The sequence below is a fragment of the Gadus morhua genome, chromosome 11, assembly GCF_902167405.1.
Source record: "Gadus morhua chromosome 11, gadMor3.0, whole genome shotgun sequence".
In the NCBI taxonomy this organism is placed as follows: domain Eukaryota; kingdom Metazoa; phylum Chordata; class Actinopteri; order Gadiformes; family Gadidae; genus Gadus; species Gadus morhua.
This window is the reverse complement of record NC_044058.1, coordinates 7,193,915-7,264,728: the sequence shown is the minus strand read 5'-3', so window position 1 is coordinate 7,264,728 and position 70,814 is coordinate 7,193,915. Positions and strand designations below refer to the sequence as shown.

Below are 70,814 nucleotides of genomic sequence, written 5' to 3'. Positions count from 1 at the left end.
TGGACAGTGGCACCTCCCTCTCCCAGAGTGCCAGAGTAAGTTCAACTGACGCAATAAAGATGCCATCGCCCTTTGTTATGAAAACGTTGGTTATGAATTTGCTTTATCTCTGACAGTCATCGATTGTGGGAAGCCTGAAGAGTTGCTGAATGGCGGAATCAAATATCTATCTGGCTCGGACTATCAGCACCGCTCTGTGATCCAATACCACTGTAATGAGCCTTATTACAATCTGGTGGGAGGAGTGAAAGGTGAGGCGTGGATCTCCTCAACCACTATAAACCAAACCAAGGTAGAGTTTGGTGTTTTAATGGATTTCAGTGTCATTATTTTATTAATGTCCCCCTTCGGTGTCTCCATCTCTTCTCTAGTGAGTTTTACATGTACAGCAGACAGAAAGTGGCGCGACAACAATGATGTCCCTGTAGTTCCAGTTTGTCTACCAGGTAATTTAGCATTTAGCTGGCACATAATTATGTAACGTAATGCAGGCTACTCTATCGACGATAGAATGTTGTCTATAGAGTTTTCACCATAGAGGCCCGTGCCTACCAGGTAATATAACCTCCTCTAGCTCCAGAGGCCCTTAGTAACGTTTCACTTTGTGTTTAAAATCCGTTAAGGGGTCCCCAAACTTGTTCATCCTGCGACTCACCTCCTGTGCAGGTAGGCCTACTTTTGGCCCAGAATCACTCCAATAGTATTCCTCTTTGTCTTTAGTCGTGAACTAATAATCAAATTAGACTTACTAAGTTACTAAGACGCGTAACCTGATACCCTGCCTGCTGACCCTCTTATGGGTCGCGACTCACTGTTTGAACAGTTCTCTGCAAACAGTCTTGCACATTTGTATACTTCTCTGCTTAGTTTGTGGGAAGCCGACAGCGCGGGCGGGTCAGGCTGGGAGGATCCTCGGGGGCAAGTTGGCTCTCCCCGACACTTTCCCTTGGCAAGTGCTGCTGAACGTGAACGGACGGGGAGGGGGCATCATGATCGGGGACCGATGGGTAATGACAGCAGCGCATAACCTCGTTCACAACGGCATACAAGTAGACAAAGATCAAGTAATAGTAAGTGGATTGGGATTGCACCCTATTGATTCCATTAACTGCGTCCTACTGGTATGGATCCCATTCTCTTCCTTGATTCATTTCCAATTTTGTTTTGGTTTCCAGGTTCGGGGAGGACACATTGACGTTAATGAATTGATAAATAGAGCAGCAGCGAGTGTCGCCTCTCTCCATGTCCATCCTGGTTACGACAACCCAAACCACATCAACTATGATAATGACATTGCCTTGATCAGACTGCAAAATCGGATAACGTTTAATTCCTCAATTATGCCGATCTGCTTGCCACCAGATGGCGCCACTTACGTAGACGGCGTTATGGGGTAAAACAATGCATGCATGTCTTGACTTCATTTTGGAAGTTCAACATTTGAACACATCAAATAATTGTTTTACTTATTTATTTTCCCAGACTAGTCTCGGGCTTTGGGGTTTCACAGAAAGACGGAACATCCATCCTCAGCAACAAGCTGATGTTTTTCAGTCCCCCCGTCGTCAACCAGCAGACGTGCATCCGATCGCTGGCAGGTGAGAGCCAACGGCTGACGGACAACATGATCTGCGCGGGAATGCCCGACGGCAAGAGCGATGCGTGCCAGGGAGACAGCGGCAGCGCGCTGGCCATCAGCCAGGGGGACATCTACACCGCCGCGGGCATCGTCAGCTGGGGCATCGACTGCAACACCCGCGGGAAATACGGAGTCTACACCAGAGTGGTCAACTATCTGGACTGGATCAAAAAGACCATGAACGACAACGACATATAATAAAGCATGTCTTGCTCTGATGTTTTCTGTGGTGTTAGTTTGTCCTCGTGTGTATTAAAATAGTTCTGTATTAAGTATAAAGCAGTGAGAGACGTAGAAGATTAATAGCTTGCTTTTAATCCACTTCCGTGTATGTTCTTCCTCTTCTTCTTTTATTTAGGCAGCCTTGACGCAGCTATGGCGTATTACTGCCCCCCACTGTTTGTTATTTCCCCCTAAACTTTAAATCATTTTATATACTCCAATGATGTGAAGGTAGTCCATCAATTCCTTTGTTTTATCCACTGAATCCAAATTTAAAAGGGTGCGCACATTAAAAACTGATTCCCCAGCTGATCCAAGCGTCCGGTACAGAGTCCTCCTTTGCCTGGAATAGCGCCCACACTGGAGAAGTAGGCCTACCGGTACATGTTTTACAGTTTCTCTTTCTCCACACTCACACCTGCCATCTGGGTGTTTGCCAATCAGAGCCAGCCCACTCCTCAGCCCACAGTGTCCAAGCCTCAGTCTTGTGATTGCTACATCATCTTTTTTTATGCACCTAAAAGTGCAACTATCTTTATTTACATTTTCCTGTATTGAAAAGTACGCCCTTCCCTTCCTTTCCTTCTCCAAGATTTTTGCCACCTTTCTTTTAGAGCCCTGTTTATTTTTTCCATGTACTCGGGTGCCCCATATTGCAAATGAATTTGCACTGTTTCCTCCTTCACCGCCTTCTTTGCCTTCTCATCCGCCTCCTCGTTCCCTTTAACACCCACATGAGCCGGCACCCAGAGAAACCCCACCTCCCTCCCCGACTTGTAAATCCATCCTCAGCAACAAGCTGATGTTTTTCAGTCCTCCCGTCGTCAACCAGCAAACGTGCATCCGATCGCTGGCAGGTGAGAGCCAAACTTCAGCGTCAACGCGTTTATTTGCTGCCCGAACGCGTTGACGATGAAGTTTTGCGGCGCAGCAAATCAAGTTTTGCGGCACATCAAAAGTTTTGCGGCGCAGCAAAGGTTTTGCGGCGCCCGCAGTTTTGCAGCGCGGGAAGTTTCGCGGCACGGCAAGTTTTGCCCGCGGTGCTTCTGACTTCATTCACAACCATGGCCGACATTACGAGCATTGCATGTCTTTACCTGTTGTGGAAGAGGGAGAGACGTCGGAATGCCCGTCGTTTATGGGTTCATGAGACCATTCGGAGCCGTACAGAGCTCGGTGAATTTCACCGTCTTCTGCAGGAGCTCCGCCTGGATGACGAACGCTTCCAGCGCTATTTGAGGTTGACTCCGGCCCAGTTTGATGACCTGCTAGAATCGGTGCTAGGATCTCTCGGTTGGACACCAACTACAGGCGCTCCATCTCAGCTTCGGAGCGCCTGTCCATCTGTCTCCGGTGAGTGGTTTCATAATTTGTGTGTCAAAAATCGAAACATAAACATTTTACTTCAGGTTCACCAAGCAGGCGTTTCCATTGTAGACACCACCATTATTATTATCCTCTGCCGACAATAGTATAGTATGTAGTCAAATACAATAAATAGATCCATTATGTTGATCAAATATGACTCCTGCCTTTATTATTATATTTATAATTATTATAAATAAATGGGGGAAAAATATTGTAAATGTATGATACCTATACTATTTTCACTACAACACTTTTTTTTTATTCTGCAGATACCTAGCCACTGGGGACTCCTACAGGACCATCGCAAATAGTTTCCGTGTTGGGATCTCCACTGTCTCCAGCATTGTCCCTGATGTTGCCACTGCAATCTGGGACTCTGGTGGAGGAGGTCATGGCTGTGCCCAGCACAGATGAGTGGAGGTCCATTGCAGGGAGGTTTGAGGAGCGGTGCAATTTTCCTCTTTGCTGTGGAGCATTGGATGGGAAGCATGTGGTCATTAAAGCCCCTGTTCAGTCAGGATCCCAGTTCTACAACTACAAGGGAACTTTCTCTCTTGTTCTCTTGGCGGTTGTAGAAGCAGAATATTGTTTCCGGATGATTGATGTCGGGGGCTACGGAAGAACCAGCGATGGTGGGATTCTGGCCAACTCTGCTTTTGGTGCAGCTCTTCAGTCTGGCACCCTCCAACTGCCTGCCGACCTGCCATTACCAGGAGCTGACCACCGAGGACCACAGCCGCATGTCTTTGTGGCTGATGAGGCCTTTCCACTTCCGAAAAACCTCATGAGGCCATTCCCTGGTCGCAACCTGGCAAGAGAGCGCCGGGTTTTCAATTACCGTCTGTCCCGAGCTCGGATGGTTGTGGAGAATGCCTTTGGGATCCTTTCTTCCCAGTGGAGGGTTTACAGGCGTGCCTTCGAGGTGAACGTTGAAGTTGCGGAGAAGTGTGTGAAGGCTACCTGTGTTCTCCACAACTTCATGCGGAGGACCACCCCCCCCAAGTGCATTGAGGGTGAACATCCCAGTTGGTGAGGTAGACCCACTGCCAGGTCTACGAAGAGTTGCTGCCAACAATTCAGCGAGGGAAGCCATCAGGATTCGGGAGGCCTTCAAGTCCTACTTCTCTGCTGAGGGAACCGTCCCATGGCAAGACAACGTGTAGCGCACCAGCACACCCAAAACGGCTCTTTTAAGAGCCACCCACACATTACTATTGAGCAAACTTCCTGAAATTACTATGTTGACAGTGATCTTCTGACTTAATGAAGAATGTCTCCTTAACATACAACAGTAATATGCCGATTATTAACTAAGTTTGTGAATGTTAAAGTTAGTTTATATTTTGTAATCAGGTAACTATGACAGTCCTGAGCCGTCTTGCTTCCCTTTTGCTGGCCTCTGTTCTTCTTCCAGGGAAGCTGATTGGCTGGCCACCTCATTGAGGGATTGAACTCACCTGCAGGAAGCCGAAGAAGCAGAAGACGGGGGGAATCCAACATGGCGCTCTCGCTCTCCCACCTGGAAGGCTGGTGCTGCCAGGCACCCAACTGGGTTTTGTTTGGGGTTGTTATTCTAGCCCTTTAGCATACTCATAGTTTAGTTTAACTGTAAACACAACTCTACACTACAGAATGCTGATTTGTGGGTTTTTTCGAGTTACTAAATAAATGTAACGTTCATTTAACTGTTGCTGCGTGGACCTCCCGTTCTTGGTTGTGCTCTTCAACGAGCAGGGCACAACATAACAAAAATACCTTAAACAAAGTTGCTTGGACCCCAAAATCTGTGGCACAAAATAATTTGCAACATTTCCCTCAAGCAACATAAATGGCCATTCAATGAAGAATATGAAGACACATTTTTGGTATAAAATAATTTATTGGAGTGTGTGTGTGTGTAAACAAAAAAAACTAACAAAATGGGCATGGATCATTCCCTGCAACGATTGTCACCCCAGAACCTATTCATTGACTGGTCCAAATTGATTGATCAAATGAAACTACTGGATTATGAACACAGTTGGCATCGTGCAATAATTTATAAATTTGGAATTTCATTTGTTCCTTTGCATGGGGTGGCAATCGTTGCAGGGAAGGAAGTATCCCTTTAAAAAAGTGCTCATCCTCAGAGAGGATGAGAGGCACAGGTGCGGTCTGCCTCCTCAGCACCTCCAGGAGTAACCTCTCGATCTCCGTCTCTTTCGGTATTGTGTCCTCACTGTTTCAAATGGAAACAACATTTTTGGGTCAGGTAACAGACAAAAATACATTCAACATGAAAGGCTATGAGTACATAACTAGTCATACTCATAACATACCATTCATGCATAGGGACCCTTATGACCACATAAAACGAAGTGTCGCATAAAATAAATGTAATTTCTCTCATGTTAAATGACATACCTGGGGCAATAGGAGAAGTGGTGACAGCAGCAGTTGGTGGTGGTGGTGGAATGGGTTCAGAGGCAGCAGCAGCCTCCGGCTCCTCACAGCTTAGATCTTGAGGTGACAAGAGGTAGTTATCAATCTATAGAACAAATCATGCTGTGTATGGGCGTGCGTGTGTGTCTTCTCTTATCGACCAACCTCCGAGGTCACTCGCTGTCCCTGCTGCTGCCTCTGAACTGTGGTCCTCGACTGGGTACTCTGCAATCCCGTCTACCTCGACCCCCAGCACCATATTGCTACTGGTCTCCCTCGGAGTAACAAATGGGCCGAGGAAAGACAGGATTGCAGAGTACTTCCACGTCGTCAACGGGCCTGCTGCTGACCCACTCCTCTTCCCTGCCTCCTGCCTGCGTCTCACCCTGAGGTAGGTGTCCCTCAGGACCTGCCACCTTCGTCGGCATTCCTCCTCTTGACAAGAAAAAAGCCTGCGCTGTGTAATTCGAACTGAACTGTTGAATGCTAACTGCTAGCTTGGTTCAATTGATAGCTGGAATAAAGTAACTTTTAAAGTAAAGTAAATTCAAAAAGACTTACCAGTTAGCCCGACCTCCTCGCTCACCTTCAGCCAAGCCTTTGCCTTGACCGTCCGGTCCTTATAACTGGCCAAGGTGGTGTTGAAGATCTCCGGGTATGCGGAGACTGAAATGATTACCTTTTCCTCCATTTTAGCGCTTTGATCTGGATCAGGTAGTGTACTCTAGGTCACTCCAAGGGAGTAACACTGATTGGCTGTTACGGCATGTCACTCAGTGGCAACGCTGTTGAACGCTGATGGCTGTCATCACGCGTTTGCTGCCGAAAAGTTGAATAATTTGAACTCGAGCAGCATTTGACGCGCCGCAAAATACGTGAACGCGTATGGAGGTAGATTTGTGTCTTTATTATGCAATCAAAAATAATAGGTTTGAGAGCAAAACTTTCCACACTGCAATCAAAAAATAGTTTTGAGAGCAAAACTTTCCAATCAAAAAATAGATTTGAGAGCAAAACTATCGTCACTGCAATCAAAAAATGTTTGATTGCAAGATAAATTAATGTGATAAAAAAAATATTAATGGGAATCCAAAAGTTTTGTTTGCAAACCCATAAGTTTTGTTTGCAAATCCAAAAGTTTTGTTTGCGAATCCAAAAGTTTTGTTTGCGAATCAAAAAGCTTTGTTTGCGAATCCTAAAGTTTTGCTTGCGAATCCAAAAGCTTTGCTTGCTGTTGAGCTGAATCTCGTGGGCGGGACCTACGCCGAAAGATGTAAGACACGTCTCTATTGGCCAGTCTCGATCGGAGTGACAGCTTGGCAACATCCACAGTTAGTAACGAGAGAGGGAGTTCTATTTCATGTAGGCTACGCCGTCTAGGCTTCGCCTTATGGGCTTGTCCCATGCGCGCGCTTGCGCGCCCTGAAAATTCCGTAGGCCTCCCTGTCAGCCGACAAGGAGACCATGGCAGAGGAGAGCAGGGCGATGTTGTTGACCGCCGCCGCGGATTGAGAGGCACAAACGAACACCCTGTCCGTCAGGCCGACAATCTGCTTCTGGAGGCGGTCGAGGGGCAGCGGCTTTTCGGATGTTGCCAAGCTGTCACTCCGATCGAGACTGGCCAATAGAGACGTGTCTTACATCTTTCGGCGTAGGTCCCGCCCACGAGATTCAGCTCAACAGCAAGCAAAGCTTTTGGATTCGCAAGCAAAACTTTAGGATTCGCAAACAAAGCTTTTTGATTCGCAAACAAAACTTTTGGATTCGCAAACAAAACTTTTGGATTTGCAAACAAAACTTTTGGATTCGCAAACAAAACTTTTGGATTTGCAAACAAAACTTTTCGGTTTGCAAACAAAACTTTTGGATTCCCATTAATATTTTTTTTATCACATTAATTTATCTTGCAATAAAACATTTTTTGATTGCAGTGTCGATAGTTTTGCTCTCAAATCTATTTTTTGATTGCAGTGTGGAAAGTTTTGCTCTCAAACCTATTTTTTGATTGGAGTGTGGAAAGCTTTGCTCTCAAACCTATTATTTTTGATTGCATAATAAAGACACAAATCTACCTCCATAAACGCGCCCGCCGCCCGTGCCCGGCAGCGGGCACGGGTGTGCTGCGCTGCAAATCAAATTTTGCTGCCGGTTTTCTCGGCAGCAAGTGCTGCGGCTGCAAACCCACAACGCGTCTCTACATTCACTTTGAATGGGATCGTGCGGCGCGGCAACTTTTTGCATCTTTTGGTGTGAACGCAGGGTGACTTTAGTTTCAGGCCCTGTCCACACTAACCCGGGTATATATAAAAACGCAAATTCGCAATGAAAACGATCTCCGTCCACACTCGTTTTTCATATCGTTTTCGTTATGTTTTGTATCCACGTTCCACACTGAAATTATTTTGATAAACAGTTGTTGTCATGGTTATACGACTCCCGCCACGCCTCTCTGTTTAGATAATAGGGCGCGAGTTGCAGCAATCATTTTCACTCACAAGCAAAAATATTTCTCTAACCATTTTATTTTTTTTGAAACGCCGCTCCAAGTACGGTTTGAACTGGCGTCCTTGCGATTCTTTCCGATCGCTTAAGCACTGCAGCGCTCTGCGAAAGGACTAACGAATATGTTTGAGACAATGTGTCGCGTGGTAACTCGAGATACAAAAGTACATTGTACAGAGAAATCATAATTTCCGTTTCACCTGCCATTTTTTGATGAGCGTAAAGCTTGTGGCAGCGTCATGGCAACCGATCGTCATAGTTTCTGAAAGCCTCCGTCTACCCTGACCACACCACAACGCGAACCCAGCCTTTTCACATTTATCCACCTCAGCGATCGTTTTGTAAAAAGCATCGTTCCATTTCATGTAGCCTACGCCGTCTAGGCGTACTATGCACCAATCAGCATGGGCACCGCCCACATTTCCCACGGTATCGTGTCCACCGTATCGTGTATACCGTCGCTCATCCTCCCTTTTCTTTCAGCACTTGTGCTTATCAGCGGAAAATCGAGAATACATTAAGATGACTTCGACAAAACGGATCTCCCAAGCCGGTGGCAGCGGCTCGGGCGAGGCCTTGGACAAACGGCCCTCTTCAGGGCCACCTGAGAGCGCTCCTGGAGCTAGGTCCTTTTCAGGACCCCTATGTCCCTCCTGTCCCGCCTCCCTGGCACCGGGTGACGGGTACTTGGCGTGCTTTCGGTGCCTCTGCGCCGACCACGCCGCGGCTGCTATGGCGGCCCCCGTCTCCTGTGTCGCCTGCCGGGAGCTGCCTGAAGAGGGGATCCTCTCCAGGCATCTCTTCTTTTCTCCTGCGGTGGACCTCGCTGACGCCATCGACCTCTTCAGGGCCGGCCCTGATCTGGACGAAGACGACGGCATCATCGACGACAACGCCTCCATTGACGACGTCTTCGGTGACTCGGCGTCCGGTTTTTCCCGCTCCCGGGTTACAACCGCCACCGTCGTCCAACGTGGGAAACCGCGCCGGATGGCCGATCTCTTCTGGAGATCATGGGTGAGGCGGCAACCATCAAGGGGATTCCCACGCCCATCTATGAGACCATTTCCACCGGGCGCGCCGCGGAACGTTTCAGCAGCGTACCAGGAGCGGCGTGCAGCGCCGCGGCGCTATCTTTCCGTCGCACTTCTATTTTTGCCGCGAGCCGCTGCTGAACCGCGTCAATTTCAACAGAGCAGATCGAGCAGGGCAGGAAGTGAAAAAGTAAAAGCCATAGAGCATCCGGTCAATTTTCAAAATAAAACACAATACTCAGCTCATGTAACTTCACATCAACGTTATTACGTCATGACCGATGGCGCCAGGTCAGCAGTCAATCAATCAAAGGGTCTCAGAGGGTCGGCAACATGGACGACGAGAGACTCATTGTCGAAGTTCAGCAACATGAAGTCATTTATGTACCAAATCATCCTTTTTATAAGGAAAATGTCAGAAAGGACAAAGCGTGGCATTTAATTGCAATCGTTTTGGGAGTGGAAGGTGAGTACATTAGGTTTAGGATTATCGCGTGATCTCGTGTGAATACGGCTGGCTCGCAAGGCAGCGCTACACTGCCGTTACGCGCCCGGTAGGAATGAACGCAGGGCAGAGGACGCAGCAGTTCCGCGTTGCAGCCGTTCCGCGGCGCGTACGCGTCCGGAGGAATCCCGGTCTCAGCCACCATGACTGCGATGCTTTCGCCTCCTCGGCTGCCATCCTGTCGGCGCTCTCCCGTTTTCGTGTTCGCAGAAAACGTGACCGTACTGTCCACCATGCGTCTGTTAGGGCTGATGGCAGCTGCCCACCCCGTGGTCCCCCTGGGTCTGCTTTTTATGCGCAGACTCCAGCGGTGGTTTGCTCGCCAACGGTTGGACCCCAGGCGACACAAGCTCAGGCTGCTCCTCGTTCCCTGTTCGGTGACGCCAGACCTGGAATATTGGAAAAGAACCTCCGCCCTTCTCAGGGTTGTTCCCCTGCAGGGGCGGATCTAGCCATTTTGGGGCCCAAGGCAAAATATAGACATGGGGCCCTCATTTTTGAAACACGTACACAAAACAAATAACCATCCCAATTAGGGATGGGCATAATTAATCGATGCTCGATAATCGATCGTTAAGAAATGCGTCGATCAATTTATATTGTTATCGATCAAAAGGACGTTGTGTTGCATACTGTGAGTCTTGAAGCATTTAATAGAATATCACTATGTGGGAGAAATACCACCCTGCCGACTGGTGGAAAGTGAATGGAAGAAGGTTCCTGTCAAAGTTAGCGCGACAATACCTCTGCATCCCCGCAACTTCGGTCCCGTCAGAGCGGGTGTTTTCTGCTGCTGGACTGACAGTTACAAGGCTGCGTTCGCGTCTGACCCGCGAGCATGTTAACATGCTTATATTCCTAAACAAAAATATGTAGGCTGGAGTTATGCTATGGACAGTAGGGACAGTCACCACCGTATGTGAGTCGCTCTTTTTTTTCTTAATGTGTTGTCTCTCGCTCCGCTTTTCTTTCGGCTTGGTGCCTCTTGGAGTCGTTACATTTTGCCAAAACTGTGATATTTTAGCAACAAGTTCAGCCTTATATATGTTCAATAAGGTATTGCTTTTAGATAGACTAGTTCATGCAATTGTTTGTAAATGGGTGGCTCATCTTTTTGTTGCGAGCCTTTTCCGCGCGCCGGCTGCAGCCTATAGGCATTATATGTCGGCCTTTTTTCCCCCGTTTTTTCAAAACAGTTATACCGTTTAATGCCCACTTTTAGCCTACTGCCTTTGTTTGATTATTGTTGTCCGATAAGTTGGCTACTTATTGTAATTGGAATAGGCTACAGATTTAGTCTTGTTGAATCGTTTCCAAACCTTTAAGAGCGCCTGTAGGCGCATTGTTCGGACTTTACGAGCGCCGCATAGGCCTATAACCTATAATGCCTGTATTTATTATTTTAAAACTGTTAAACAGTTGTAGGTCTTCAAGTTAACTGTATTGTATTAATGTTGGCCCATACATTATTGTTGGAATAAAGATTGAATTGATAAAAACATGCTGCATTTTCTACCAACGGGAATTTCAATATAGCCTAGAAAAAAGTTAATGATTAATCGATAATTGATCGATAACTCTAGCGATGCTCGATCAAGGAAATTTCTTCAAATGCCCATCCCTAATCCCAATACTCTTAGAATCGCAATAAACCCATAGTGCACTGCCACTCAACTTTCCACAGTAAAATCAGTTTCAGATTTCTCCAGCCTTTGCCAAAATTACATGTTTATTGAGAGAGAGAGAGAGAGAGAGAGAGAGAGAGAGAGAGAGAGAGAGAGAGAGAGAGAGAGAGAGAGAGAGAGAGAGAGAGAGAGAGAGAGAGAGAGAGAGAGAGAGAGAGGGGTGTTTAGGTGTGCAAGTGGTTAAGTTCTCCATCTTCAAATGTCCATTTTCCCTGTTGCCTTCACCATTTCATGTGAGTAAAACAGTGTGTGTGTGTGTGTGTGTGTGTGTGTGTGTGTGTGTGTGTGTGTGTGTGTGTGTGTGTGTGTGTGTGTGTGTGTGTGTGTGTGTGTGTGTGTGTGTGTGTGTGCGTGTGTGTGTGTGAGACAGAAAGCATTTGTAAACACAAAGTCCTACTGTTGTCGTCTTCTCAAAAGTCTTCATATCAGAGAAAAGTGGTGAGCAGCAGTATAGAACCGCAGAGCCTGTCGCAAGTTCAGCAGCGGCTGCTGTGGCAGCAGCAGGTGTAAAAAATGAAGTCAATTTCGGCAGTGTATCTGCAATTCTTTTCTTCTCAGCTTTTTGTTTTCGTTTAGCACAACCACTATCATAATTCCGCCGCTTCATTTTCACCGAGTCGCATCCCTCTGCTTTGGTTTGAAGTACGTTATTTCGCGCTGCGCGCGTTACTACGTAATCATATTCTGGACTAGTCCAATGCACAATGGAGGGGGGCATGTGTGCTGGAAAATTATTATTTAGGCATTAGTTCGGCGTTATGTTGATATTTTTGTTATTTTTTTCTACTAGAAATGTGTTTTTTTTTTTTTTACTTTACATAAGTAATGGCTGGGGGGGTCAGATTTGGGGGCCCCTAATAAAGACAGATTTGGTTGGGGCCCTAGGCACTTGCCTAGGTTTGCCTAATGGAAGATCCGCTTCTGTTCCCCTGGGCAGGGTGGCGTCCTACGTAGTGGTCTTCACGGACGCCTCGTTGACGGGTTGGGGAGGAACGTGCCTCTCTCACTCGGTCGGAGACGAGTGGCGCACGCCCCCTGCAGCACACATAAATGTGTTGGAGCTCGACGCTGTGAGGAAAGTGCTGTTGCATTTCTTTCACCTGGTACGCGGCCGCCACGTTCTGATCAGGACAGACAGGGTGTCGGCGGCGGCGTACATCAACAGACAGGGGGGAGTCCGCTCCCCTGCTCTCCACCGAAAGGCGGTCGAGCTCTGGCTTTGGGCTCGACCGATCAGTATCTCCTCAGTCTGAGAGCCCTGCGTATCGCGGGCGCCCAGAACTTTGGGGCGGACCTCATGTCTCGAGGCGGTCCCCGCCGAGACGAGTGGCGGTTACATCCCGACATTGTCAGACTGATCTGGCAGAGGTTCGAGACGGCGCAGGTGGACCTCTTCGCATCCAGGGAGAACACGCACTGCAGGTGGTGGTTCTCCCTCTGCCCTCGGGATCTCCCCCCGTTGGGGGTAGATGCCTTGGCACACACACATTGGCCGCGGGCTCTCTTGTATGCGTTTCCCCCGCTCCAGCTGATCTTTCCTCTTCTGGAACGGGTCAGACAGGAGAGATTGTCCCTGATTATAGTGGCCCCGGAGAACCGCTTAGCTCTGTGGTTTCCAGTAGGGATCGACCGATACGGATTTTTTAGGGCCGATACGATACCGATATTTTTTCATCAGCCTTAGCCGATACGCCGATACGCCGATACCGATATTTAGAGCCGATACTACTTTTTTTTTTTTTTTTTTTTTTTGCTCCCTCAATCATAAAAATTACACTGATAACAAATGTTACAAGTCTCAATTAAAAAAAAGGAACATTTATTGAACTTCAATATAAAAAACTATATTTAACAAATAGTAAAAACAGGTGAGGTAGAACAAGTAAAAAAAAAATAAAAAAAAAAATGAAAAAAAAATCGGCGAAAATCGGCCGCATATCGGCCGATACCGATACACGTAAAAAACGCGAATATCGGCCGATAATATCGGCCGACCGATATATCGGTCGATCCCTAGTTTCCAGAGCTGGCCGCGTTCTCGCGGTCGGCGCCGTGGCCGGTACCGTTCAGACCGGATGCGCTTTCACAGGCCCACGGGACGGTGCACCACCCGCCCGATGACTCGGGACGGCTGTTGGTTTGGCTCCTGAGAGGTTGATCCTGCAGGGCAAAGGTTTGCCTGAGATGGTTATCAACACTATTCAGAGTTCTCGTGCGCCTTCTACTTCTTCCCTCTATGCGGCGAAGTGGTGCGCCTTCTCTAATTGGTGTGAGAGGAACCACGATGTCCCATCTCAATGCGAAGTGGGAAGGGTGGTTTTGTTTCTGCAAAACTTATTGGAGAAAGGTTTGGCCTTCTCCACTATCAAGGTCTATGCGGCAGCCGTTTCAACTGGCCATGCAGGCTGTGATGGTGGACCGATCTTCAGCCATCCACTGGTCAAGAGATTCTTGCGTGGGGCTAGACGGGTTAGGCCTGTTTTCACGCGTGCTTACACCACGCTGGGATCTCCCCACCGTGTTGCGCGGATTGTCCAGGGATCCTTTCGAGCCTCTTTCTCAGGCCCCTTTGGATGCCCTTGTTGGCCTTGGTTTCTGCCAAGCGGCCCGTGAGCTAACCGCTCTGTCTGTCAATCCGAGTTGCTTGTTGCTAAACGAGGACAGCTCCTTCGTGTTGCTCAGACCTAATCCTGCGTTCCTCCCAAAGAACATTAATAGTTCATTTCGGTCGAGGGATATTGTGCTTAAGGCTTTTCAGCCCCCGCCTCATTCTTGTGAGGCGGGGGCGGAGTTGCATCTCCTGTGCCCGGTTCGGGCATTGGCTATGTACGTGAATCGCTCGGCCGCGTTCCGCCCAACATAACAGTTGTTTGTGTGTTATAGCGACGCTGGCAGGGGCCGTGCTCTCTCTAAGAAGCGGTTTTCTCGCTGGATATGTGAGGGTGTTTGCTTAGCCTACTCTCGCCAGGGCTTGGCGCCACCGTTGGGCGTTAAAGCTCACTCCACACGGAGCGTGGCCGCTTCAACGGCTGGAAAACATCTGCGCGGCTGCGTCTTGGTCTTCCCCCGGCCCCTTTGTCCGTTTTTACATGTTAGACATGTCCAGGGGTTCACTCGTCAACTCTGTGCTGGAGTCCGGGATCCCTTTTACGGCTTAAGAATATAGACATGTTCTTTAAAGCGCCGTGGTTGGATTTCCTCTCGCCGGCTGGCGAGTTGGACTTGATTACTAGTCTTACTCTCCCACCGTTTTTCAAATGAAAAACAGGCTAGGGGTTTTTTCTATAGGCCCGCCAATTGTCAGGTGGTTTTGTTTGCCAGTATGGCACTCCCGCCGTTTCTTTCAAATAAGAAACGATAGTTATGTTATTATAACTCTAGTTATATGATTGTAGGCGTAGCCGTCTAGGCTTCGCCTTATGGGCTTGTCCAGAGCTATAGAGAGAGAGAGTTGCGACACGCTATGATCTCGCCGACATGGTGGTCACGTGGTTGTCACGTGGTTCATGTAAGCCTCAATAGTTCCAAACACGCCGCGCTGTCAATGTTATTCTATAGGACGACAGCAGAGATTTCAATATTGAATGGAAAATATGAATGAAAAAAACACATACAAGTATTTGTCTGACTGTTATTGCATTATTGCATATTTGTTAATGTCAGTTTTACATTTAGAGAGTTTTACATTTAGAAAGCTATCTATACGTTTTTAAGTTTGAGGGAAAGCTTCACGTTCGTGTTAGCATACTGGCTTAACCTTAACTTAAGCCAGTATTGTATTGTAAATCAAAGTATTTAAGATGTTTTACCATTATCATTTTAAGATATGAGCCACACAAAGTATCAAATATATTAAAGAATAACTCTTTACGCTTGGATGAATGAAATAGTATTTTTTTTATTAAACAATTAGTGTGACAAGAACAAGTGAGTGAGATTGTGTGAACAGATTCAACAATGGACACAGCAGGGAACACTATATACTTAGGGCAAACCATTAACATATAACGTTGCAAATATACTATACTTTATGCCATTACAATACTTATAATAGCCCTGAGCAAATTCAAAATAGGTTTAGATCAATGGTCATGGTTGGCTGTGCAGCGTTACCACATGTATGGCTTCCCCAAGAGCGCAGGAAGAAATGGATGGCAATGGTCAGCCGTCAAAACTTACAAGTGACAGGGGTCAGCAACAGTCAAAAACTATGTAATGTAAGTAATGTTCACATCACTTAATAGCATTTCAAAGGGCATAATAATTTTAAGTGTAGAGAATTATGACTTTCAATGATATTTGAAGTGCAATGGAAACTGATCTTACAAGCCTACCGACAGGTACACTTTGAAGATGACCAAATCACTGCCACAAAAAGAGAAGGGATGTTGAAGTTGAGGCCTGATGCAGTCCCAACAGTTTTCATGTATCGCCCTAAGCCAAAGAAGAGGAAACCCCCTTCTGTGAGGGTGCCTCCAGAACCAAGTGCAACGGACCACACATATTGCGCCAAATTAAACTTCGGTATGATCCATGCAGCTAACAATATTCAATTCAATTTTATTTGCATAGCCCTTAATCACCATTACAGTCTCAAAGGGCTTAACAGGCCAAATATTCAAATATTCAATATTCCCCATTTCATGTAATTCAAGGATAGACTAAACTCCTAATGAGATTACATAATTCATATTTGTACATTCAGTTAAAAAAACAACCAGAGGTCAGGGATTCTCTGAGGATTTGCACACAATGTAGATAATCAACATATTTCTACCCAATCAACAATTGCCGGTAGATCCATTTATACATTTTATTGGTTTCTGATTGTGGCAGATGATTTAATTCACATTACAGAAATGTTTCGCTCTAATACATTTTCTTACATTGCCTTACATTGGAGATGACAGTAGTTGCAAATGCAAAGGCAAAATACATATAACAGCAACATTACCTTGTAATTGTTACAGAGATTGATGGAGAAATTGAGGTGGATTTCAAGAGTGATGAAAAGGACATGACAGGAGACAGAGAGAGCAATCAAGAGGCCACTTTGCCAGGAGCAGGTGATTTAGGGGAAGGTGATCCAGGGCCAGCTGCTCCAGGGACCAGACTGCTAGGGACTGATGGGGCGACTGTGGAGGACCTAATAAGGCAACTAGAAAAGGACAAATGAATGAGAAGGAGAGCAGAGAGGGCTCTTGTAAAACAAAAAAGAATCAATTTGGCACTAAGAAAGAGAAACAATTCAGTCAACAAGAAGTTAAAACGAAAAAGCCATACATGTTCAATTCACCGCCTATCATAATCAGCATTGTTGAAGCGGCGGTGTCATGCCAAATTTGTACCGGTGTCACGTTAAAATTGTACCGGGGGCGAAAATTGTACCGGCCTACGTCATCAGTTGTTGACAACTTGACAACTGATTTGATTGGGTTGTCCGTTGCCGGGCAGGTTTCAAAAAACATTCGGCTCATGTTTCCAAAGACGAAATAACATAATACAGATAACGGATCGCTAGATAACACTTGTTTTTACTTTATATTTGTATTGTATTGAATTGTTTAATCGAATTTAGCTAGTATACTGAGTGTTTAAAGCAGGTTTCAAAAACCTGTCTTGTCACACTCAATGAAGGAGTGCAATGAACGAGCATGAAAGTTCGCGAATGTTCAAGAACCTTCCTGCGTCATTCGACGCGATCGCCCGTTGCCAGGCAACAGACAATCGCGTCGTCTGTTGCCAGGCAGGTTTGGAATTTGTCAACAACTGATTACGTAGGCCGGTACAAATTTGGCATGACAGCGGCATTGTCACGTTAAAATTGTACCGGGGGCAAAAATTGTACCGGCCTACGTCATCAGTTGTTGACAACTTGACAACTGATTTGATTGGGTTGTCTGCTGCTGGGCAGGTTTCAAAAAACATTCGGCTCATGTTTCCAAAGACGAAATAACATAATACAGATAACGGATCGCTCGATAACACTAGTTTTTACTTTATATTTGTATTGTATTGAATTGTTTAATCGAATTTAGCTAGTAAACTGAGTGTTTAAAGCAGGTTTCAAAAACCATTCGCGCTCATGTTGCCGAACACCAAATAACATAATGCAGATAACGGATCGCTAGATAACACTTGTTTTTACTTTATATTTGTATTGTATTGAATTGTTTAATCGAATTTAGCAAGTAAACTGAGTGTTTAAAGCAGGTTTCAAAAACCTGTCTTGTCATGCTCAATGAAGGAGTGCAATGAACGAGCATGAAAGTTCGCGAATGTTCAAGAACCTTCACACGTCATTCGACGCGCGAATGTTCCAGAACCTTCCCACGTCATTTGACGCGATTGCCCGTTGCCAGGCAACAGACGATTGCGTCGTCTGTTGCCAGGCAGGTTTGGAATTTGTCAACAACAGATGACGTAGGCCGGTACAATTTTCGCCCCCGGTACAATTTTAACGTGACAGCATCTGTAGGGCTTCATGTGCTGAACATCACCCTTTTTAGTTTCCAGGATATAATTAAACAAACACACGGTTATTTCTACTAGCTATCGCATCATAAAAGCCGTCCTTAAATCAACCTAAATGATCCTAGTAATCCAACATCAATAACTAACTAAATAAAAGTTAGATTCACTACTGAACTTCGTAATTGTTGGTGTAGATACCTTCATATGGCGAAGTCGAGCTAACAAACCAGCAGGCAATCGATCGTCTACCAAGATAAAAAATATATATAATTACACTGTGCATATTCAAATAAATATCACTATATGCATCATAGGTCCTGATAAAAAAAAAAAACTTTTGACAATTCAAAAGAGGTAGCTATTTAATCAATTTACCCCTGGAGATACCTTCACAGATGGCGAAGTTGAGCTAACAAACTAGCAGGCAATCGGTCATCTACCAAGATAAAAAATATATATAATTACGCTGTGCATTTACAAATAAATATCAGTATATGCATCATAAAGGGCCTCTGATACAATATAGACAGTTGACAATTCCAAAGAGGTAGCTATTTAATCAATTTACCTCAGAAGTTACTCGACGGCCAGCAATGGAAATGAATGATCTCCTACGCCGTAAAATGGTTCTTTGGAACTATTCGAGGCTCCATACCCCGGAAGTAGGCGCTACAACGGAGTCCAATGGAAGTGTCGCCACTCTGTTATATCTACCACTCTGGTGAGGACGGAAGGGCTAAAAAGATAAATATGTATGCGTATGGAGATTTACCCGGGTTATGGTGTGTTCCTGAATCCTTGAACGCCAGACTTCCGCGTTCGGGATTCAGGAACACACCATCAGTGTGGAAAGGGCCTTAGAATTCTGTCTTTAAAATTAGAGCTGTTTTTATTCTGAGTTTAAAGTCGGAATTCTGAGATTAAACTCAGAACTCCCAAAATAATAATCACATGTGGCCCTAATCCTCTTTCGTAGATTTAAAACTCAGAATAAAAAAGAAATGCATGTGATTATTAAAAAGATCACAAAATCACATTCCGTAGATTGCTTTAATTTAGTTTTTAAATTCATAAAGATAAATATAGAAATAAAAACACATAATTGTTATCAAGGTGAGTTAGTTTGGTTTATTGTTTCTGTTTTTTGTTTTTTTTAACGACCAGTAGGCTCAGCAGGCTCCATGATGCATCATACTCCCGTTCAGACGGTGGTGGTAATGCACCGGTCGTTCTGCTCGTCAGCAGCGCGGTCTTAGAAGACACAGAAGAAGAAGAAGTAGAAGGGGAGGCGTGCAACCGCAGACAGTGTTGCCAGATTGGGCGGGAAATCTGGCCCAATCTGGCAACACTGGCTGCAGCGTGTGCACCCGTTGGTGCCTCGGTTGGTCTCTTGAACATCGCGAGGAGCGGATGACCTGCAGAGACAAACACAAAGATGGCGGCCGGTTCTGGAGCTGCAAGCGGCCATGGGGCTCGCACCTCCACGGCTGCTTTGGAAGCGTCTCTGGACCGTCGTTTTCAAGGAGTATCAAACACCATGGAGTCGATACAGGGGCTTTCAACATGGTGCATTGAGAACAAGAAATACCACACTCTAATTGTGCGGTACTGGATGAAGTGGCTGAAGAAATGTGAGTCGCAAGCTACGGCTAATTCCCTGCTAGCTAGCTAACGTTCGGCTGAAGCAAAACAAATAAAGCGTTGCTGATTTGATGTCCTTTGCACTTCTAAACCCTGATTTAGTACTGATATGTCTGCCCATTATGTCATCCAGCAATGACGACCTAAAAAATTAACTACCTCCATTGCGAGATAGTTGCAACGCTTAACTATTTGATTCCAGCAGTGCCCAATAAACCATTTAAGTTGTTAGGGAACTGCTACCCAGACTATTTACATCAGGGCCTCCGGGGCAGTCAGAGTGGTGAGGCGCTGGCAGGGCTTTTAGTGATACAACGATGCAAAACAAATACAAGGGCTTGTTTTCGAGGGTTGTGTTGCTGTAAAATCGTAAATCAACCTGTGTGTATTATTGTTTGCGTGTGTGTATTTGTGTGTGTGTGTGTGTGTGCGTGCATTTGTGTGCGTGCGTGCATTTGTGTGCGTGCGTGCATTTGTGTGCGTGTGTGCATTTGTGTGCGTGTGTGCATTTGTGTGTGCGTATGTGTGTGTGCATTTGTGTTTGCGTGTGTGCATTTGTTTGCGTGTGTGTGCATTTGTGTGCGTGTGTGTGTATTTATGTTTGCGTGTGTGTGCACTGATGTTTGCGTGTGTGTGCATTGATGTTTGCGTGTGTATTTATGCTTGCGTGAATGTTTATGTTTGCGTGTGTGTATTTGCGTGTTTGTGTGCATTTATGTTTGCGTGTGTATGTGTGTGTATATTTATGTTTGCGTGTGTTAGGGATGTGAATAACTCACATTTTTCATGGTCGAATAATCTGTGGGTGGTATGAATGAATATTCGATTATTCAATGTGTGCAGACATTCACAAAGGCAGTCATGGATCATCTGCAAGAAATCACTTAATATCTTAAATGTAAAAAAACAACTATCTGCTAAGTAGTTCCAGTCAAATTGTCTGTTCAGCCTTAAAAACGAGAGCTGGTAAATTGTGAAAAATGCATTAAACTAATCAGAAAAGGTGGTCATATGCTATATAACCTATAGTATCTATGGTATAAAGGCTGGGACGAATTCAAATTATAAGTATGTACCCTTTATGTTGAAATTATAGACTGTCGCAATTCCCATTGAAACAAATGGCGCTGTAAATCGGTCTTCAAAACGAGAGCTGGTAAATTGTGAAAAATGAATTAAACTGTAATCAGACAACGCAGTTATATGCTCTAGTATCTGTGGTAGGAAGGCAGGGACGAATTTCGTATTATAAATATGTACAATGCATAACGTTGGCTCTCTGGCTCATAGCTGAGTGGACTAGAATACCTCCCGTTCTAACGCCTGAGGGTTTGACTAATACCTGGAACAATCATTATCCTCCCGTATGGTTCTTAATGATTGTTCCAGGTATTAGTCAAACCATCAGGCGTTATCAGGGAAACAAAGTTATGGCATGTGAAAAACGTTATATTTGGATTGTAAAACGCATGAAAATATAATGCCGCTTTTCCACCGCACATGTAGCTCGACTCGACACGACACGACTCGACACGACTCGACACGGTAGCAGCGCGGGTCCTTTTCCACCGCAAATAGTACCTCCGGGACGTGGGCGGGGTCGGCTGCGCGAAAGGGCCGTGACGTATTTTTGTACGCGACCCAAACAACACCTACGTAACCCACACATGGACAGAACCCACATAACAACAATGGAGAACATCGATGCGATGGTATTCGTGTTCGTATTATTAGCTGGCATGTTGAAGAAGTGGAATATGTTGGCTGCGGCGCTGCTATGGCTGTTACCAGCATGGTTGCCATGTCGCTCTCGTGACTTCGTCACACTCTCTGGCCAATCAGTGGCCGGCCGTCTGCCGACGTCACCTTTTAGCATCGGCTCAGCCGCTTGGAACCTAGAGCGAGGCGGTACTAGAAAAAGCAGCCACTTCAGGTACCAGATACCATGTTTTCGCGGTGGAAACGCAAAAAAGGCGAGCTGAGTCGAGTCGAGTCGAGTCGTGTCGAGCTGGTACCATGCAGTGGAAAAGCGGCATAAGTGAATGGTCTTCATTTATTTTCTTTTGTAAGTGCATGGTATAAGCGGGATAATGCCCTTCGAGCTGTCCAACATTATTTCAGTCCATTAATTCTTGTTTATTTGAATGGGAAAGAATATTATCGGTCTAAATGTTAATAATCGGCTTTGACCCTCGGGAACGAATAATCAAATTCTGACCCGTGTGTGTGTGTGTGTGTGTGTGTGTGTGTGTGTGTGTGTGTGTGTGTGTGTGTGTGTGTGTGTGTGTGTGTGTGTGTGTGTGTGTGTGTGTGTGTGTGTGTGTGTGTGTGTGTGTGTGTGTGTGTGTGTGTGTGTGTATTAGGGATGGGCATTCGATTAAGTTGTCTAAGTCGATCGTCAGGAGAATTAACGATCAATTAGTCGATTAATCGTTAATATTTGACATTAAAATTAAAAAAAAAAAATATATATATATATATTCAAAATGAAATAAATACAAATAGAGCGCGTTTTCCTAATTGGGATCTTAATTATTAGATGAACAACTCAGTTAAACCTGATCCGTACAATAGTTATGCGCTACTCAGCTCTAAGCAATGGAGCATGCAGCTCGAAACCGGTGCTCATAAACATAACAAAAAATAAACACAACCCTAGTTTCTTCCCAAAATAATAACAATAATAATATCAAAAAAACAATCATGTTATAACTTAACCAACCATTCTACAGATTTTTTGTTCAGAAAGATGAGCATGTTGACATGCTCTGGGGTCAGACGCGACCGCAGCCTGGTGACCGTCAGTTCAGCCGCCGAAAACACCCGCTCTGAGGGGACCGACGTTGCCGTGATGCACAAGTACCTCTGTGCTAACTTGGCAAGGCGGGGGAACAACTTTCCACAATCCAGGGGCTCAGAAAGTTCTTTATTTCTGCTTCGATACTAACCTCGCCTTGAGTGGTAGGCCTATAGTGCTCCCCAAGAAGTCATTTTTTAAATCATAATGGTCCCACCACACCAGACTTCGCCGTGGCCTCGTCCGCTTCATGATTACATCGCCGGGTTCCAATATCCATACTATCCATACTTACTAGTCTAAGTTTGAGTACGTAGGGCGTTCCTTCCGATTTAGATCGGGCGAAAATAAGTGTACTGAAAACGGTCAAATTGCGAAGTGTGGCGATGTACACATTTCATACTCAACGGCAGCCATCTTAGCTACATAGCGGAAGAGGGCGGAGCCAGGCTGAGCAAAAGTCGGCGCATTTTCCACATAGCCTGCATTAATAGTCATTTTGTAGTTTTTATAGCTGCTAGGCGTAAAGAGTTCACCGTTCAAAGTGGGATGTTTATTGCGGGGGAGGAGCCGCAAATTTAAATATTGCCCCTGTATGGTAAAATGTTAAATTGCACACTGCATCTGTTTAATCGCTGAAAAATGTACGTCGACGCATAAATAATGTCGACGCGAAAAATGCGTGTCGATTCGAAAAACCCAAAACAAAGATGGCGGCGCCGGAGCGTAGTAGCAACGCAAGTGGCTCCTCAGACTTTCATAAGTGCAAGGCGCCATGCACTCGTTCCTCTAAAGTATGGGAATTCTTTAATGTACAAGGAAACGATTCCGTGATATGTCGTCTTTGCAAAATGGAGATGGCTTTCCATTCTAGCACCACGGTAATGCACCAGCACCTGAAGAGGCGCCTCCCGGGAGCAGCTGCAGATGACCGAGCACCGTAGAATTCTAAGAATGCATTACTTTGCACTTTTATTTTGGAATTTAAAGGCAATAAACATGCATTGCAGTGTAAAGGAATTAATGTTTTTTTTCATTCAGATATGTAAATCAACATGTATAAATTGCTATTAGTCAATTAATGGGGAGATAATCGAATCGGACTGAAAAAATGAATCGTTAGATTAATCGATGCATCGAAAAAATAATCGCTATATTAATCGTTTAAAAAATAATCGTTTATCCCAGCCCTAATATATACATACCGTCGCAAAATGGAAACTTTATTTTGCCCTGTCACGCAAGAGAAAAACTGTGGCAGTTTCAAACACAACAATATCTACCCATAATAACAAAGCATTTAACAAGTAATTATTTAACAATAATGACTATAAAACATTACTACCAAAAATAACCAGCCGCTCAATGTGATGTTACTAAACCTTATAGTGTTGCACAATACCAAAATTATGACTTCGATACCTGCCCGAAAATACCTTGATAAATGGACTGCATTTACAGTAAATAGCGATTTTTCTTTAACCAGTGGCCAATAAAAAAACTAAAATATCTGGGAAAGAGATGAATAATAGTCCAGCTCGGTCTCACTATGGTTTAACTTTCAGCAGCATGGTCCTTTCCTGCTTTTTTAGCAAATTACGTTAATAAATTAATCCTACAGATCAGAGAATTGTATTCCGATTGAGGCGTATATTAATACGCCTCAATCGGAATACTATTCTCTGATCGGTAGAGAATTCCATGTGGAAGAGGTGGTGTAGTCCGCTATAATCGACATGTGTACACTTATTCCAATTGGTTTGGGGTGGGGTCCCCTACTTTTTAACTTAGAGATATGGAATCAGCAGCTGCAGTAGTTGGCAATAGAGCTCGTAAGTCCGCCCCTTCCAGTAGACCCCTATGGGACCTCTGAGATCGTAAAATATGAATGGGTTTCAATGGAGAGAGTCATTATTTTCTGGTCCCAGTCTTTATATGCCCTCGATTACACTTATGTTGTTTGTGGATTTAAATGATAATTTTTCCGTTTGACCGTTTATTTTGCAATTGTTCAGTTAAAGGCTGTAGAGAAAACACAATGAGAGACTACACGTCTCGTATGTGACGTCACGCTCACTGCGACTGGCATGGACGAGACAGACAATCTCCCCATCGGCATAACTGCAAATCTACACATGCCCCGACTTATAATGGTTTTCACCGATTAGAAATCTAATCGGATCAGAAATAGAAGATGGAGGCTTTCAGAAACGATGACGTTTGGTTGCCATGACACTGCTTTGGTTGCCATGACACTGCTTGACATTTTTTTTTCTAGAATTTTTTTTTTTACGAGTTTGTTATACTGTGAACAAATACAGAGTAGCCAGGATAAGTGCACATATTGACAATTTTCCAAAGATGTCCGGTATATATGCAAGGAGGCACATTTTCTGCTGGTAACCTCTCGACAACCACCGTGCCTCCTGTGTGAAATAGTAAGTTTTCATATTCAGAGCCCTTGTCGGCGCGCAGTGTTGCAAACAGACGGGCGCGCAGAGGATTTGGCTTGATGTAATTCACTATGGTTGCATCCTTACGGTCTGCGATGGGCGCAATTTAGTTATTTATTGAGCTTCTTCCTCCCCGCACATCGTTTTCACCATATTGATGGCAGCTGGCAATATTAAAGTCTCAGCAATGCTATGTGGCTTCATATTCCTAGCAATGAGATAGCTCACCTCAAGAGGAGCTTTCAGGGCCCGTTCACTAGCAGTCACAGCCTTTTTGAAATACGCTTGCTGTTTGTTCGGTCGGCAAATTTATTTTCGAAAAAAGCTCTTGGTTTGCCGACATGCTCTTTGTGTGGTGTCTCAAAGTATCTTTTGAGTTTGTTTGGCTTCATACTCTCGGCAGACAGGACCTTACTACATGGCAGACATTTGGGCTTCTCCTCATAGTGTTCCATCACACTTGTAAATCCATACTGAATCGTATGTTCGCTGTGGCTTTGGTGTCTGTGCCACAGTTCCTCTTGGAACTGTCTTTGGAGGGACTGGGCCAGGCGGGCGAATAAATAAACGTTATCGATTCTTCTTAACGAATCCGCACCACGTTTTCCGGTTTACGCAAAAATTTTGCGACGACCCTGCGTGCGTCGACAACCGTCAAACAACAAGGCAGCATCGTGGTGAGTAGGAAGCGATCGCAAGTCTGGCTCCATTTCACCAAACGCAATGGAAATTCTGCCGTATGTAATCAGTGCAATGCTATCATTCCGTGTTAAGGGTGCAAACACCAGCAACATGCTAAAGCATTTGTCTACCAAGCATGGAATTAAGTCCCAAGAATGCCATGTGTTCAAAAGCCTGCATACGAGTCAAACAAGCTCCACTGTGTCCTCCGTTGACAACGGTAACGTTCACATTACATATCCTGCATTAGAAGCCCACTGTCGCCTTGCAACTGCAGTTTTTATAGTAGTAGTGTCGTAGTTTTTATTAATAATGCCGACCTATACAAATTTCATGCATTTTAGATGATCGCTCTCAGGCAGCTGGCCACTCGACATCGGCTCAAGTTACCCCTTTCACTCCCAGAAAAGGCAGATATGCTTATATTCTTGCATAAGAATTATTCAATAAATCTAAAAGATGTTATGAAGGCATACATTTCATGCCTATTTAATTAAAGGGGATGTACGTATGTTCACTATTTTGTTTACTTTTTATAACCCTTCCTAGAAAAGTGTTAAACATCAATTTAATGACGTTTGGTTTAAGCTTAGTTAAGCTTACAGTTATTACATCTAAAATATGTATATAAAAGTTTAGTGTTAAATCATAATTAAGCATGTTCAATTGTAAGTGTCTTCCTATTTTTTTTTATTACTTATTTATTGTCAGTCTAACTTATTTAGGCTATATTTTCTTGTTTCTTGTTCTTGTGTTAGTATGTAGAAAATAAAATGGTTACTTTTGGTGCATAAGACTGTAGAACTCTTTTTTTGCCACTCAATGAACTACTCAGGAATCGGTAAGAGAATTGATAAGGAATCGGATCGATAGGCAGAATTGACAATGGCATTGATGTTGATAAAAACGTATCAATTCCCACCCCTAGTCGGGACCCCAAGGTTGAAAAACCCTGCTGTACACTGTACTTTTGTCTCTCCAGTGTTTCCCCTAGGATGGAGTTGCAGCAGCGGAGGTGAAATGTTATTTTTTTCACGCGGAACTGATAGAATCTTTTTGTGTGCTCTAGAGTCAATTCTGGCGACGCTACTGAAAATGTTGCTAAAAAAAATGTATATAGACTTTTTTGCTAAAAGAAATTTCTTAAAATTAAGTAGATATATTTTTTCAAAACTTAAGGTTGCAGTAACAACATAAATAGCATGCATATGGAAAACGTTTTAGGGATCTAGAGTCAATAATGGCAAAGCTATTGAAATTGTTCATAAATAAAAAATCTTAAAAAATAAGAGATATATTTTTCAAAACTAAAGGTTGTAGTAGGACGATGAAGAGGCCATGCCTCTATGGAACGAGTTTTGGGGCTCTAGAGTCAATAATGGCGACGCTATTGAAATTTTACCATTGTGGTCGTTTTGCACTTTGCAGACGGTCCCTAAGCTCGCGACTGAAAGCTGACTGCTCGTAGAAGCCAATGCAATTCACCGTTCGCTAAAGACGGCTCGTTTGGATGAAAACAATGTTGTAGCTGGTTCTCTGGGTTACTACACTCAATTGTGTCGCAACGATGTTTCACTGATCTATTGAACCGCAAACTCTGAATCTGCGGAAGTTCCTCCGTTTATATGAAGCTCTCCTCTCCTCTTGTTAAAAAAAAGAAATTCAGCAGCGGCGGTCATATTTCAGCAGCGGCGTACCGCCGCTGCTAGGTGCATATAGGGGAAACACTGATCTCCTGTTACAACTCAACTAGGGATGTCCGATATTGGCTTTTTTGCCGATATCCGATATGCGATATTGTCCAACTCTAAATTTTCGATTCCGATATCAGCCGATACCGATGTCGATATTTGGGTTATTTTTCCTCAAACCTAATTTAGGTAAAATTACATATCTCCTGTTGTGGAATTAACACAACATGCTTAATGTTATTGTGATGCCCCACTGGATGCATTCTTGAATGCAACAAGGCTTTCCAAATGTTAACATTGTCTGTGCAAAATAAGAAAAATACTTCAACTTAATTTAAGGGAAAAGTGCCATGTTTATTTTTATTTTTTTAATGGTCTCTGACAACAGTTTGGATTACACTCTCCCTGAGATAATCTTGACAATGCCCACAACAAATAGGGCAAACTTGACTTCACAAATGATAAAACATTGTACCTGAACAACTATGTGCAACATAGCAGTATGTTTCTTTAACTAAAACTCAATAACCTTAATTGAATAAATGCACAAATATGAGTCAATTACAATGTGCACTGTACTGCACAATTTTGAAAACATTTATTTGAGCTATAAAAAAAAAAAAAAAAAATCGGTTTTAAGGCAAAAAAAATCCGATACCGATATTGACAGATATTACATTTTTATGCTAATATCGGGCCGATAATATCGGTGGGCCGATAATATCTTTGGGCCGATAATATCGGACATCTCTAAACTCAACCTATTGTCTCAAACATATTTGTTAGTCCGTCGCTGAAGGTGAGCGCTGTAGAGAGAGCTTGCTCTGCTTAAGCGTTGGGGAAAAAAAACACAAAGACGCCAGTTCAAACCGTATTTGGAGCGGGGTTTCTAAAAAGCTCTCCTCTGTACTATCGGTTTGAGACATATTTTGGCTTGTGAGTGAAAATGATTAGCAAGCTGATCAACTGCAACTATCAGCTGATCGCGCGCCTGTAATCTAATAAGAGAGGCGTGCCGGGAGTCGTGTAACCATGACAACTGTTTATCAAAATCATTTCAGTGGTTCACGTGGATACAAAACATAACAAACGATATGAAAACGGTAGTGTGGATGGAGATCGTTTTCATTGCGACTGTGCGTTTTTATATTTACCCGGGTTAGTGTGGACAGGGCCTCACTCTCACTCGCTCAGTGAACTGCCTGTTGCTGCTGTGGCCGAGTGCGCGCTGAGGGGCATGCCCACTAACGAGCCTCTGCTTGCAAGGAGTACGACTAAGAGTGGATGCTGCTTGTGTATGTGGAAGTCCTTTCGTTCAGTCTTTTTTTCTTTCGTATTTTCTATTTTTTTTTAATTGAAGTATTTTTTTTTTTATAAAAGTATCAATACTAAAAAATGTGCGTATCGTTTTTTGCGTGAGGGTATCGTGATATCTTTCTAGTATCGTATACCGTGCAGCACTAAAACCTTTTTGTCAACTTTTTTGCAGTACAGCACAATAATATTTCATATTAAAATGGCCTGCAACGTACTTATAAAAGCTGTTAAATGCAAAATTAACTTAAGATTGCAGTTTGCTGAATTGAGTGGCATATAGTTGAACAAACTTGTAGATTAAATTAAACTTGGAAATTGAATATTACATTCATAAGTTTGTTTTTAATTAGTGTACAATCCTATGAAAATTTGGCATGTTTGTGTTTTGATACCTCAGTTAATATCCACACAGGGAGAGGGTTCTCTTCCACGGAGGACGCCATGTTGCACCACTCTAGTTCTACAGTAGCCCTGAATTGACAAACAGTTTTATAGAAAACACTTGTATATCTTTTGCAGTTAGGAGTGGGGCGTGTTATCCCCATGGCTAAGGCCCATTTGTGATTCTTTTTAGTACTGTTGTTGTGAGGAAGTGTTATAATGTGCTAAGTTTTATATGAAATGTGCCAAATACCTCAGCTCACGATGCATTCCTTAACACATCCATGTTTTGTTTCCCTGTTTGATAACAAAACAACGCTCTTTTGGAAAAAGTTGGTATCAAAAACGAAACCGTAGCAAATACAACTGCAGACCATCCTGTTATCAAAACAACCTGTATTCACAGGAGTGGTGAGGGGGGTCTCAGTTGGTACGATTTGCTGTCTTACACATGCAACGTAAATGCCATAACCTACTGCACACAAAATGTATAAGCATTGCAGCACACGTAACACATGTAGTGCAAATGAGATGGACATTGAGTGGCTTTGGAAATGCTGTTTATGTTTAGGTGTTTGTAGCTGGCTATAATCATGAAAGCAACAATGTTTTAACTGTCTGATTATATCCTGGCATAGCCACTGAATACCTTTGTGCTGGGTACTTAATACTTTATCTGCAGAGCCTAGGATAGTCCACTGATTGTTGGTTATATTCAGCATTTTGTTGCTACTTTTGCTTCTCAAAATAGCCCTATATTGTTATTGCATACAAAGAATTATGTCATTTGACAAATATATTTGCTTGACTTCGGTTTCAATATAATTTGGTATCAGTTATTTGGATACTTAAAGCAGCATATCCCTTGGAGCCACATTTATCTGAAAGTCTTTTGACTTTTTACAGATAACTCTTTTTACAGATAACGCAATATTGGATTTTATTAATCGAATTGTAAATATTAGTCTTGTTTGGAAGCTTAAAACCATACGGTTGAAAGCTTTTTTTGTGATGGTTGCTGCCTTGTTTGAACACTTGCTGTGTGAGGTTACAATTGAAACAATCTACTATATTGGCATTTTCCATGGTGAGTTCTTGGGAAGATATAGACGTTAGAAGTGTGTATGATTTGCCTGAAGTATTTCTACCGTTACACTGTAATTGGCTTTCCTTTAAAAAAAGTGTGCCAACTCATTGACGCAGAAAAAATAAGTATAGTAAACATAAGTTGGTGAGATAGAATAACTTGTTTATTCTGAGTGTGAAATTTTTAGATTAAGTAGTAATACTCTTTTTGAGTTGATGTAACTTAAAAGCCATGCTTTGTGATATCTTAAATGTTGTGTGCACTATTTGATACAAATTAAACTCTACTTAAATCCATCACGCGCTTGGCCCCTATTGTATCTTTAACTTTTTTTTTTTTCTCAAATTCTGTAAAAGTCATACTGCAGCCTATACCGTGAGTAGAAAACTCTTGAAATTTTCAGGTATGGTTACCAATAACCCCCCTACCCGTAAACTCAAATTGGTGGTTCTGCACCCAAAGGTGGCGCTATTGTAAAAAATCCTGAATGAGGCTTATTTCTCCTCACCAGATTGACCTGGACTCAAAATTCTTTCAGAATATTAATCTCTAGAATCAGACGCATTTAGAAAACCCCAGTTTCATATTAAAGCTAAACATAATAAAAAGATTCACAGGCTACAAAAATAATCAAAAATTCACCCAAAATCATCACAATAAAAATCATCTAACAGAATTTGTTTTACTAAATTGTTGTACTGCACCCAAAGGTGGCGCTATTTAAAAGAAATATGAACTAGCCTTATTTCTCCTTACGAGATTGACCTGGACTCAAAATTCTTTCATCATATTAATCTCTTAAATCAGATGCATCTTTTTCAGTCTTCTGCTCTAAAAATGTCTACTTTTCCCACAATTTCATAGAAAAGCCAAACGTCTACACTCTCAACCCATTTTGCCTATATGACCTTTTTGTTGTTGTATAACTAGCATACGGCTATCATTAGGTGGGTACCATTAACGGTGCAAATTTTCAGATCTCTTGTGAAATGTGTGCTGAAATGTGTGAAATTGGGCATTCAACATTCCGCCTCATTAGTTTCAAAGAATCTGACTGCGAAGACACAGTATGGCATTAAGGGGTACTTCTTCGTTAACCATTTTTCCTTCATAATAAACTCTGTCATATTAATATTTCTTCCGTTAGCGTTCCTGACAACAATTGTTTAATTTCCCCAGAATTTTTAAGATTTTTCAGGTATTTGCTTTTAAGAAAGCCCTTAATTCATTTGAGAAATGTTCGCTTTGAGTTTTCTGGATGTTGTGTGCTTATCAATAGACATTTTCACCATGTGAATGAGGCGACAGTTCAGGTTTGTCAGTGGCTCAATGGGATAATGCATAGTACTTGTGATCCTTAGTTTGAGAGTTTAAATCCCGATTAGACAAGTATGAACATGCTGAAGTATGAACGGCCATACTGTGCCGAGGCACAGTATGGCATTAAGGGGAACATCAACATCTTTCCTTCATAATTATTTCATATTTATATATATATATTCAATTAGTGTGTTCTTGACTTTTCATTTTTGCTCGGACCCCGTTTATCATCGCTGCTTACTAGGGGTGTGAATCTTTGGCTTCAGACGATTCGATTAACGATTCAGTAGTTGGCGATTCGATCAAAGGAGGAGAATTCTTTTTTTTTTTGGAACGATTCGATTCTGCAAACCACGATTCGATTCAGTAACTTTGAACAAAAATTCTATATCCGTGAAATAAACATGCAATTATGTGACACCCTGTCATGGGTAGATGTGTTGGAGCGTCTTGAACTAGGTGGAAAATCACTCAGGAGCCGACGAGAAGTTTGGAAAAAGATGGGATCTTCTTTTTTCCCAATTTAAGGCCCATAAGGCAATAAAAATAAAACGAAAATCAACAAAGAAAAATACTTTTCACTAAACAAACTGAATGGGCTTGAGAGTCACAAAAACATCAATTCGAACATAAGCATACTGGACCTTTATATTATTGCTAGATTTTGGCGTAGCCAAAATATACAAAAACTGAAATAAACATAATTACAAAAACTCGGGGTCACTTCCGGTTTACCCGGAAGTTATGACGTTAATTTAAACCCCGTTGACGCGGAACACATTCCCTAATACAAAGTCTAGACGAGACGGTGATAAGACGAACATTTACGCTGTGTTAACAAGTAACTTTTAAACTAAATAAACAAACCTGGAATTTGACAACGACATACTTGTTTGAATGGTTATTGCAACAGAACAGGTGACGTTAATGGTAAATGGTATTAAACAGAACGTTGTAATGATGGTACTTGCAAGATTGTATTAAACTGCCGTAGCGCGCATGATAAATGACATGGTTGATAAATGATTTTAAAACAGTAGGAAGGTAACGGAATACATAGTCAAACAAGACAAACACACACAGGCAACATTGACGGAAGCTATGCGCCCTGTCACACACCCCTTGTCAATTTTACCATTATTCTTTGCAAAGCCAAAATGCTTCCACACTTGGGATTTCAAGTTTGCTGGTGTATTAACAATCTCGCTGCCACTCTCTGCCATGTTTGAAATGCACCAGTAGAGGGTGAGGGAGAAAAAAACTCTCATGGGACTTCCTTGCAAGCTGACTAGCTGATGACAGTTACGGATTACCGAGCTGCACTTAACAAAATAAACGTGTAAACTAAGTCTTAAAACATTAATCATAATCGATTTAAAGCATTTATATCGATTATTGGTGAAGCCAAAGCGATTCATTCTAGCAGATCGATTTAGTTGAATCGGTAGGACTGACAATCGATTCATCGATGCATCGCATGAATCGTTACACCCCTACTGCTTACGGTTATGTTTCAGATTAGTATTGTTTACACATTGGACAATGTTTAATCGATCGTCGGAAGAATTGATGATCAATTAGTCGATTAATCGTTAATATTTTACATAAAAATGTAGTTCCGACCAAGTTTAACAGCACCGGGACTTTAATGTATCACTCCACTGTTTACATTCTGCTAGCTAGTGTGTCTGTTGCTTTGCAACATTTCAGTCCCAGTCGCGGATCCATTTGTGTTGGCGGTGCCAAATAAATCATTAAATAAACAAACAAATGTTAACTAATCAATGGTGCTTGTAGAACTGTTGTATAAAAGCAATATCACACTCGAGGTCGTGCTGTTTTATTGAATATCAGCACAGCTGTGATTATCTTCGGCACAATCACAGCCGTGCTGATACAACACACTCCCTCTCGTGTGATATTACATAAGTATTTATATGCTATATATTCAAAATGAAATGAAAATACAAAAACAGCGTCTTTTCCTCATTGGGATCTTTATTATTAGATGAACAACTCAGTTAAACCAGATCCGTTCATAGTTATGCGCTACCCTGCTCTAAGCAACGGAGCCTGCAGCTCGAAGGCGGTGCTCATAAACATAACTAAAAATAAACACAACCCTAGTTTCTTCCCAAAATAATAACAATAATAACATAAAAAAAACAAGGCTCAGTAACAAAGCTTCTGAAAATAGAACCAGTAACTCACACAACTTCAGCACCAGTCTACGGATTTTTGTTCAGAAAGATGAGCATGTTGACAGGCTCTGGGGTCAGATGCGACCGCAGCCTGGTGACCGTCAGTCCAGCTGCCGAAAACAACCGCTCTGAGGGGACCGACGTTGCCGTGATGCACAAATACCTCCGTGCTAACTTGGCAAGGCGGGGGAACAACTTTTCACGAGCCTGTAGGGGTGCAATCCATGGGCTCAGAAAGTTCTTTATTTCTGCTTTGATGCAAACCTCGCCTTTAGTGGTAGGCCATAGTGCTCCCCAAGAAGTCATTTTTTAAATCATAATGGTCCCACACCAGACTTTGCCGTGGCCTCCTCTGCTTCATGATTACTTTTGATATACATCGCCGTGTTCCAATATCCATACTATCCATACTCACTAGCCTAAGTTTTAGTACGTAGGGCGTTCCGATTCAGATCGGCCGAAACTAAGTGTACTGAAAGGACCCGGATGGTGTATTCAGAACAGTCAAATCGCGAAGTGTGTGGCTGTGTACACTTTTCGTACTCAACGGCAGCCATCTTAGCTACGTAGCGAAAGAGGGCGGAGCCAGGCTGAGCCAAAGTCGGCGCGTTTTCCACATTGACTGCATTAATAGTCATTTTGTAGTTTTTATAGCTTTTTATAGCCGCTAGGCGTAAAGAGTTCACCGTTCAAAGCGGGATGTTTATTGCGGGGGAGGAGCCGCTAATTTAAATATTGCCCCTGTGTGGTAAAATGTTTAATTGCACACTGCATTAGTTTAATCAATGAAAAATTAACGTAATCAACGAAATTCTTAACGATCAATTAGTCGATCATCAATTAATCATGCCCATCCCTATTTGACACACAATGTGCTTTACATAAGGTAAAAACCGCAATCTGATGGTGTAGACCAGTGATTTTCAACCTTTTTTGAGCCACCACCAACCAAAATTACACAAAATGACACTCTAACACTGTACATATAATACATATTGTAGTGGCGATTTGTCCTCCATAAAACAATAACTTGAAAATTAAGAAATCATACAAAGCAACGTAATCAAAATATTCACTGAGGCACCAGGGGGGGACGAATCTTACGCAGTGCAGGGGAAAGAGTCAACTGTCCAGTCGTGAATTTAGATTTCTGCAGGTTTATTTTCCGATCTTCCAAGCAAACAAAACAAATGTGCAACAGTGTGAACCAGCAGCCTCACTCCTTTGTCTCTCTCGTACAGCTGGTAAAAAACCATGACCCTTCCTAGTGCCTGTCTTACCTATGCCCGCCACCTCTATATATAGGCTAGTAATAACTTCAAAACAAAAGCATAAACAAACTCAAATTAACTATTTTATAAAACAAACGAGAAAATAAACATGAAAGTCATATTATTTTATATTAAGCAAAAAAACTAAATAAATGTTTTACAATTCAATTTAAGAACTGCATAGCTCCAACACATATAGTTAATAATTTAGTTTCTAAATGTATTTATACTCACTTAGTGTGAAGGGGTCATCCCTATGTTCCCCGGGTCCTTTGTTCCCCAGGTCCTATGTTCTTCCCAGTTTTTCCCAAAAAGGGTCCTATGGTCCCCTGTAGCCATACATACTGGGGAGCATAGGACCCTTTTCTGGGGAAAGGGTCCTATGTTCCCCGCATTCTATCAATCTTCAAAAATATTTAAACTTTGACGCGACATTCGCGTGATGACAGCCATTCGGCGTTCAACAGCGTGGCCACTGAGTGACATGTGTAACGCAACAGCCAATCAGCGTTCAACGGGCCAACTCAGTGCAGTGCAGTCCGGGGTGAACTGCAGCATGGAAGAGAAAGTGATTGTTGCCGTTTTCGACTCCCGGAGCTCTTTATATAATATATAATAGTATATAATCTAATATAATTGTATAATAATATCACGGCCAAAAGCTCTGTGCGCCTCCGGATGGCCGCGGGAAGCTCTCGTATGGGATTGGGCTTCTCGGGGTTTGATTACCGGTGTATGAATAGACTGCGTCAGGTTCTCCGACGTCTCTCCCTCTTCCACAAAAGGTAAAGACATGAAATGGTAGTTATCTCGGCCGGAATTTGGCAGTAATGGTGAGAAAAAGTAACAGATTGGGGAACCTTTTTTTTAAAAAGGGTCCTATGTTCCCCGGTCACATACATATCGGGGAACATAGGACTCTTTTTGAGAAAAGCAGGGAAGATAGGACCCTTTTTTTTTTAAAGGGTCCTATGTTCCCCAGTCTCATACAAAGAGGGGAACATAGAACCCGGGGAACATAGACACGCTCTCTAGTGTGAAACCTGGGCCAGTTTCGATGAACACAAAATGGATATCCTGGCAGGAATGGTAGAAAGACACACACGAAGCTCTTCCTCAACAGCTCCCAGTCTCTCTCCGTTTTAATGTTTTATACCATTAGGGCTGGCCCGAATGCCATTTTTCAGGCTTCGAATACTCGTTGGTTTTCCGAGCGAATATTCAAATAAAAAAAGTTCCAGAAAAAAACACCATCAAAAACAACATTAATAATCCCTATATACCCCCTGGAACCGATTTTGACAGTATCTGCATATTTTGTTGAATATTTAATAGCTTTTGAACGTTAATTAGTAGGCCTAAGTAGGTTGAAGTTCTTTAGTTTTTCCCCGTGAAAGCGAACACCTGTTGTTCCGTTCCAAATCAGCTGTCCTCTGCCATCTCAGCCCTTACGGGAGCTTTTCAATTCATCCTGCAACGTGCATCTTTTCAGGGAATTTGTACAATAAATCCATAACAAATACCGAATATTGATTGTCTTATGTGTCCATATTATATCCATTATATTGACCGGGTATTCCCAAGACGCTCACGCTCTGCAGCAAGCCAGTCACAGTGGATTGGCGCGGCGCTGTACAGCGAAGGTAAACAAACAATTAAGGTTAGCATTTCGTCAAGTAGGCCTCTTACTTTTCCTCTCGAGATCCCGCTAATGTTGTGTTATAAAGTAAAGGGAAACAAGATATCTATTCTTCCTCCACCTCTCTCGCTTCTCTGCTTGGTGTCGCTGACGCTTATAGTTTGCCTCCCTCTTTCTTGTAACGTCACGTACGTGGAAAAACAACAACGAAGCTCTGAATACTGATTTAAGCTTCGAATACTAATTTTCCGAGTAGCCGTTAGCTGTAAAAATCCATAGATTAGCCGCACCGTTATGAGCCGCAGAATCGAAAAATGGGAAAAAAAGGCGCGGCTTATAGTCCGAAAATTACAGTTCATCATCTGCAACACTTTATTACAGCACAGACACCCGACAATGGTTAATTAGGTGATATTAGAAAATTTACCACGGCACACCTGACGATCTCTCGCGGCACACTGGTTGAAAATCACTCGAGACTCATTTTGAGAGGCAACTTCTTGCTCGAAACAGCCACCAGGATTGACGTCACCACAGCCTGCTTACAGGCAGATCGGGCTCGCTTTGCACGACCTCGAGATGGTCCATCTCGGGGGATTGCTCAGAGCGTTCAAACTGGTAGTGGAATCGCTGTACATTTGTCTCTGCAAGCTGTTCCAGTATGTCATGCTTCAAATTATGTTTTCATCTGGGTGAAGACAGGGTTATTTAGATAGATTTTCAGTCGGGTCACGGTTCGGTCACGGTTCGGTGCATGGATTTACACGGAGAATCCACAGTATAAGAATAAATTAAACTGGTGTGCGAATTAATTAATGTAATGCGGAACTAATGTTATATTTACACCAGGAAAGTCCTTTAGTTTGGTCTCTTTGGTCCGGACCAAATAGTGTTTATTTCTTGGTTCGGTGCGGTTCCTCAATGCAATTTTCGCAACAGTCCCAGAATTTGACAACAAACCCACGTGTGCAAAGATCGTTCAATCATTGGACAAAAATGTCTGGGGCGGTGTAAAGCATTAAATTACAAAAAGGGAAGGGAAAGCGCCGGTGAAGGTGAACAATGATCCAGTTGATATACATTGATCTGTGGATCAGTCGTACTTCTCCCTCATCGTGGTGCTGAATGTGTAAAATGCAACGGCATTTTTATGCTTGTTTTCCAGAAGACATTTTACGTGCTTTTGTCGGACCATCGGGTGAAAATGAGTAGTGGCTCAACATAGAGCAAAGGGGAGACGGAATTTCTATTGGATATCTGACCCATATCCCTCGTCCGGCCGCGCCCTGGCCAACGGATCAATTGGACAATAGGAAAATAGACCATTGCCCAACCCTAGCATCTGCCGATAATGATCCGTGGACGATCAATCGGTTCACCACTGAAAAATATTCTAGTTAATAGGTTGCCATCTTCTGTCTGGAAAAATAAGGGACAGGTTGACAGTGGCCTAATGTCCCGGGGGGAACAACCTTGGGGGTCCCTCCAGGTCCTCCAGACACTTTATTCCGCCATTCTGATGAATTCGCAGGTAGCTGTCTTTTCATGATGTCAAAGAGCCTTTAGTATACTATTTGACGTCACAACCAAGGCACTAGTGGTGAAACGGATCAGTGTGTCCACGGTTCGGTTCAGATAACCGTTTTGGGCCTCGGTTTCGGATATGGTTCGGATTAGGATCATGTCCGTGATAGTAAAAAGGCAGACTTTTTTTTGACGGAGGGTTTGGGGGAGAAACACAAAAATGAATGAGACCCACAGGCTATTTGCAATGTGTTAATTGACTGCAATCAGACAACTTGCAAGGCTTTTTTGTGCAATAAATGTTCCCCTAAATGCATTTGAAAACATGGTGCACTGAGTGTAACATGTAAGGGATAACGGCCGACGAGGCTTAGAACACTGGCGACGAGCGCAGCATGAAGCCAGAGTTGCCTCTACCTGTCCATTATTTCCATCGAACCGGTCGACCTCAAAGGCCGTTATCCCGCTTATCACCCGTTTGTATTTATCTCCCGTATATTTAGAATATAATTGTATCAATTACTTTCTTTAAATTTAGGAATCGTTTAAAGCCCAGTTTGTTTTGAACGCTTACAGGCTGAAGGGAGGGGCGGGAAAAGTCTCATTGGCTCGGGCAGCACTGGAGAGAATGCATTCCGCTGGGTCCTAAACACCCTTTGGTATCGGACGTAGGCTACAGTAGGCAAAATACGCTACATAAGGCAATGCCTTCATGAAACCGAAATCCGCGGATCTCCAGAATGCTCCGAACTGTGGTAAACGAACCGAACGGATTCGGATACAATTCGAATCCGCTGCAGGCCTACAAGGCACACTGGTGGCGAGATGGGCGAGGCTGCTCTGCTAGGGCAGAAGCAGTGGTTGATATGGAGGTTGGCGCCCCAGAGAGGGTTGTGCTTCTTTGGTACTTGTAGTATAATGCCACGGTGTGTTTGGTTCCTTCTGAGCAACGGGGGATTTTCTTATTTGCGTCTGAGAGCTGGTTAAGCTTCTAGGACACTTAAAGTAGTGTGTGTGACAGTGGAGGCTTCTCCATTGAGGAGAGGGAGGAAGATCCTCCTTAACATTGTTGAGAATAAAAAAATGTAGATTGCCCAGACTACTGAAATTAATTAATGCCCTCCGTTGACTCCCATTCATTTCCTCGAAAGTACTGGCGGCCGGTGAATAACATGGGTTTCAATGAGGAGGAAACTCCTCCTCTGAGTGGGTGTGAACTTAAGGGGTCTGATTCGCGCAAAAATCTATTCGCACTACCAGGGCTCCAGACTAACTTTTTCACAGGTAACACTGGTGCCACCTAGCTTTTCATTTAGTAGCACCAAAACAAATTAGGTAGCACCATATTTTTTTTGTGAACGGGAGTTCCTCTTTAGTGATGTTGTAGGCGGTGTTAAACTTGATGATTATTTCTTCATTCTCCGCCGAGCGATTGCTCTCATCTATCCTATTAAATGAGGTGGGGAGGGGCTGGGAGCTTCGTGTGATGCAGCGGTCCCTGCACGTCTTGTGCTTTTGGCTTTTGTTGTGTAATTTTAATGACTGAACTTTGAATTGTGTATATCAATTTACAAAATGTGTCCTGCCTGCAACGGACGGGCCACATGTCCTGCAGTACACAGACACCATGGCTTGTCCCTCATCGTTACCACGGGAACTGCACCAGCCATTGTTGTTGAAAACTGTACTTTTTTCTTTTCTCCCCACTGCCCCCCGCCTTTTTCACCAACTTGTCGCTTCCTCTGCTAACCCTTCTCCACCACCAACAACAACAGTAGGGGTGCAATGGATCACAAAACTCACGGTTTTTGAGTCACGGGTCGGATCATTTTCAGATCAACAGCAAAAAAGATAACTAGACTAATGTGACTTTAAATAAATCTTCAAATGGGTAAAAACAAAATAAAGTGAAAAAATAGGTAATAATCCTGCTTTCTTTAAGCATAGTCAATATTTAAAAAAATTGCAATCTGAGCCATTATTCCTTCTTCTTTTTAACATGGATAGTAAATAATCCCTAACCCTGGATTTACAACTTTAAATTCAGGATGTCTGCATTGCCTGGGGAGAGTTTAGAGTCTACACTCTCCCAAGACAATGCAGACATCCTCATCTTCTTTCTTTTTTTCATCAAGTATGGTAGCGAAAAACAGTTTCTGTCGTGTTTTATTTGGCATTTTGTAAATCCATTGATTTCGGTTGGAAGACTCATTGCTCATTGCAAGGGTCATTTCGCTCGGTTCTAGCCCTACTGTTGATACGGAGAACCGAGCGAAAAGACTACAACCAACCATAAATATGACCGGTTCCGTTTTCCGGTTAAAAAACAACTTCTTTTTTATCAGCCGATCCGCGGATCACTTGCGTCCCGAACCGTGAGGGTTGATCTGTACGGATCACGGGAAACCCGTGAACCGTTGCACCACTAAACAGCCTCATTTGTTTCCTCTGGCACATTTTTTTTCTTAAAATAATCGAATATCAACGCTTCATATTGTATCTGCTTTGTTTACTTTTTTGTGCGTGCTGCGTGCGCAACAAGACTGTGCATGTGTAGTGTGCAGACCATAGACTGTAAAAGGTGCAGACAGACAGGCAGTCAGAGACAGGGAGCGAGAGAGAGTAGTAGACTCGCAGGAATGAGCCAGAAAGTACGATTTTATTATCAACCACAACCGCGGGAGTGGGGAGAGAAAGAAACAAAACGTTTTGTTTTGTTTTTTCAATCGTCCTCCTGCTAGGGCTGGCCCGAATTATCCGAATATTCGAATACTCGTTCGGAAAAATAGTATTCGAGGCCTAAATCAGTATTCGGATTTTTATTTTTTCACGTACGTGACGTTACCAGAGCGAGGGAGGCAAACTATAAGCGTCAGCGACACCTTGCAGAGAAGCGAGAGAGGTGGAGGAAGAATAGATATCTTGTTTCCCTTTACTTTATAACACATTAGCGGGATCTCTGGAGGAGAAGTAATACTTAAAACCTTAGCTTAGTTGTTTGTTTACGTTCGCTGTACAGCGCCGCGCCAATGAGCGTCTTGGGAATACCCGGTCAATATAATGGACATAATATGGACACATAAGACAATCAATATTCGGTATTTGATATGGATTTATTGTACAAATTCCCTGAAAAGATGCACGTTCCAGGATGAATTGAAAAGCTCCCGTAAGGGCTGAGATGGCAGAGAACAGCTGATTTGGAACGGAGCAACAGCTGTTCGCTTTCACGGGGAAAAACTAAGGAACTTCAACCTACTTACTAATTAACGTTCAAAAGCTATTAAATCTTCAACAAAATATGCAGATACTGTCAAAATCGGTTCCAGGGAGTATATAGGGATTATTAATGTTGTTTTTGATGGTGTTTTTTTCTGGAACGAGTATTCGAATATTCGCTCGGAAAAACCGAGTATTCGAAGCCTGAAAAATGGCCTTCGGGCCAGCCCTACCTCCTGCAATTAGCACCGGTGCGACCTCATTCAATTTTAACTCGCACCTTAAGAAATTAGGTGGCATTTGCGACCTAATAGGTCGCACTCTGGAGCCCTGCGCACTACGCTAGAACCAATAAGCAGGATCCCTGGCTGGTGAGCAGTGTTGCCAGATTGGGCAGATTTCCTACCCAATTGGGCTACTTTTAACCACGTTAGGCTGGAAAAATTATCATTGGGTGGGGAATCTGCCCAATCTGGCAACGCTGTTGTAGCCTGGCTACGCCCGCCTAAGTACTTCCACTCAATTTGATTTGGTTTTCTGGCGCCGCCACAGCGGCGCCCAATCAGCGAACAGAGGGCGTGTCTGAGAACAATGACGATAAAGTCGTGCTCCAGTTTGAGTTGTTGTTGTAGGTCGGTAGTTGATTTACAATGTGCAATTTTTCCCTGATAAATTAAATTCGATGAACAAAACCTGCAGCTGTCGTTGACGGACATTTTCGTGCAGACGCGCAAGGTGTTTGGTTTGTGTACAACCTGCGCGTGATTCCCGGCGCATGACATACGTCACAACCAAACGTTAGCGATTGGTTATGGCAGATGCAGAGTGGCACTGGGCAGATCCAATCATTTTAAACTTCAACAGACACCCGCCTTCAAGTGAGTTAACGTTTGTCAATTGATTAGGTCCAGACTCTCTGTACAAATGAAATGAAGTGAAGTACGAGAGTCTGGTAGAACCAGGCTAACGCTGTTGATAACAAACCCGCTCTGCATTGCCGCTCAGTCGCAGGCCCTGTCCGCACAGCCGAAACGGGCGAAAACCATCCGGTTCCTTTTTATGTTGTTCAGGAATATCTCCGTAAAGACGGAGTGAGCGCATCTAGCCTGCGTGCATACCGCCTGCGTGCATACAGCCTGAGTGCTGTATACAAACATTCAGTCACGTGGAGATTCAACCTTTTCAATTGAGCAGAAATACTTTTTAATGTACCGTTAGTCATTAAATTGAACAAGGGGCTTTATTTAAAGCTACAAAAATAATACAAATAAAATAACAGCCCCCCAGCTGGTGGCGGGCTAATGATGTTATCGTTCGTGTTTCAGGCGTCCACACGAATCCTAACACGAAACCGCATAGGTCCGGATAGACTTGAAACAATTGTAACTGAAAATAAACATAGCTAAATTACAACCATTAACTTCAGTCATTGAGGGCAAAAATAGGCCCAGATTTTTTTATTTACTTTTACTAATCAGGAGTAGGCCTGATTTGACTAATGGGCTTTGCATCCTTTCCTTCTGCCCTTTTATTCCATTTCAAAGACATGCTGCCCACCAGCTTTCAAATTACAGTGATGCAGCTGGTGGCTTTGTATCAATTTTATTCACATAACTACCCCTCCCTACTATTTTGTAGTTCACTAAATCACCCTGAAACAACTTGAGTCTCACATATTATGGATGGGCCGATCGACGATAGATGGATTCCATCGTCGATCGTCTGAAGTTGCTGATAAAAAGGCGATAATTATTTTTTAATAAATTTTTAACTTTTTTTTTGAAAAACAGCGCTGGGGTAGCTATTTTTACAACTTAAAAAGCCCCACAAATTGTAATTGAAATTAACTGGCACAGGTGGAAAACGTACTATGTAGCGCTGACCTGCCGTATTCACTCACTGCTGCGAGAGGAGAGGGAGGGGCTCGAAACCTATCGGTCTGCTCGCACGGCGAAATTACATCAAACCCCGCTGCACCATTTCCGGGTCACAGCTGTGGTACCTGAGCTGTGTTCGAAATCGTTCCCTATTCACTCACTCACTATTCCCTACTGTTCATGATATAGTGCACTACATAGGGAATCCAACAAACGAGAATTCGGACGCTACGCGTCTAACCCTAAATTATTATAAATAATTCATATTATAAAATTATTATAAAGTTCCCCCCCCCCCCCCCCCCCGATAGTATCGACTATCGGCGATCGCTAGGGGGCGCTATCGGACGATGGAAGCTTGTAGACGATTGCCCAACCCTATCACATATGCCGCCATACACCAACAGTGCAAGCAGGCCAATGGCAACCAAGCGCGCATTCCTTCCTCCCTCACTTTAAAAACCACCAGCCACCACTGGTGTGTGTGTTTGTGTAGAGCCCTGTCTTGCCAGCAGTCCAAATCCAAACAAGTAACGGTACTTGTGTACTCACTTTTGTGTTTGCGATAGTTTCGAACAATGTTCACGTATGTAAAGTCAGTTCAACCAGTATTATAATCTGTGTGTATCATTCACACTGGAGCTCTACAAGCAGCCACTTTTGCCGCTTTTCCACAGCATGGTACCAGCTCGACTCGACTCGGCTCGCATTTTTGGCGTTTCCATCGCGAAAACATGGTATCTGGTACCTGAAGTGGCTGCTTTTTTTAGTACTGCCTCGCTCTAGGTTCCAAGCGAGCTGAGCCGATGCTAAAAGGTGACGTCGTCAGACGGCCGGCCACTGATTGGCCAGAGAGTGTGACGAAGTCACGAGAGCGACATGGCAACCATGCTGGTAACAGCCATAGCAGCGCCGCAGCCAACATATTCCACTTCAACTTCTTCAACATGCCAGCTAATAATGCAAACACGAATACCATCGCGTCGATGTCCTCCATTGTTGTTATGTGGGTTCTGTCCATGTGTGGGTTGCGTAGGTGTTGTTTGCGTCGCGTACAAAAATACGTCACAGCCCTTTCGCGCAGCCGACCCCGCCCACGTCCAGGAGGTACTATTTGCAGTGGAAAACGACCCGTGCTGCTACCGTGTCGAGTCTTGTCGAGTCGAGCTACATGTGCGGTGGAAAAGCGGCATTAGTAACCTACATTTTACTCTTGTAGCTGGACACACTTAACAGAGATTGAAATGTTATCCATTGAGGACCTTCTGCAATGTGAGACATATCGGGTAACAAATATTTTTGTTGGGATCCTTTTTGTAGCTACCTGTGAATAAATATAGACCGGACTGGTTCTAGAGAGGACTGCTGCTGCCAGAACCTCTCTTTGGCAGGTATTCACCTCTACCCACCTAGACAGGACCATGGCTTCCAACTCTAAATATCTACCGGGGAACCATTATCTTTCTAACTTGAAATTATATGCATTTTCAAACTGCATAAATTGCTATTGAGATGGGAATATTTTAAATGAAATATAATATGGATCAAAAAGATGTCAGAGAATCTTTAAGAGGAACGCATGGCTTTCTAGGGATTACTCAATAGCCTTGGATACCGTTACACCGTCGTTATACCGTAATGGCGTCGTACTGTAATAATAAGGCCAATCAAATAATTATGCTATTGTAATGCAACATAGTGCAAAGAGGTTGAATACACGTAATTGATTATTCAGGCTCAGCACCATCTTATTACTCAAGTCAACTTTTTTTGGAAAGTAGCATACTTGGCATTGAGATGAATTTGAAATTGTAAAATAATATTAAATCAATACTTATTTCGCGATAGCTCGTTTGAGCAATCGCGCACAAAGTACATTTCAAAGTTGACCGGCCCACCGGAAAACTTCCCGATCTCCAGCCCGTTGTCTATGCTGACTTAGGGTGCGGTATGTTCAATATTAATAAGGTTGAGTCAACAATCGTTTTGGGCAGGTGTGTTTGAGTGTCTTCTGTCGTTTCCAACCTTTTTGGAAGGAGGACTAAACCTCTTAGGATTTCATGAATTATACCTGAATTGCTAACTGGATATGTTTTTAGAAATTGGATAGCTTAAGATACTACTGCCTTGTCTTATGAAATAAATGAAACCTTTGTTTTTAAAAGCACTGGTCCGCACAAGGGCAGTGTAGCAGTTGCTGCAGCGCTGTGAGATGGGCTTTCTAGATACCCCTGTACTAACAGCAGAAACATAACAATTATGACCACCCGCAAAGAACGCCCGGACATCAGCCAATCTGGTGCTCTGACTCTGCCTCATGCCACCGCCTCTTTGTTGGTGAAAGCAGCCTGCCAATTTGTTTGGCAGTGAATGGCGCATTTCCACTGCAGGGTGCGGAACGGATCGGATCGCAAAGGTGCGGGTCGGATCGCGTTTCCACCGCCAAAAGTGGGCGTGACCCGGACTTTGCCGTACCCGTTCCGACCCCATTTTAGGGACTCCTCCGTTGCGGTACCCAAAACGAGACCAGACGCCTGAAAGGGTACCCTGGAATTCTAGCTACACCCCCCCTCCGTTGATTGGTCGACAGATCGTCACTTCCGGGTGACGCGGGGATAAAAACAAACAAACAGTAGCCTCGAGGTATTATTCTTTACAATTAACATGTCGCGTAAAAAGCTTGCTTGGGCGAACAAGGAGGTGGAGACGTTCGTCTGCATTCTTGCGGAGGAAGACGTTGTTTCCGATGTTTACGTAGCTGCCGCGGCGATCGACATCCGGCCTACCACAAAGGGTACTGTCGGCGGTGGAAACGCGACCTCGGAACTGAGCTGGGCTATACCGCCCCCTCCCTACCGCCCCTTTGCGATCCGATCCGTTCCGCACCCTGCAGTGGAAACGCGGCATAATACATTTTTCTGTTTTTGTTTTCTAATTGAAATTTCCTTAATTTAAGAATACCATACTGCTTGCTAGCTATTAGGAGCCCTAATCATTTGGCCCTTTTAACATTCAATAATTGTAAGTGCTCGCCCCTCGGTCTCCAAATTCGTGAGCTTGTGCAGTGACATGTAAACAGTACACAGTCTGCTTATGCTGCATTCAAACCAGTTAAAGAAACACACCCTCCCACACTAAGCCCCGTGATTAATTGAAATGTTGCTCTGCATTCAGAATTCCGAGTCATCACAGTAGCTACGTTTCCATCTAAAAGGTGATGCGAATCTATAGAAAGTTCGCAAAAAAGTAATTCGAATTAGGTGCGTTTCCATCATGTGGTTGCAGCGAAATAGGGTAATGACGTTACACGTTGATGTCGGCAGGGTTGCTATGGCTGGTCGTTATGCGGAAATCGGAAAGACTGTCGGTCCTGTGTGTTCAAAGTTTGCTACGTCACAGCTGTTTCGAAAAGTGTGTTTCCATCTCCCATTTTGCGAATTTACTCTCTTTCGCATTTCTCAAAAACCACCTCAAGCGAGCAGATAAACCTTTTTGCGAATTAGAGGATTTTTATGCAAATTTTGGTGTTTCCATCACCGTTTACTGATTCGATACTTCAAAGTTTGCATAAAATCAGGGGGATGGAAACGCACCTAATGACTATAACACAGCCACTGTATTCGCTCATCATTCCTGCTGCACGTCCCAGCCTCTTGAGTCTGTGAGCATGGGCAGTGGCATGTAAACACATGATCAAAACCTTTGCGTATTGGTTTGTTTTTGGGCAATTGGAGAAAGCTACCAGTTCTTATGTGCTAACCTGGGTTTGACAAAACAAATATACAGCTTGAGGAGCTGCTAAACGCTAATATGGAATATAATGGATGTCAATTGATAGGCAACTGCCAATTTGAGGGTGCGTTTGGAGGTGAGGGGTGGAACCAAAATCATGGCTGATTCATATCTCGACAAAGACGATGTATACACTCTACCTGGGCTCTTAACAGACAGTCTAAATACTTTTAGCTATCCGCGGAGCCGCTGATCTGTCACCGTTCTCCGCCCTTTTGGGAAGTAAAGAAAATCCTTTAGTTCTTTCCTTTTTCTTATTTAATGTTGCATGCCACTTAAGACGTAGCATCTTTCAGTCATGATGACTGCGACTAGTTTTCCAAATCGGCCCCTGCCACTTTACGGCGCTTGTTTTCACCCAAAAGGGGTCATCGAGGCTGTGACAACAGGAAAGTGACGTACGCCTGCTTTCATCTATAGCTCTAATGTGAGGGTGAAAAAACAGAATCACACATCTCCAATAGCCGTTCATGTTGTTTGGAAGCTGTTTTAAATTTTTAAAGGTTAGAAATATATTGGATATTGAGGCTGATCTAATCTGAAGACAAAATCAGCGGTATGATTCCCGTGTGACTAGCGGTGTAAACCTTCCAATGGGACAGGCCTACCGAACGAAGTGGTCAGGCAGCAGCTCTTCTTTAGTCTATAGAACCCTCGTTTGGTTAATATGAGGAAGTGCCCTGCTCTAAACAATAACCAAACTAATACACAATTTAACCAGAGCGGTCACACTACAAGTGTTCAGAATGGATTACGGTCACTGTTGAGAAGTGCATCCAGCTAGCTCTACGACAGTAAAAAGCAGGTCAAACACGTGGCTACCAGGTCCGCAAAATGGTTGTGGTTCCAGTGAATTGTATTATTGCTTAGGATGCCCATCCCTTGTTTAAATGTAAATTTCATTTTGTGTCCATGTTGAGCATTTTCTTCTTGCTAAGTGAATATCTAATTTGCATAAACAAAGATTCAGAGAAAAATACCTTTTTCTACATTTGGCCGTGAAGAAATACATGTACTTTGAGTGGCTCACTAATTCTCCCTCTTCATGTGTTTCTTTTCAGCGGACACTAATCATCGCCTGAATCTCTTCTACCTTGCAAATGATGTAATTCAAAACTGCAAGAGAAAGAATGCTATTGCCTTCCGTGCAGCCTTTGCAGAGGTCCTACCCACCGCAGCCTACCTGATCAAGTAAGTAATCTCACAGAAACAGTCGGTTCACATTCACAACTTTGGCAAGTGTTGAGAGTGCAGGATAGTGTCGTGATTAGGGTGTTTGAATCCCACCATAAACGTTCTGCCTTCGAGGGCCAATGTCAACCACCAACCTGTAGGGATCCTTTAGAAAGATGCCTAACCTTTACCTGCTTCTTTATTTCACGTTTCCGCCATGTGTACACTATTCACTGTTGGCTAACCAGAAATATGATCAGGAATACATTGCAAGTTGATATTTTGGTATGCTTTTATCACTTTATTAATTTGTTTTCTTATAAACCATTTGGTGCCCCGTGTGGCTGATGTTGCCCAGATGAGTGCAGTGTCTGTGAGGATCATGTGGATGTTCTGCGGTGACCGCGGCCACTAATGCTTTATAGTGTTGTCGGTGTGCAGTGGCTAATGATGCTTCCCTCTCAGTGGAATAATAAAGTTAATTTATCAATCAAATGTAAACCAGGTTACTGAGCAGTGGGCAACCGGCCCGGTCAAAGCCTCGCTCCGGACAGCAGCTTTCAGTGTGAGGAAAATTGATAAAAATTAGGTTAATATCTCTTCCATAACTCTATGCTGAAGTGATGATTTAGAATGTTTTTTTATGCAGTTTCTTCCATAAGTCATGTTGGATGGACAATGATCTGCAGCAATGCTTCAGTCACTTCACTAACAGGCATTTCTTTATGTAAAGTTATGTTTGTATATTATAATGTATTTACATATACACAAGCAGTTTAGAGGCAGCATTTAAAGGTGTTTATTTGTTCATGATGTTGAGCTACAATGTAGTCGGGGTAAAGTTACGTGAGAGGGGATTGATGTCATGTTAACAAGATAAATATTCTAAAATAAACATATTTTCAGAAATAGTTAGGCACCCTTCATGCGAATGACAGCATGGCTGCACCTTTACATTTTTACCCTTAGAGCATTTAGCCAACACTTTTATATATATATATATATTTTTTTTTTTCTTCCCAAAACGACTTGCAAAACTTACGAAAAAGCAAGCACATTTGTCCAAAGAAAGAGAAACAACAATAACTCACTGTGGGTACACTAAGGATGTTAGAAACTGATGTCAGCTAGGTTCATTAAACCATTCCCCCTATATATATTTATATATATTTACAAATTTATAACCTTGTTATATATAACAAGTAAGGGATAATCGTCTCGGGCGGTAACCCGTTTATTCTACTTCTTGCTTGCCAACATAATAAAACAATTCAAATACTTTAATAATTATGCTTTTCTTATTCCTATTGCATTTTTATTAAATGTATTCTCTGTTTGAGTTCATATCCCTCAAAAAGTGGTCCCCTTTAATTACGATCGATCAAACATGTTTTGGACACCTCGAAGGGCATTATCCCGCTTATACCATGGTCACTTGCCAAAGAAAATAAATTAAGACCATTAATGTATATTTTCATGCGTTTTCACAAGCCATAATTTAGTTTCCCTGGTTACGCCTGAGGGTTTGACTAATACCTGGAACAATCATTACCCTCCCGTAAGGTTCTTATGCAACGGATACATTGTTCACTCCTCCAGTGAATAGGACAGACCTTAGATACGACTTGGCAACGGGAGGTATTCTAGTCTGCTCAGCTATGAGTCAGAGAGATAACGTTATGGGAATTTGTGGAAATATTTGCATATTCTAAGTACTAGGAACAAAAAAAATAGAAAAAATAATGTTGATGAAAATGTTAAGTGTTTTATGGTGCCTCAAAATGAAGAATGGAAATCAAAGCATTGTATTAGGAAATAGTTGCAACCATATCACTATCTCTGTTCTGCAGTATCCTTTGCTGTGTCTGCTTGGTCATTGCTAGGGAAGGTGCATTAGTAACCTATGCTGTGTCTCTGGTCATGGCTAGAGAAGGGAAGATGCATTAGTAACCTGTGCTGTGTCTGCTTGGTCAAGAAGGTGCATTAGTAACATGTGCTTTTTCTGCTTGTCATGAAGGTGCATTGGTAACCTGTGCTGTGTCTGCTTGGTCATGAAGGTGCATTAGTAACCTGTGCTGTGTCTGCTTGGCCATGAAGGTGCATTAGTAACCTGTGCTGTGTCTGCTTGGCCATGAAGGTGCATTAGTAACCTGTGCTGTGTCTGCTTGGTCATGAAGGTGCATTAGTAACCTGTGCTGTGTCTTCTTGGTCATGAAGGTGCATTAGTAACCTGTGCTGTCTGCTTTGTCATGAAGGTGCATTGGTAACCTGTTCTGTGTGTGCTTGGTCATGAAGGTGCATGAGTAACCTGTGCTGTGTCTGCTTGATCATGCCTAGAGATGTGAAGGTGCGGAAGTCCGTGGAGAGGATCTTCACCATCTGGGAGGAGCGGAGCGTGTATTCTGAGGAGCTTATCACCCAGTTCAAGGCCGGACTCACCAAAAAGGACCGGGAGAGGGAGCGAGAAAAAGAGAGGCAGAAGGAGAAGGAGAAAGAGAAGGAGAAAGAGAAGGAGAAAGAGAAGGAGAAGGAAAAAGAGAAGAAAGAGAAAGCGAAAGAAAAGGAGGCTCAAGCTCCACCAGGTTGGTTCATGGCCGCTAGTCACATGCCTTGACTTAGTTGAGTGTTGATCATTTTTGTTCAATATGTTTATCGTTAATATAATCTTATAATGATTTTAAGATTAATTGCACATGAAGGGAAACGTATGAAACGTATTTGGTTGTTAGATTTTTTTTATTGATAAAATTCCACAAGATTGTTATCGCATTAATATTCTGCTTGGCTAAATGTCATATCAGTTGTAAAACCTGACTGCAGCAGCGAAGAAAACGGCTTCTTACTGAATTCACTGTGCTAAAACTTTGAGATATCACTTCTTATTTCATAAACATGCATTTGGACTCGCGCCATTGGTTAATCCGTAATGAGCGAGTGACCAATTGATTTGAAATCTGTTATATATAAATAATACTAATGTTTTTGTCTGACAATACCATGTGTTTATGCTTCCATCCAGCTCCAGCCAACCCTAAGGCAGCCCTTAAGTCAAAGATAGTGGCAGAGTTCACCGTGAGTACTCAGCTTGCTCTACCATTATCTTATTCATTAAAATGCTGATGTATGACAGGTTGTTTCTGTCCATGCTCTCACCCCGTGCTTCTCCTCTGCCTCCAGCCCAGCTCGTTCATAGACCAGCTGTCGCTGCACAAGAGGGCGATGGAGGAGGAGGCGCTGAGGGAGAAGCAGCTGGAAGCTCTCAGGGTGGACGTCTGCAGCAACGAGGCCCTCAAGAGACTCAAAGGTGTGTTACCCCGTGTGCCTCTCACCCTCCCCTGAAGCCCTCTGTGCCCTTCTCACCCTCCCCTGAAGCCCCCTCCGCCCTGCTAGCATCCCGTTTCCTGAATGCTCCTGCTCCTCTGTTGCGTCTCCAGACAAGGCCGGCGGCAACAAGTTTGCCACAGACTTCGAGGAAGGCAGTCTGAAGCTGCAGGAGTTCGTCAGCTTCCTGGAGGAGCAGCTGCCGACGGGGCCGCCCCTGCAGGACGCCTTGGGGAACGCAGACATCTTCTACGAGATGCAGTACAAGGAGGTCAAGATCGTGGCCAATGTGAGTGGGTTTAAAACCCGTCCCCTTTGAATGTTTTCATAAAGCATGAATACTTGGGAACCGTGATTATTGATTAGTTAGTTTCGCTGTCATGGATATAATACAATAAAACAAGTTTTCCACTTGACCTGCAATGAATGAATCAATTGAGATCCACACAAATATTAAAGTTAGCCAAATAAAAACATTTAATTGTACATTGCTGTTTTCTTACTATTTGATAAATGTATATTCGTAGTCATTTGTACCCGTTATGTCTTGGTGTGCTCTAGGCGTACAACGCCTTTGCCAACCGCGTGGCTAGTCTGAAGAGGAAGCTGGATGCCCTCAAGTCGTCCCTGCCTGGGCCCGAGGACTCTCCGATCCCCTCCCCCTCGGAGGACGCCCCGTCGCCGTCCGGCTCTGACTCCCCCTTCATGGGCTTGGTAGCCAGCAGGGCCCCCCTGGACCCTGACCTTGATGGCAAGGCCATGGACGAGGGGGACCTGGTCCGAGACAACAGAGACCCAGAGGATATGGACATGTCTGACGAGGAGGGGGACTCTAGCAAATCAGGTTAGTGGAACAACCCAACTCTCTTTAGTGGTGTTCCCCATGGTGCCATGTTAGTGATTTGGTTTGATGCATGGATGAAACTATAAACTTGAATAATATTACTTTCACCAGTTGATGAAAAGACAGGGAAGGCATCCCCTGCTGTTTCCAAGACGACCAAAGTGGGCGTTCCATCAAAGCTTAATCTCCCAGACACCACAATGAAGTCTCCCAAGACCACTCCCCCTGCCTCGGCCCCAACGCCACTATCCCCGATGGCTGTCACTCTCCAGAGCACCCCCACCACGACGCTGGGGGTCAACCTGGCCAACGTGGACCTGGGGAAGATCAGCTCCATCCTTAGTTCCATTACCTCTGCCATGAAGAATACAAGTATGTGGGATAGTATGAAAAGTGACCCGAATGTTTATACTGTATTTGTATTATTTATAGTATTCAGTGTTTCCCCCAGCACTGTATAGTTAAGGCGGCCGCCTTAACAACAATAGGGCCCCACTTTGACTGCCGATTATTAAAAAATATATATAATAATAATATATACTGTGTGTGTGTGTGTGTGTGTGTGTGTGTGTGTGTATATATGTATATATATATATATATATGTGTGTGTTTTATAAATATTTTTTGATTATTATGCATTAACAAAGTACAAAACTCTCGTAGGGAAAGAAAACATACTTCCATCAGGTACAACATATAAAGTGAATAATGCATTGGTGATTCTGTTCCAAACAATAGTCGTGCAAACTGAAAATGTGAACTGAACCCCCCAACCCCCCCCACAATGTCGAACACCAATGTTATTTCCCTTCAGTTACAGACTGTTCTTTATGTTGATGTATTAAACTTAGCTGGCATTCAATGACTAAACATATACACGAGAAGCATCCAGACTTGTAGGCCACATTTGTTTTCTTTCAATCAGTAGGCCATGTCAAAATAGCTGATTGATTGAAGCAGGTAAGAAACACAATATGAAGCGCCATGATTAAAGTGAGCATGCATTTAGGGAACATTTGATGTTTACGATATTCAACAATGTTAATCTTAACTTAAGGCCAGTGTTTATGTCCCCCTCTTCCTATCAGCAGCAAGCCCCTCATCTCGGCCCTCTCCTGGCACACCCACTACGCCTTCGGGCCAATCAACAGCCTCCAAAGCTGCCCCACCAAGTCCCGCCCTGGCCAGCATCCTGTCTCGTGTTGACATCACTCCCGAGGGCATACTCAACGCTCTGACGAAGACCAACACCTCTGGTGTGCAGCACACAGGTCCCCTTGTTTTATACCAGATTGAAAACAGTTGTAAGCAATACTAATTTCCTATTTGTCTCCTACATCCCCCACCCAATTTCTTTCTTTTCCCAGGGTTGTCTTCGCTGCTGCAAAATGTCACAAATTCCAACCGTACTTCCCCAGAATCCTCAGCCTCAAAGACCCCCGTCACGCCGACCACCCCTAAAAACAAGCCCTCCCCGGGCAACAGCCTCAAACGGGACACCCCGGGCTTAACCAGAGATTGGGAGAAAGGGACGGAGTTGTCCCCTCCTCCCCCACCGCCCCCTCCCTCTCGCCCCGCTGCTCCCTCCGTCGCTGCCCCCAGCCTAGAGTCCAAGATCAACAGCTTCCTGCAGGGCAACCCGGGCTTCAGTCTGGGGCTGGGCGACTCGAGTCCTCTAGGGGGCGACTGGGTGGAAGGCACCCCGGTGAGGGACGAGGCTGCGGGCACCCCCACTCAGGACGAGATCATGGACACGCCCGCGTCGGACTCCCTGGGCTCGTCCGCGGGTCACAACCTCTCCCCCACCGCCTACCGCAGTGACCCCTGGGACGCCGTCATCACCCCCACGTCCAACAGCAAAAACGAAGACTACCTGGCCTCCTCTTCCCGCTACGGCCCCGGGCGGAAGACCTCCAAACATAAGGAAGAGGAGGGCACGAGGAAGCAGGCCCCCTCCTCCTCCGCCCTGGTGGAGGCGCTGAAGATCAAGGAGGATGCACTGAGCACCCAGCTGAAGGCCCTGAGGAACGCCAGGCCCGTGCTCGATAGACGGCCCCCATCTGGCTCTCGCAAGGCCGGCCCCGACGACGGGGCCCGGGGAGGGAAAAGAGACGGCAAGGGGAAAGGACGCGAGGGCTTTTCCCCGGGGAGGGAGGGGAAGGATCGTCCCTTCCACCGCATCGAGACACTGGTGTCGCCCTGCACAGAGGCAGCGGCCGCCCCTGCTCTGGGTTACCCCAACGCAGCGCTCACAGGGGAGCGCATCCAGACCGTAGAAAGCATCCGCGTGATCGGCCGGGACTCGAGGCACGGGGGCGGGCCGCCTGGCCGGCAGGGGCCCGCCATGTGGTATGAAGAGGAGGAGTACATGGATGCCCAGCCCCCCTCTCCCCGTTCTGGACCCCCGGGACCTCCTACCTGCAATATGGGCCAGTCGGGCTCCGAGGACAGGGCGCCCCCGATGCCACCGCAACATCCGCATCCGCCACCGTCCCCTCACCACCTCCCACAGCACCATCATCCTCCTCTCCCCCACCCTCACCACCCTCCTCCCCAGAACCAGTTCCAAATAGCGTACCACGGGGAAAGCATGCAAGCACCATCCCACCCTCACCCTCACCCCCATCCTCACCCCCACCCTCACCCCCACCCCCACTCCCACCCCCACTCCCAACAGCCTCCTCTCGCTGCCTTCTTCGGTGGTCCTCCCCCACCAATCCCCCGACCCCCTCCCCCTCCCATCCCTCAGCGCCCGCCCCCTCCTCACAGCTTCTCCGGCATCCCCTCTGCGGTAATGGTGGGTGGAGTGCTAGTGCCTGTCGACCGGCCCCTGCCCCCCCCTCACCCTGGTCGCTCTGATGGGCCTGCGCGAGGCGGGACCGGTTTAGGACCTAGAGGGGGCAAAGGGGGAGCTCCACCTCCCCTGATGTCATCGCTACTCGGCGAGGCCCCCAAGATGCCCCGTCCTGGCACGGTTAAAGAGCATTTTGTACCCCGCCATGCACCCCCCCTGCACCGCCCCGGCACGCCTGGGGCTCCCCCGCCCTTACTGGGCAGGGTGAAGGAGCCGGCAGGCCGAACTCTCTCCCACTCCCGCTCTCCCACCCCGCCGTCCCCCAACACGCCGTCCCCTAGCTCAGAGTCTGCGCCTCCCCGCTCCTCTGCTCCCGGCAAGGGCCTTGCCCTGCTGAAGCCCCCCACTAGCCCGCCGCCACACCCCCGCAGCCAAGGCCCTAACAGCCGCGGCCCGCTCCCCCTGCTGCACTTGCACGGTGCTCGGCCCCCTATCCTCCCTCATCCCATTCCCCAGAGACCCATGCTGCGTGGCCGGGCCCCTGCTCCAAGCCTTCACAAAGACCACCCCGGGGGGTACCGCGGCGGCAAGCGCCCTGGCCCTCCCTATACAGGTCCCTTCCATGCACCCAAGAGACCGTTCCTACCCCCGCGCTACTGACGTGGTCGTCTGCGAGAAGCCGCGGCGCTAGTTGCATCCAACACGGCGTTGGTGTGTTTGTGTATAAAATCATACTGGTATGATCCCAGTTATCTTCACTATACGTATTACTCCTCACAGTTCTCATCTTTGGTGTAAATAGCTTGTTGATACAAACCAAGTAGCCAACTCAGTCAGCTTGTACGGTGCAGCGCAGTAGAGTCGTATCGCTGCTTATTAGTTCTCTAGTGCAGGGTGTTACCAGCTCCTTAACCTGCCTCCTCCTTCCCCCTTCAGCTACAGGAGATGTGCTTGTGGGCACCTGGGAGAAGGCTCACAAACAGTTGGAGTAGAAAGGAAACCACAGGTGGTTATTCTGTTTTTTAAGTGATTCTCCCTTTCGCCTTGTTTCCGTTTCCTTCCTCTTTCCTCTCCTTGAGAATGGGAGGGAGGTCTGGTCATGGTAGGGGGGACAGTTGGAGGCGTACTGATTGATGTACAGGATAATGATATACAAGTACTTCTAAAATATTTTTAATTTCATAGAGTCTGGTTGTTTCCTAAAAATAGTTATTTTTTCAGAGTAGTGAGATGTACAAAGACGGGCCGATTTTGACTCGTACTATTTCGATTTCCGTGGTTGACCCCCTAATGGCATCCATCTTTTTGTGTAAATAATGTTTCTCTTCCTGCGGAATCTTCCACAGCTGCATTATCTCCTGTGTGTACGCCAGAGCGTTTTAAATGACAAGTCATTTACTTTCAAGCTTTTCGTTCATTGGAGGCAATGATGGTCTTCCCTCCGTTCTGCTGTTAAAACAAGTGGAGGCCTTCAGTGAGCTTTAGTCCAAGAAGAACTTCACGACTGTCACACACACACACACAAACAGCTGTGTCTTCTCAAGACCACAAGGGGAGTGCCGATTACTTTGAAGTGTGTGTTGGTGTGCGGGTGCTTGTGTGTCGGTATGCATGTGTGTGCGTTTACTGTTAGAATGGTTGTCATTGCGGTGAGAGGGGTCAGTTTAAAGAACACTCCTGCCAGTTCTACATGTACTGACTGATAACAATAAAATCCAGAGTTTCAATTAAACTGGGGGGGAGGTACTTTATTTGGTCAGTGGATCTGTTTAATGCACGGTTTAAAGACATTTTAATTTTCAAAGTTTCGATGGTGATTTATTTTGTTTGTCTGATAATTAAGTTTTGATGATTTTTTATTCTATGTAATGAACCATGTCATAGAACTACAATTTATGAGAGGGCTTGTTTCTAAATGCTTCCTTTTTTTTTTTTTTTTTTCTTTTTATTACCCCAGTAAAGTACGCCCAGGTACACTTTCATCCTTCTTTGAAGCGAAAAAAATAAATTAGAATTACTAAAGGTCTAAGTTCATTGTTTGCTATCCCCTGACCTAAAGTAACCATCCTGAATATACACTGAGTATCCATTCACTGTGGTACACCAAGGTACTTTATTAATGTATCTTACATTGTTTCTTGGCGGTTCATTAGGTACCTGTATATACCTAATTAAATGGCATCTCTATAAATCATAATGCTGCTACACAGTATCACACACATAGACGCATACAAACACATCGTTTAAGTGGAATATAAATCAAGGAAAAAATAATGCTCGCATCAAAATGAAGCAGCAAACATTACGAGATGGGCCAATGCTGTCATTGTAAAATGTAAGGATAAAAGATGGAGGCAGTGTTTAGGATGTTTTTTGTTTTTTTTTCTTCCATTCTGTAACCTCTTCCGATTGTTAGAAGAGCGCAGTCGACCGCGTGATTTACCTTGATGTCTACATGAACGTGTACTCTTTCTTGTTCGTTTTTTTGCTCTTATTTTTGTTCCCGTTCACAGGAGGAGTAACCCAAGGAATCTCTGTAAATAACCATGCTGATGCGTGTATTTCTCTGCTTAAAACATTACCAGAGTTTGAAAATGCTTTTGATGTAAGAAAAGCTAATTGTGTGTGTGTGTTTTGGGGATGGTCCATGTTCTGAAGAGTTGAATTGCTGTTGCTATACCCTCATCAATGATGCTTTATCAATGGCTTATCAGAGTCCAATCCTTTCAGGTGTGGTTTCTTCTTTGGTTGTCCAGAACCAGCACACATTATGCAGTTGTAGAGGGAGTATGAACACCTTAAGGGCATTTTGATCTTCGCAGAATCCTTTCTCTACCTTGCAAGCTAGGTCATGCCTTTCATTGATATTTTAACACAACTACCATGATAACTCATTGTTCCTTTTTTTTAAATATTGCTTAAATTACAACACCACTTTAGTAACTTCAATGTTTTTTTTTTTTTTGCATGCTTCACATTTGCACAACACCTTTTGCAAATCTTTCTGCAGAAGACTGGTTTTAAATCTATTTACTGAAATATCTGTAGTACACTCGGTACTTGTTTGTTTGTCTGAGACATGGTTTATTTAATTAGGTAATCGGTTGGCTACAAATCGCCTAAAATGAAAGATTACTGTTGCACAAGGCAAAATATCACTCCACTGTCGAGCATAGTTCAAATTGTGTTTTGATTATTTCATTACCAAACTGCATGCAGGCCACCTTTCCATTAGCCTAACATTTTGACAATTAGTTTTATTTATGAAAAATTCTAATCGGCCTCTTTATCTGTGGGTGATTGGTAAAAAAATAAGAAATTCGTTTTTAGTACTAAATCCCATTGTGTTAATATGCACCTTTCAAAAATAATTGCAGCTGTTGCCTCCTTTAAACATTTAAGACACTTGATGAATCTAAAGTTAAATAGTCTTATCTTAAATAGACAGAATTTTTTTTTTCTGGAGGGCCTTGATATATTTGGTGTGATATTGGTCAGGAGTTGTAGGAATAAACTAAATGCTAGCATAATACCGGCAGACACAGGTATTATACTTCGTGGCTTAGTGTACCGTGTACGCCACTTACCAATAGGCCTCATCAGATGCCATGCTATGTTTTCTTAGGGTTATAGCGCCCCCTACTGGTTTCTCAGTTCAACTGCCCCATTTGTATCAAATGTAATCGTTTGATCAATTCCCGTATGTAGAGCATGTGTTGGCCTATAAAATCATCTAGCCATGCAAAAAATAAAGTACCATATATTATTTGGAGAGGCAGCAATTGAGCTTTCCTCATTATAGAACATTGTTGAATAATATGTACCCCGATGTATATGTCTACTAATTTGCGTCAGATCCCGTCATGTTTATTACATTGGAAGTAAATTGATGTTCTATGCTATTCGTGTAGTTGGCTCTCACTAAATCTAAAGCTATTGCTGCATATTGCATAGTAAGTTAAATTATTTTTGCGTGGGCAGAATTTATTATAGGCCTTGCATTGTTGCATCCGGTTGCGCAGCAAGCCTGACGAATAACGCATTTTAAGCTTTTTGGTTGCCCTTCGTAAAGATTTAGTAGATTTCCATCATATGATGCAGAAGTGATAGTTTTATAGCGGAACGAATGTTGTGTTAGTCCGTCTTTCATCTCTTCAAACTGCAAAGACTCGGCCTAACGTGCTTTTTAATCAATATTATATTTAACCTGAAAAGCCCCCAAAATTGTAGGTGAGAACGTCCGTCTGGCCCCGGGGCACGAGCATCTTCCAAGACCTCTGTGTTTGCTATTCGTTTACGCGCTTAGACATGCTCGTGAACGTGCACGCACTCAACGTTTTACTTGTGCGCGCGCTTCCTCTGTGGCCAATCAAGTTCATCGTGTGTGTCGCTCAATCTTCCGGTGTTATGGCCGCTTGCAGTAGAGGGGACCGTGGTGTAACATGTTACAGTAGAGACTACCGGTGAATGCTGTGTTTCAGAATGGGGGTGTCACTGCTCCTAAGTCGATCTCTGAGTCTTTGTCGGTCATCTTTACGCACATTTGGCCCGCATAGGCGCTACAACAAGGTGTGCAAGCATGCTCTGGCGGCGAGTGTTGTACAATAGCTAATGCTAGCAGTGGATGGTATCATGGATGTGTTGGGTACAGGGATGAGGCTTTACAAATAAAAGTTATTTACTGTAGCGCTTGCGATAAGTTATCAAAAAGCCAACTTTCAAATTTATTTCAATTTCTCGGCAAATTTTGCTTAGTTATTTGTGTTATGCTGTTTTTTGTTTTTATTATTGTTCATTTGTATTTGGGTTCAGAAAATGCAGGTGTGTGTGATTTCAGGGTGTATAATACATGTACATTTTAATATGCTTACACCTTACTACCGACCTACCTCCATAATTGATCCTTCCTTTCTTTTTCGGATTTGTCTGTAAAATATATGTCCAGTGTGTAGGTAGTGAGGTAACTTGAATTGTATTGACTCACACTTCTTTCCCACGCCCTGCCCCTTCTGTGCATTCTCCCTCTGCAGGCGTCCGATGCTCTGTCTGAGCGACTGCGGGTGTTTGAGTCCTTCAGGGATGTGTACAATAGGCGGAAAGAGGTGGCCTCAGACGGGCTCATCACTGTCAGTCTAGCTGATGGCAGGACCCTAGAAGGAAGAGCTGGGGTGACCACGCCCCTTTTAGTGTCTCAAAGGGCCCGGTAAGGTGTGAAAACAATGGTCTCGCCACAATTGTCTTTCTGGCGATTGTTTCTTCATCGTTTGTCATGTATGTGTTCCCCCTGTAGTGTGAAAGGACCTCTGGTGAGCAAGGTGAACGGTGTGCTGTGGGACCTTCTGCGCCCCCTAGAGGACGACTGTCAGCTGGAGCTTCTGGGATTTGACACCATAGAGGGCAAAAAGGCATCGTTATTAAACATTAATAATTTATTTTCTTAGTTGGATATTCTTGTTTCTCCAATCTCATGAAACGTCAATTCCTTTATTTTGTTTTTGTTAACTCCTTAACTTTTGTAAATGTTGCTTCTGTTTTGATAGACTGCATGGAGGACAGCAGTGTGTGTTCTGGGCGGGGTACTTGAGGGGGCATTTGGGGCGGAGCTTTGCAGAGAAGGAGTGTCTGACTCTGGGCTCTACTGCGATCACCTGCTGGACACAGGGTAAGGCTGTCTCTAGAAAATGTGTTAAAACCACCCTGCTGTGTTGGGGCTGTTGATTTGTTGAAACGACTCAATCTCTGCAGGTATTGATGCACAATATGGTATTTAGCAGGTGTTAATGCTTTTCGTTTTTTAAATTTCACTCAGTGAATGAGCACATTACTGGAATGTTTTTGTAATGCTGCTCTGAGACCACAAGAAGGTAGACAAAGGCTTTACTGGGGACTCGACCTCTGCTTGATCTCTTAACCCTCTACCCCCTCCACCCTCAAAGCGGTCCGTAACGTGTTTTTTTTCCATTCAGAGGACTCTTCTTGAGGTCCTTGACCTTTGACCTTGTTATTGTCTCCTAACTTGCCGGCTGCCTCAGAAGCCTATCTCTGAGGGATGTGGAAGAGAGGTGCAAGGAGGCGGCCCGCGGCAAGCTGCCCCTGTCCACGCTGCAGCTGAACACACGCGCCGTCGAGCAGCTCTTCAAGGTCAGAACTCAAGTGTGTGTGAATCGCGCTCTATTAGGAACAAATACCAAAAACATGCGCAAATCTGTGTTTGCCACCGTTTTCCTTCAGCCTTTCCTTGCAAGAAATTAAGTAATTTAGTAATGTTTTCCAGTCATAACATAATTTTAGGGCGCATAACACGTCGGTTCTTTGACGCTTCTTGTATTTCCACAACGAGACTGTAGTTGGGGTTATCTCAGCCATGGTTGAGAAGGAATTGGGGGAAAGGAACTTTGGCTTTGACTCCCTGAAGTACATGAACTGCGACATGCTGCCTGCCGCCGGTTGCCGCGAGGCACCACCGCCGCAAAGTACCACCGCCCGGCAGCGGGCAGCGCGCGGTTCAGTCTACTTCAGATTGATGTGGAAGTGGAAGAACCAGAGACGTCGGAGAACCTGACAAAGTCGTTTGTGATTCATAACATCGTCTGGAGGCGCACACAGCTTTTGGACGTGATAATATGTATTATAGATATCTATGTATTATATGATATCATTTAGATATATAGCTCCAGGACTGTAACGCAAGTGTTGTACACTTCCTTGTTATTTGGATAACCGTTCTGCTGTTGGTGTTATGGCGCATAACACGTCAGACTCTCGTCTCTGGTATTTCCACAATGAGACTCGTAGTGGGGGTTATCTTAGCCCATACCCCTGTTAATTCGTCACAATTAATTGTCAGTCGCTGTATGAACTGCTTCTCGGTGAATCCCCTTCCTTGCCAGCCTTGACAGGGATTTTGCCCCGGCACCATGCCTGTTGCAGCTTGTAAATGAGTGTAAATGAGGTTACACGTATTGTATACTTTTTGATAATTGCCATTGGCAGTGGGGTTGCGCACTGTCTAAGAATGCTTCCTGTCAAAGGTGTGCCTTTGCTACTGCTGAGCACTGTACTGATGAGTTGGTCCTTTGTGTGCTTTTGTTTGTGCTGCTTTTTAATAGGACAGCAAGCTGAGACTGCAGCTTATGGAGGAGCACATCGATGGGCAGACTCTGACTGTTTACAGGTTATCTCTCTCTGTCTTTCTGTCTGTCTGTGTTTCTCTTTATATATATATTTTTTTAATAGTATCTGTTGAACTCCACCTAACGGAGCTAAAAGGTCTTCTCCTTCCCTCCAGGTGTGGGGACAGCCTGGGCCTGTGTGATGGGCCTCTACTGCCCAACACGGGCGTCCTCAAGGTTTTCAAGATGCTCCAGGTGTGTTTCTACCGTGGTTAAAGTTCCAAACCATTCCATGAGCGATATATTTAGATGTAAGGGTCAAGTGTGCTTAACCCTAAATTCATGGGCTACTTGTGAACTTCAACATGCGGGCCGGTGGAATGTTCCACATGCAGCTGATGGAGCTGCTGAGTGGGAGGGTTACTGGGTCACCATAGCATGTTGGCTGGAAACGGCCACAGGATGTTTGTCAGAGGCCTGCTTCCTGTTGGAGGCTGTAGCAAACACCTTCGCTTGGGCTCGCTGCTGCGCTTAGTGAGGTAGTTCTTTCCCAGAAGAGAAAGTGGACGTTTCTGTATGTCTCCATCAACCTTCCCCTCCTCTTGTGTTTGTTAACTCTACCAAGGATGTTGTTACTTCCTTCACCCATCAAAGCATCCCCATGTAGTCTGTCTGGTTTACAACAAACGTGTTAAGAAAATGTTCCCTAGGAACTCCTCTAAGACTTTGGCCTTGTTTACAAAGTGTCATCATAAGCTACTATTAATTCTTGGAATACCAAATAGATCCAGTTAGAGATTAAGCTCAGGGATAACTGAACAAGATATGTCAATTTTGCGTCAATCTAAAAAAAGGTATTGTCCGTGCAACACCAGATGGAGTTACACGGTTTGCCTGAAGGAAAATATTGCATAACTAATCCAATTGTTTGTCTCTTCACGTCTTGCACATGCAGGTGTCCCCTGTAACGTTGGCCAATCAGACGCAGAGTTCCGGTGTGATGCGTCTCCTGGGCGTGGCGTTCCCCGGGGAGAAGGAGCGGGAGGCGTGGGAGCGGGAGCAGGAGGAGTCCCGCAAGAGAGACCACCGACGCATCGGTAAGGTAAGAGGAGGAGCCCCTAACCCTCTGGCGGATACTGGACTCAGGCCCACTCCCATTTCTACCCCTTACCCCTTCAAAACAAGGGGGAGGGGGAAGGGAAAGGGGTAGAAATGGGAGTGGGCCTCATTCACAGTTCATTAGAAGGGTGTGTATTCTGGTGATTTGGGTGTGATTCCCAGCTGAAAAGTTCTGGCTTTGATCCCCGCTGTATGTCGTCCCTACCTCGGTAGGGACATATCTAAAGGTGTTAAGTGAGTAAACACTGGTGACAGAGTAATAGGGGTTTACTTTAATCTGTTTGGTAAGTGAGTAAATACTAGTAATAAGGGTTTACCTTTATGTGTTGGGTAAGTGAGTAAATACTAGTAATAAGGGTTTGCTTTGATGTCTTTGGTAAGCGAGTAAATACTAGTAATAAGGGTTTGCTTTGATGTCTTTGGTAAGTGAGTAAATACTGGTAACAGAGTAATAGGGGTTTACTTTAATCTGTTTGGTAAGTGAGTAAATACTAGTAATAAGGGTTTACCTTTATGTGTTGGGTAAGTGAGTAATACTAGTAATAAGGGTTTACTTTGATGTCTTTGGTAAGTGAGTAAATACTAGTAATAAGGGTTTGCTTTGATGTCTTTGGTAAGCGAGTAAATACTAGTAATAAGGGTTTGCTTTGATGTCTTTGGTAAGTGAGTAAATACTGGTAACAGAGTAATAGGGGTTTACTTTAATGTGTTTGGTAAGTGAGTAAACACTGTTAACAGTGTAATTGGGGTCTACTTTAATGTGTTCTCTTCAGGACCAGGAGCTTTTCTTCTTTAATGATGTCAGTCCAGGCAGCTGTTTCTTCCTGCCCAAGGGAGCTCACATCTACAACACTCTGACCGACTTCATAAAGGTACACACACTACCCTATGTGTTTTCACTCCAGCATGTGGCATTGGGAATTTTCCCCAAAAGTAGGACGGAAGTTTGTGGTTTACACTAGTGTCCCGGGAGCAAAGCTGTCTCAGTAATTACAACATCACACACAAATATGTACAGTCTGCTTGCTTGTGCACCAGCACATGTAAACATGGCGTTTAGCCAGGTTATAGCGCCGCTTAACCTGGTCCTGTCCTAGGACTGTCTGACCTTTAGCCATCCCAACACCTTCCCTGACAACTGACCACTCTCCACACTTACCTAGAGCGAGTACCGTAAGCGGGGCTTCCACGAGGTCGTGACCCCCACCCTGTACAGCACTGCATTGTGGGAGCGCTCGGGCCACTGGGAGCACTACAGCGAGAACATGTTCACCGTGGTGTCGGAGGGCACGCAGACCTACGCCCTGAAGCCCATGAACTGCCCCGCACACTGGTGAATAAACGCACGCGTGCATTTTCTCTATGTATTATTTATTGTTTGCTTCTCATTTCTCTTCAGTTGTTATTCCCCCCCTAACTGCCTGTGGTATTAATGCGGTCCTTCTCTTCCCGTGGTGTCCTCTCTCCCCTTGCCTCCAGTCTGATGTTCGAGCAGCGTGTGCGCTCGTGGCGGGAGCTGCCCCTGCGCTGGGCCGACTTCGGCGCCCTGCACCGCAACGAGCTGTCCGGCGCCCTGGGGGGGCTCACCCGGGTCCGGCGGTTCTGCCAGGACGACGCCCACATCTTCTGCACACCTGAGCAGGTACAGTCTTACAGAAGTAAAAATACTTCCCAGATTCCCCTGTGTGTGTGTGTGTGTGTGTGTGTGTGTGTGTGTGTGTGTGTGTGTGTGTGTGTGTGTGTGTGTGTGTGTGTGTGTGTGTGTGTGTGTGTGTGTGTGTGTGTGTGTCTCTTAACTCAAACACACGCTGTTTAAAGAATACCTGCCCGCCGATCGAGTGGCCTAATGCCATAATGAGACTAAAATACAGAGCATAACCAGGACTTCCATCACTGCCATGTGTAATCCTGGGCCCAAGGCAGCTGGCTGGGGGGAGGGGGAGAGACTCATGACCCTCGATTGCGTTCCTCCAACCTCTCATTAGACTCCCATTGACTCAGCGTAAGCGCTCGCATGCCCCCCCTTGACATGCTTACCTCTGAAAGGACGTGACACAATTACTCAAGCCGTTCCCGGGCCCTGCAGGAAAGAGGACCGCACTGTGTGGAGTTGCATCTGCTCAAACCCCCTGCCTTGTGGTTTGGTACCTTCTCTGTTGTCGCTGGTCGCTAGGGGAAATGTTTACACCCGGGCTTCCTGTCCTCAGCTGGAGGGGGAGATCGTGGCGTGTTTGGAGTTTGTGCGGAGTGTGTACCGGGTGTTTGGGTTCTCCTTCCACTGCCTGCTGTCCACACGGCCCACGCCGTGCCTGGGGGAGCCGCAACTCTGGGACACTGCTGAGCAGGTACACGCACAAGCACGCACACACACACACACACATAGGGGATGACATCCTCAGGAATGTGGGGCTGTGGGAGGGAGGTGAACGTTGGTGTGTATGTATAGTAAACCGTGGGTCGCATCGGGGTAGAATTCCAGTTTACTAATGACACGCGACATTGGTGTGGAAGATGGATAGCTCTAGCCTTGTCCTCACTTGAGTTATGGCCTGCTGTTATGTCACGTATAGATGGATACTCCCTGGTATGGTAGGGAGCACTGAATTCCCAGCCAGGTATTGATCTATGCTTCTGTCCCACGCCTGTGTCTGTCTGTGTCCCTCTACCTGAGCAGCAGCTGCAGAGCAGTCTGCAGCAGTTTGGAGAGCGCTGGGAGCAGAACCCAGGAGACGGAGCCTTCTACGGACCAAAGGTCGGTCCCCTCGCCCCTGCTCCTGCTGATGCTCTGATTAGTCTTGAGCCGCGCTGAGCAGTGTTGTTGTTCTCTGGTGTAATGTGTGGTCGCTGGAGCATTCACGGAATGACCTCTGCACTTTGACCAATATTCAAACGGTTGCAGTCTGGAAACCATGCACTAAGTTGTTTCAAGGGTTCATACCCTAATCGTTTTCTTATCGACTGACACGGACAAACACAATTGACTTGTATTGAAGGACGCTTTATGGCCATTTCAGCCGAGGTCCTGGTCCCCACACCTCAGGGAGGCTCTGTGGTTCAGCACTGGGGGGGGGGCTGGACACGCATACCCTGCTCTAATTAAACACACCGACATTCTTCAACGCCATCTCGCCCGGCTCTGCTGGCGCTACGTCCTCCCGCTTCATTTCAATTTTGAAACGGTTGGACTAAGAAAACAGACTGATTTGTGTGTGCTTTCTTTGCCCATTTTTGACCCACCCAACCCTCCCTTAGATTGATATCCTGATCAAAGACGCCATTGGCCGACAGCACCAGTGTGCAACCATCCAACTGGACTTCCAGCTGCCAATCCGATTTGATCTTCAGTATGTCGGGTGAGTCCCTCAAACGTGTGTGTGTGTGTCAGTGTGTGAGTGAAGGGGAATACCCTTGATTTCCCTCCCATATCTTTTGTTAATCTGCATCGCCCGCACCCAAATGTGTTTGGTGGTGAGGAGACGCTGTGTGTTTTGTATTTATGTATATTCATGCATGTCTTTGGGCCCGTCTCCGTGCATGTTCTGTTTGAAGTGGAATAATTGCGCTGGGAACAGGCTAAATGCTGCTTGGCTCCAACTCGATTTGGGAAGAGATTAGTTCTCTCCTTGATATGATTCGTGACTCAACACCAGCCGAGTGTGTGTGTGTGTGTGTGTGTGTGTGTTCCCTGCACTCCCGTTGATCCGATCTCAGCAGAGCTCCAGCCCCGCTCTGTTCTCACCCACCTGCTGCTGCTGTTGTTGTTTTGGCTGGCCCAGGTCAGACGGACAGAGCCACAGGCCCGTGATGGTGCACCGAGCAGTGCTGGGCTCCCTGGAGAGAATGATCGCTATCCTGGCAGAGAACTTTGGAGGGAAATGGTGACAAGACTGCATTATAATTAAAGCTTTTGTCACGCCGCTGATCCTGGGACAGCTGTATTATTGTAACCCGTCTGCCTGTGTCTGCCTTCCCTCTCTCCCAGGCCGCTGTGGTTGTCTCCGGCGCAGGTCATGGTTATTCCCGTAGGGGGCGGTTGTGAGTCATATGCCCAGCAGGTCAGTCTTTGAATCATGTACAATGCACACAGTCTGAAGGGCTGTTTTTTATCCAGAATATGATGCTAGTGGATGAGCTGGTGCCAGCAGCCCGGACCTGTGTGCCACATTTGATTCTCACTTGGGGAACTACTTGTTTTTATTCTTAAGGTGGTTCAGCGATTCCATGAAGCTGGCTTCATGGCCGAGTTGAACGAAGAGCACGGAGCGACCTTAAACAAGAAAGTCCGCTCAGCCCAGTTGGCCCAGTACAACTACATATTTGGTAAGAAGATGGGCTCTTCATGTGGTGGAGGGAGGGCACGTGCTGCTGCAGTTGTGATTTACTAATATATTCAAACATCATTCAAGGCTAGTCCTGTACTAGGACTACATGTTGTACTTTAATAAGGAAACAATGTGTGTGTGTGTGTGTGTGTTCGTTCACAGTGGTGGGGGAGAAGGAGTGTGTGAGCGAGTCGGTCAGTGTGAGGACCCGAGCTGGGCAGCAGCTGGGCAGGAGGCCGACGGACGAGGTCCTCTCCGCGCTCACGCTGCTCCGAGACTCGCGCAGCAACCAGGAGGAGTTCTGACGCCGCTGGACGTCCCGCCTTCTTCCTCGCTGCGGTCCTCATCATGCTTCCCTTGCTAAATATTTGTAATAAATGTATATTTAATGATCTGACGTTTGGTCTTTACTATTATGTTGTTTCAATTGTCTTTTATCAATTCAGTTATGATTTGTAAACCCTTGAATCTATGATTGGGTCGTGTGCTTAAATCACAGAAGGCCCACCATATCTTTCCAAAACACTGGAGGGGAGGGGAGGGGAGGCTCCGGACCGGCTCTGACTAAAATAGGAGCAGAGCAGGGGTAACCGGGTGTGTTTCCTGGTGCGTGTTTAGTGGAAACAGTCATGTCCGGAAGGGGGTCAGAAAGGGACAGTTTTTTTCCATGTTTTTTAATTGAGAGCTGGCAGTGGAATGGATGTGTGTGTGTGTATGTGGGGGGGGGGGGGGGGGGGGGGGGGGGGGTCTACAGTGTGTGTGTGTGATGTAGTTGTGGCAGGGGGAATGCAATGCACAGAGGGCTGTTTGGGTGGTGGATGGCTGGAAGGGACAAAAGCAGTGCTGGGTGCTGAGAGGTGGTGAATTATGGTGTTAAGCTCTGTTGGAGCACAGGTCCGGACCTGAGAGTCCAAAAGGTTAAAAGGGGTTCCCTCCCACCATAGCAGGGCCTCTGCTCTCTGTTAGGACACAAAAGCTCAATTTAAGCCATGTTTGGAACACATTAGGAGAGTTTGACCAGCTCGTAGCTCGCTGGTGGTGTGTGCAACGGGCAGATCCTGACTCGTGTAGCCCGAGGGTCATCACACACACCTCAATGAAATTTATGTTAACACAAAAAATCCTTTTCCTCCGTGGGTCGAGGACAGATGTATTCAGTCTGCAGTTCAGCTCTACGTTTATAAGTGTTGTATTGGCTGCTTCTTTTCCAGGCGGACTCATAATGGTGTAGAATTTGGATTCCCCTCTAAACTCTTAATTTACTGTTCACAGTTGGATGCAGATGACGCACACCATTAGGTACCATAAATACTCTGAGAGCCATTACTACTCCGTAGATAACAGTATCAGGTTCCCCTCAACCTGCCCCCCTCCTCTCTCCCTGTATCTTCTGTCTTTACTATCTTCCCATTCCACTCAGGCTCACAAAGCAATCCTTCATTCAAAAAGAAAATTATTTTTAGCTAAAGACTAAATAGAGTGTGTGGGTGGGAGCCGAAACAAAGTCCCCTTTACTGTAAAGTTATGAAGTCAGAGACAAAGAGTTGGAATAGCTCTAGATGGCTATCTTCCACCGGCTGAGTACAGCCCTGCCAGAGCGCTGGCCACCGTCCAAGTCAAGATACCGACGATAGGAAATCACCCCGACGCGTAAAGTTAGTTTTGTTTATTCTCCCCTGGTGAGAATGTATCCTAAAGACGAGGGCCTACAAAAGCTAAACTGAAGGTCATCTTAAAAATAACTTTTTACTTCTGATATTTTTTTTCTTGTGTTAAGAGAGCCGGGCTGGCCGGAGGGGGGGGCTGACCGGTGACCAGCCGGAGACAAACAGACCCTCGGCTGTATTGTTCCAGCATCACTGAGAACCTGTCAGCCCCTGTGATTGAAGATTGCCCTCCTGAATTAGAGCATGTGAGGCGAGGCTGCCTTCCCTGTTATAAATAGTGATTAGTGAGGCTGTGTGGGCCAAGTTGTAAATGCATGTGTATGGTAGAATGAGGAGAGGAGAAAGGGAACTGGTGCTCTGACTGATGGATGGAGTGAGTGAAAGAGAAGGGGAGAGATAGAGGGACAGAGCAGAGTCAGACCCCTGCCAAAACAGCGCTGAAAGCCAACAATAACAGGAGATCTGTAGGACTAACTGTGTCAAACATTGACGGGCCGTACAGTTGCAACCGCTGATGTTCATGCACACACACACACACACTCACACACTATAGTTTGAATGATTTTCCTTTCCCCACCCAATCTCGTGTTTGTGTGTCAGTGACATGGACTCAATGTGTGTGTGTGTGTGTGTGTGTGTGTGTGTTTGTGTGATTGGCTAATGTTTGGATAGGGACTTGTAAATTATGACAAGAGGGAATTCCAAGAATCATATGGAATGTTTACACTGTTCGACAGGTGGGTTAATAAAAAATAATTCCAGACACACTGGTCATTTTGGGTGGGGCCGTGTTTGCCTGGGTGCCCTGTGAATAAGAGAATGGAGAGCCAGTGGAAGAAAGCTGTCAGAGGGTTTTCTCTTCCTCTGGATCTCCCAAAGCCTGCATGCATGCGGGCCCACCCGCACCGCCTGCTCTCTCGCCCTCATTCTCTCTCTCCCTCCCCTCTCTCCACTCTATCCTCCCTCGTTCTCTCATTCTAATATTTCCTCTCTCTTCTCTCCTCCAGAATGTTCTTGGCTCTCTGTATGTCTGAGTTTGTGTGATTGTGTCTCTGACTGACCGCAGCCCTGTTTGTTTAGCCTGGCAGTCCCCACCTCTCACAAACTCCATTCTCATCCAACAGTGTGTAGTTTGCTGAAACACCTTTTGCTGATCCAGCTTACCTCACATTGGAGCATGTGGGAGGAGACTTGGTGGTTGTGTTTACAGATTCACAAATACATTACACATATTTTAGTAGGCAATACACAAGCGTTTACATGGAGGCACATAATCAAAGATGTCTGCGATGTGTAAGAGCGCTCACACACACACACACACACACACACACACACACACACACACACACACACACACACACACACACACACACACACACACACACACACACACACATCGTCATGCTGGCTCCCACTTTGTCAAGTATGTCTGCTATGCTTGAACACATTTTGACCTGATCTTACATCCTGAATCCTGATATCTCGAGGGAGAGATATTAAACTGAGACTGCAGAGCGCTGGACGGAGCATGAGGCTCCCTGCCTCTGTCCAATCAATAGGCTCTGTGTGGAGGAGGCTTGTGGTTTATTGTTCTAGCCAACCTGCTGAAACTCATGAGGGAGGAGTCGCGGGTTCACGCCAAGGTCAAAGGTCTTGTTGTCTCTCTGGCCAGTTAAGAAGACAATTAGAAGAAAGCTGCTCATGACTGTTGGGGTCTTTCC

The 70,814-nt window shown here is 44.7% G+C and overlaps 3 protein-coding genes across 7 annotated transcripts in view; all 3 read left to right on the top strand.

Moving 5' to 3' along the window:
- Positions 1–1,857, top strand: part of c1s.2 (complement component 1, s subcomponent .2) — a 15,029-nt gene extending 13,172 nt beyond the window's left edge. The window contains exons 19-24 of the mRNA XM_030370360.1: positions 1–35; positions 117–251; positions 372–446; positions 868–1,070; positions 1,176–1,393; positions 1,483–1,857. The exon at positions 1–35 is cut by the window's left edge and continues 44 nt beyond it. Of these exons, the coding sequence (XP_030226220.1) occupies positions 1–35; positions 117–251; positions 372–446; positions 868–1,070; positions 1,176–1,393; positions 1,483–1,837 (1,021 nt within the window). The 3' untranslated portion in view covers positions 1,838–1,857. The remainder of the gene's footprint in view (positions 36–116; positions 252–371; positions 447–867; positions 1,071–1,175; positions 1,394–1,482) is intronic.
- A 17,305-nt stretch (positions 1,858–19,162) lies between these two features.
- On the top strand, positions 19,163–57,594 carry rprd2b (regulation of nuclear pre-mRNA domain containing 2b). Of its 4 annotated transcripts, none has more exons than XR_003978530.1 (11): positions 19,163–19,481; positions 47,803–47,932; positions 50,252–50,496; positions 50,934–50,986; positions 51,092–51,218; positions 51,349–51,524; positions 51,797–52,079; positions 52,191–52,451; positions 53,168–53,335; positions 53,447–55,584; positions 55,810–57,594. XR_003978530.1 is itself a non-coding variant. In XM_030370470.1 (10 exons), exons 1-10 carry the CDS (start codon positions 19,286–19,288, stop codon positions 55,531–55,533), a joined length of 3,723 nt encoding a protein of 1,240 aa, XP_030226330.1. In that variant the 5' UTR covers positions 19,163–19,285; the 3' UTR covers positions 55,534–57,594. The 4 variants fall into 4 exon arrangements, 2 of the variants coding, with proteins under 2 accessions (XP_030226330.1, XP_030226329.1); XR_003978529.1 differs by having other exon boundaries at positions 53,447–55,610; XM_030370470.1 differs by having other exon boundaries at positions 53,171–53,335; positions 53,447–57,594.
- A 1,246-nt stretch (positions 57,595–58,840) lies between these two features.
- On the top strand, positions 58,841–67,823 carry tars2 (threonyl-tRNA synthetase 2, mitochondrial). 2 transcript variants are annotated; one of them, XM_030370492.1, is made up of 18 exons: positions 59,161–59,442; positions 59,904–60,076; positions 60,164–60,278; positions 60,414–60,535; positions 60,906–61,014; positions 61,983–62,047; positions 62,162–62,240; positions 62,941–63,087; positions 63,878–63,976; positions 64,268–64,437; positions 64,584–64,746; positions 65,312–65,449; positions 65,779–65,856; positions 66,357–66,457; positions 66,881–66,982; positions 67,087–67,159; positions 67,310–67,424; positions 67,589–67,823. In XM_030370492.1, exons 1-18 carry the CDS (start codon positions 59,341–59,343, stop codon positions 67,729–67,731), a joined length of 2,094 nt encoding a protein of 697 aa, XP_030226352.1. In that variant the 5' UTR covers positions 59,161–59,340; the 3' UTR covers positions 67,732–67,823. The 2 variants fall into 2 exon arrangements, with proteins under 2 accessions (XP_030226353.1, XP_030226352.1); XM_030370493.1 differs by lacking the exon at positions 67,589–67,823 and having other exon boundaries at positions 58,841–59,442; positions 66,886–66,982; positions 67,310–67,377.
- Positions 67,824–70,814: the final 2,991 nt, after the last annotated feature.

Bases quoted from the DNA above. Each gene is read 5' to 3' on its own strand.
- rprd2b (XM_030370469.1), top strand. From the start codon at position 19,286: ATGGCGGCCGGTTCTGGAGCTGCAAGCGGCCATGGGGCTCGCACCTCC. The intron at 51,219-51,348 runs GTGTGTTACCCC...TTGCGTCTCCAG, and splicing joins GGCCCTCAAGAGACTCAAAG to ACAAGGCCGGCGGCAACAAG. The intron at 51,525-51,796 runs GTGAGTGGGTTT...GGTGTGCTCTAG, and splicing joins AGGTCAAGATCGTGGCCAAT to GCGTACAACGCCTTTGCCAA.
- tars2 (XM_030370492.1), top strand. From the start codon at position 59,341: ATGCTGTGTTTCAGAATGGGGGTGTCACTGCTCCTAAGTCGATCTCTG. The intron at 60,279-60,413 runs GCATCGTTATTA...CTGTTTTGATAG, and splicing joins ACACCATAGAGGGCAAAAAG to ACTGCATGGAGGACAGCAGT. The intron at 66,458-66,880 runs GTGAGTCCCTCA...TGGCTGGCCCAG, and splicing joins TTTGATCTTCAGTATGTCGG to GTCAGACGGACAGAGCCACA.